Source organism: Trematomus bernacchii, unplaced genomic scaffold (genome assembly GCF_902827165.1).
Source record: "Trematomus bernacchii unplaced genomic scaffold, fTreBer1.1, whole genome shotgun sequence".
Lineage (NCBI taxonomy): Eukaryota > Metazoa > Chordata > Actinopteri > Perciformes > Nototheniidae > Trematomus > Trematomus bernacchii.
In genome coordinates this window covers 5,781,987-5,832,906 of record NW_022987689.1, presented here as the reverse complement: position 1 = coordinate 5,832,906, position 50,920 = coordinate 5,781,987, and the positions used below count along the sequence as shown (strand labels likewise).

Here is a 50,920-nt window from a genome sequence, read left to right as displayed (position 1 = left end):
TTTATCATTACATTACAGTCTTCTGGTGGTATTTCATTTGTAATTGTCAGTATACAGATGATAGTGATACACAAGTGAATGTTTAATAAACAAGAAATCAGGAATCTGAGTGGGTTGTCTCGACCATGTTTAGTCATGTGATAGTCTTTCAACTGCTCTGGTAAATATCTATTATTGTAGTAGTTAAGGTTTACATTAGTCTTTTAAGATAACTTCCGATGTAAACATTGGTTCATTATGTCTTATGATGCCTAATATGTTTTTGTCTATTGTTTATATTAAGACTTGTTTCATTCATTTATGTAATCTAATGCAAATAGGGATTAATGTCTTAATATTAAAAACACTAGGGCTGAAAGTAGTCAAATATCTAATAAACACAATGAATCAAATATCAGTCACTTATAATGAACCTTTGACAGTATCTACAGGCTTTAAAAGGTTCTAAAAGATATTTATACAAACATTTCATATGTGATGAACTACAGCTACAGTATATTGCAGGTCATTAACTTCACCTGGTGTGTAATGCACCCTCTCTCTGAGGTAAAGGAACCACATTTATGCAACATCATGGGATTAAAGGATAGTTTCACATAGTATTTAAACAACAGTCTGGTGCCAATGTGAACATCAAACAGTTTTTGCTTGCTGTAATCATTCTGCCTGTTCATGCTGGCCTTTAAGAGTTTCGAAAGTAAGCGATGGGGCAACAAAATGAATAGACGTCGTTATTCTGTGCAACGTTGTGCAACTTAACAACAAACAACGTTTTCAGACAGTATCTGGTCTAATGTAACTCAGTAATGCATTATTATATTGCCCAGTGTTAACTTACTTTGCCTATTCGCCCTGAAGGTAATTACAGAAAAAAGGGTGCACCCACCAGTTATAGGTCTATATCAAATATATTTTTCTATACAGTATAAGACCCTACACTTAGTATCATAGCAACTACTGAACTCAACATGGCACCTATTGTAATTCTAAAACTAGCTAAGCTGAGTGCCAGACATAATTATATCTCTCCTCAACCAATCACAGAGTCATGAGCCATAAATAACAGACTGCTCCCCTACAGAGAACCAGTCTGCGCCGAAAAGTCAACAATCACTTTCTCCCGTAGCGGCGCAGGCTCTCTTCTGGATTCGTCATGCTCAGAGGAGGACAAACAGAGGGATAGAGACAGCGGCAGAGCATATAGGATAGAGCGAGTAGAGAGGAAAAGAAAAACAAATGTAGCCTATGATTACTGAGTTATAATGAAGGCTGTTAGATGGGACTGTGGCTATGAGCTATGTCATTAAAGACAGTGCAGAGTGACTTGAAAATCTACAGGTCTCTATTTGAAACACTGGCATGCTGGAAGACAAGGAAGGATAGCACAGGATTCAAAAGTCCTTTCAACAAGCTTCTTCAAAGTTATTACAACATTTCACAAATATTCCAATAATGTTAATAGCTGAAGCTCTCTTGTAAGTGGTAAGGGCCCCACTTTCAAGCCCTATTACCCTGTGTGTGTGTCTGCCAGTCAGCTACAGCAGCGCTCTGTGAAACAGCTTAGTCCCTGGGGCATTATATTTAGATTTGACGACCAATATTGAATTCTGACCCCCAGACATTTTCACCATGGTGATTTGACATGTCACCTTGATAGGGCAACAAGTTATGGCAGCAGTTACATTGAGATCACATCACATGGCTGTAGGAGGTCATTGTTACATTTGTTCCCGATGGGTTTTGAGGGGGGGGATTGGAAATGTGTTTGCATATAAGACATGTTTCACAGTAACAGGACGCTTGTTTTACTTAAAGGATTTGTGTGTTTATCAAAGACCTTAATGTCATATCATCATTGTCATTGTGGCGACAAGTCACAATGACAAATCATTGTCGCAAGGACACAAAATGACCAAGCAATTTCTGAAAAATCTATCATTTTTAAACCGACTGTTGTTGTTTTTTGTATCTCAAAATGCATACAATACCATGTCTTGTCACTTATTCCCTGAAATATGTAAACATAACGAGATAGAAGCACCATCAAACATCCTTGGCATGCATCACATCATAAAAGCAGATGTGTCCTACATTTCTGCCACCTCCTGTACAATTTGACTTATCTAGTGCCTCTCATACGGGGAGGTGATACTTTCTAGACTTCAGTGTGATATATCCAGTGTCATAATCGTATTCTTGTTTGTGACATATAGAGCCTACGTAGGGGCACATCTTTAATAAGATGAGGTCATATAAGCCTTTTATTAAGTGTTTCAGCTATAGTCATGTCATATGTTGTCATGATGGAGTTAACTCCCTGACAGTAACTACAGATTTTTCCACTTTGAGGGGGTAACAGTTTTGAGAAAGCACAGTCCATACTTGTCATTGTTAACATTTTCTGCCATTAAAAGGGACATATTCTGAGCACAACAGTGGATTTTAAACCTTTACATTGACTGTGAATTTAAATGTGTTTTTCATTATGATGTATATGATGGTTAGGAACATACACATTCTTCAAACTAAAATGATAGTAAATTGATTGATATCATTGTCACATTATCTGTCACTGAAATAATAACATTTCTATAAACCTGAAGGACAAACATGTGACTGTGGAGATGAGGAGACTGTGTGATGCTACAGCAGAACAGCCTGACCCCTCTCTAAGCTCCCAGGACGCTTTCTTCGAGCCTCCCTATTGGGATTCTGGTAGCCTACATTCTCTGCTTCAAGGTCGGCAGCAGTAGCAAATTAAATTACTTGTCCTGTTTTGTGGTGTTGGCGCCGGGTCAACAGCATCTTGGCTAAAATGATGAGTGCGGGAATCTGAAGGGAGCCGCATTTGTCCCAGGTCTCTGGTGTCATGTTTGCAAAGCAAGTAGCAGCAATGAAAAATGGCTGAAATCAAAAGCAGTGTATTAAATTCTGCTTCTGTAATCACTTGCAAAAAAAATCAATTACCTCTGCTTTCAAAAGCACCACTTTATACCGTTGTCCTTTGGTTTATCCTGCTGCTGGAGGATGTCATATGCTTGCACATGGAGTGAAGCTAGACTGCATTAGGTGCATTTTTTAAACTCACACCACAGCAAACGCCTCCTGCTGGGCATTTTGGGTATGATATAAGACAAATAGGGGTAAACTAACTATATATATAGTTTTAATTAAAGCGGATGTTATTTTGGTTGGTTATTTTTGCATGGCCAACCACATTTTATCATAATTAATTTAACATCACTTTACAACATAGAGGTCTTTCGCTCAGCAGAGTTTCATTACTACAGCCACCATACATATCTGTCATGCAGCTGTATCTTCAGCCGCATGCAGACTTTATCTCTCAGTTGCTGAGGGGGTTGTTATCTAAAGACAAACAGGTTACACGCCACACTGTGGAATGGGAGGTACTTAGAGTATGTAATGGGGTGTCAAACACGCACAAGCAAACAGACAACTTAATATTATGCTCCACCCAGCAGCGCAAATGTGTTTCACAGAGTTCTGTTTGTAATGTTACCAAGTGAAGTTATAGGATAAATCTATGATAAGTTTTCACATAAACCAATATTAGATAAAGGTGTGTTTTATCTTACTTCCGTTTAATTTGACCATGAAACTTGCTCACCTACAGTACACAATAATACTAACATGACCTCTGAACACACACAACAGGGTTGTAACTGTAGCACTTACTGTGCCAAAACTGCAGTTCACATGACACCTTAATGGTTGTCAATATCAGAGAGTATGTTCATTTAAAAAAGGCAACGCACAGCATTTTCTCATTTGGTATATACTCAATACCATATCAGTGTTCTATCTCACACAGGCTCTGCCCTCTGGACCCTATGGGTAATACTCTCATCATATGAACAGTGGCAAGGCTGAGGACCTGCTCTGTGATGAGGGGTCAAGCTCCCCCTCCTAAGAATTCTCAATAGATGAGAGACAAACATGAAGACTGAATGGACAAGTACAGCGGTCACAGGAAGCATAACGTGTGGCTATAACTGTACTGTATGTAGCAGGGGGTTTACTGGCATGTCTACAGGAATCCTAATCCAAATCACCTCAGGCATCCACAAACCAAAAGTCGTTGTTGAAGGCATTTTTTGTACTTCTAAGCGTAGGCTGTAAACTTAGCCTTGCTCATGAGATAGATTCACTGCAGCAATGAAACATGGAAAATGGAAACACTGACTCTAGTATGAGAAACACCCACTGGTCTTACATTGTTACATCAAAAGGTTTATTAAATGTGAGTTTAAGTGTTATATAAAACTAAAATGCATTGTAGTTTAAATCACAACAATGAATCTTTAAATAATGTGTACAACCATTTGTATTCTTTCAGTGAAGGTGGCATTATACATCCCAAAAAGGTACAACCTTTATGAGCACATCCCTCTGTAAATAAAATATTCTTGTTTATAGTGTATTTTTATTGTTTTTAAGGCAATCTAAAAGGGAAGTTAGTTAATAAAAGGTTTGATATAGAGGTGTAATAAGATCATGTTCAGTGTGCTAACATAACTGTTAGTTGTAGTCAGAGGCCCTACATTTTTGACATTTCAACCAAGAGTTCAGTTGAACAATATTTTCCTCTTTCTTGTCGCATGATGCTGGGACTACTCGACACTAGAGAGCAGCAGAGCAGCATTAAACAGACACTGACCGACTCATTTGACTCGTAAGTTCTCCTCTAAATACTGCACCTATGATGCTGTGTTCTAGTTACAAAAACGTCTCACATTAAATATAGGTAAGTAAACTAAAATAAACACCCAGAGCAGTTATCTGGTTATTCATAGCACTTACTTTATCTGTGTTATCAGTTCAAGTGTGTGTGTTTTAGAATTTGTGTGAATGCAGTAAGGATGTATTCACAAGAGTTAGGATATAGGTGTGGAAACTGAGAGGTCTGTTTTCATATAACTTAAATATGAAAAAACAAGATGTGAGTTTCCTTTATATTTTTTGCCACCTTCAGAAGTTGTCTGAGTTCAAAGGAGAAGCAGCTTTTCCTCGACACAGACTGTTCGACCAAAGGCTACACCTCTCAAGTACCTATTGTTGCTTTGTGTTGACAGAGTAAATGAATATTTAACAGGAGGAGAGAAAGTGGTAGGCATCAGATCACTAAGAAGAAAAGAACCCCTCTCTCCATCATGTGACCAGGCTATCAATGGTCCAATGACTGACTAGATTGCTGCTTTTATTGTCTGCTTATTTATTTGCTCACCCAATGTTGACTTTGAAACCTTGAATGAAAGGACATTTTGGGGCTTCTACACGTCTATATGTAGACTGTGTGTTTACATGTCAGATGGGGTCTTGTGGTGGGTTGTTTCACCCTGAAAGAGATGCCAGCAGGGTGGAAATGTGTGCGGTTAGCACCATGGACAGTGAACAGAGGCTCAAACATGTGATCAAGGCGATGCGGATGGAAATCAGAAAGCTGGAGCTGGAGAACATGGGCCTGAGGAGGAGAGCGGGAGCTAATCTCCGAAAGATTGCAACCGTTCCCATCATGACTCCAGAATGCAGAGGTAGACTGATTGTCAATGAGCTGTAGGCTTTGAAATATGCATACGTTTTGTGGCGTTTTTAAGGTTGGTTCTTTATTTAATATTCTGATTGCACTTTCAGTGGTGGAAAGTAACTAAGGACATTTACTCAATTAATGCACTTCATTAATGTAATTTTCATTTTATGCTACTTTATACTTCTCCTCTAATAGATTTTGGAAGACAATTGTGTCCTTATTACTCCACTATATTTATTTTCACAGATTGATTTACTAGGTACTTAAAACATTCAGATTTTGACACACAATAATTGGGGAAAAGTTTTAAAATATTATTATTTGGTATAGATCAAACCATCCAAAATGATATTTAAGATACTAAAACCATTAGTGGGTTAGAATAAAAATAAGATTGCTTTGTTCAAAATATTTCTTTTGCAAGTAGGCTAGTACTTTTACCCCTAATACTTAGCCTACAATTTGTTTCCTACCTTTTCCTAATCGTACTTCAATACTTTTGCTTAATGACCTTTCTTGATGCAGTACTTTTACTTGAAATTGAGTATATGTACAGTCAGTGTGGTATTAGTGCTTTTACTCAAGTAAAATCTGAATACTTTTTCCACCTCTGCATATTTTGGCATTAGAGTTGTGTTGACCCACCTTTTTGCTGGTATATTCTTTATTCTGTCCTTCAGAGAGCGTTGTCATGACAGTCAGAAGATATTCCATCTTCCAGCCGTTGGCCAGTCATCGGAATGTGCAGATGGACGGTGTGAAAAGTGAACGATGGACTGGAAAACAGCAAAAGAAACATGCAAATTAGCATGCTGATAAACTGTGGCCTCTGACAACATCAAAGATTGGTATTGTAAAGTTATTTTAAAAAGTAGCCTAGAAGCTCTACATGGTGGCCTGGCCTGCATTAGAGTTAACGCATGGCTATCCCTTGCTTAGCATCATATCTGTGTTGGCACCAAAAACGGCAAAAAGTGTATCACTGTCTCAAAATAAAGTTTTTTTCTGCCCTCGGTGAATTTTGTAACATTAATACTGTAGCTTAAATGTTACGTTTTTTCATACCAACAGCTTTTTCGTCGACACATTAATATCAAATGTCATTGTTAAGCTAATGCAAATGTTGTTATTACCATCGTCAACCTGTGGAACGCACCTGTCAGTATGGTGACTGACTTTACTCTCGCGAGATTTCGGCGTTGCGCAGTGGAGTACAGCCGTCCGCCATCACTGCATACAAGCTAGCATTAGCCAAAAACCACTGAGAAGCGAGCGAGTGACAACAACATAACAGACATACACACCGACCTAATTCCTGCAGGGGAGGTCACTGAGTTACCCTGTCGCTTTCCTGGCGTAGAAAGCAAACTAGCAACTGCCTTTCATGTAGTCTTTAAGTCAACTTAGAAACGAAAGTCGTTCTAACTAATCATGTCCAACCTCAAAGGCGGCACCAAGAAGGACACCAAGATGAGGATACGAGCCTTTCCTGTAAGTATTTTTCGGCTCTGTGAGCACTGTGAAGCTAACTGTGAGACTCGAGTACCGGGGATGACAGGTCTCTACGCTAGCAACTGCCTGCTAGCAAGCTGGTCAAACGAGAAAAACATGTCATTGTCAAGTAAAAATTGCAATTATTAGGACAAATAACCGAAATAACATTAGCTGTGTTATCAGTTAAGTTCAAACGCTACCTTGATTTGAAAATGCTTTCGTCGTTTGACGTTAGCTACTGTTAGCATGTCCAACGTTAAGGAAACTTCATCAGTGACATACTAGCAATTGGTAGCAAGCTAAGTAGCAGGCCTGATAGTGTCAGCTAACTTGACGCTAGCTAAGTTACAATCAGTCTGCAAGTATTATAATGCTATTGTAAGAGCAATATGTCTTGGCTGTTGGTGTTTTGTTGCACCACGCATTTGGCGTGGGCTGTTATAGATGGCAATTTACACATTAGCATGTTTTGTTAGCCTGAGAGCTAACGCCACTTCAGCACTTACTCAAGGCTACAGTAAACATGTCTAAGGTAACCTGAGTAGTTAGTGTTGTTGACGTCCAACCACACCAACTACGTTACCAGAACCACTTTCACACATTTATTTCATCCGCTGAGCGCTGGGCTGAATTACATCTTCACCCATATAATGAAATCCTGTTATTAGCGCAGTTGTCATGTCGTGTATACAATCTTATTTGAGTTCTGATAGACAAAATTGCAACATCCATTCCTTGTTGAGATTGATGGTGTGAAACAGTTTTTGTTCTGCTTGATATCCAGGGTTATGAGTGGGTGTCTGGCAGAATGAGTCAGTGAGCAGATGAGCGAGTGATCATAGTTAATCTTCCATTGAAATGTTGATCCCACATGCAATGCAAGACCAGCCATTTAGACCACAATTTAATCACACTACCAGATGGTCAACATAATTGGAATTAAGGTATTGATATAATGTGATCCAAATATAGTAGCTATTGAAACTCCTCCTTATACCAATACTGATTCTATGGATTACGAGTGCTCTTTCCCCCCAATTTCAAACATGTATGCTGCTACCTCTTGCATGGAACTGATCACAACAATGTTAATGTTAAGAAATGTCAAAAACAACTGAGTTGGCAGCTCATGTGACAGAGTGACTTGGCAGAAACCACATTATCAAATTACAAATCAAATCAAATTTCATGCAACTTTGCCATACAATTACATTTTTATATATACATATATTAATTTCAGGCAGAAAGGTTAACTTGTCCAAGGTTATAAAGCGGTTTGACACACATTGCACCGGCGTCTAATTAACTATCTCCGTAGAGACGTCAGGGAGCTTATGTCATGGTTTACTGACTTTTATTCCTTTTTTAATCCTTTGATCGTGGACATTTACCTGTTTGCTAGCACTTGCTTTGTGTTTGGGGTTGTAAAGCCTTTCATGACGAGTAGACAAGACAATGGCACAGTTTTCATGGTCTTGCATATTATTATTATTATTATTATAACGTTTTCTGTTTTAACATTGATAGCCAACATATCACCATACTGCAAAAAGATGTCTGTTCCTTGGTTGATGCATGATCCTGACAGTCCTCAGATTTTCATTATTGTCTGCAATAATCCTTAAATCTAAAAAATATAAGGATTTCTTAAACATTCTCCTTTCTTGATTGGTTTGTTATGGCTTCGATTTATGCCAGATGAATGGCATTACTGATATAGCTCTCTGTTGCTATTGATATGGCTACACTAGTTCAAAATAGTGATTCAATCATGGCTTTTCCGTTAGCTATAGCTCCTGTGCTGTTGCCCTAAAATGCTTGATCACATTTCTATACGCTTGCAAAGTTATCTGAATCAAGGCATCAACTGTCATTATGGTATCACAGATGGAGGACGTTATAAGCAACACAAATGTTAGCTTGTGTTTACCATTCTGCTACACTTTAGTAACCAATACTCACTATTAACTCATCAATCCCCACTGCAAGGTAGAAATTGGTTGCTTAGTGTGGAAGTCTTTGTTTATGTATATATGGAAATATACTGGCATACTGAACCTGTAATATGCATATGGATTTTTTTTACAAGAGCCATACTATTGTGTGCTAAATCTAGCGATGTTTTGATACCAGAAATAGAATAGTTGGTTTCAATAACAATGACATTTAAAAACTCTTGGTACCCAATCGATTCCAGGGTTCAAAATGATAAATCTCATGTACTTTAACATACACTCCTTAATATATATATTTATTTTTTATTTTTATAAAAGTATTACAGGTCGTCATTCCACAGTTTCTTGACAAAAAGCCACATTAAACAAGATTACATTTGAACACTTCATGGTAATGTTAAAAGTTACCTTCCCCGATTATAGATCTTTCCTTAATAAAGAATGTATGAATGTATACAAGTCAATAACACCTCCAAAACCAGCGGCTAACGTCACCTAGCTGTACTCCTGCTGATTTCCATACCTGTATTTATTCAGGTTTGTTAACTGTGTGCATATTCTGTGTGCAGTGTTGTGTGCAGTGTTGTGTGCAGTGTTGAGCAAAAGAGATAGAGAGGTGGATGTGCTGACAGCAAACAGCTGTTAGGGAGAGAGGGAGCAGAGGAGAACCTGCGGTGCGGGGCGCACGGCCAGACCTGTGTGCCGTAGGAACAATAGGTGCAAGTGAAAACAAGTACTGTCACCATTTCAGAACATTGGTACCGAAGCATCGGTTCTCATGACATCCTTGCCTAATTGTATTGCAATAAATAATCCTTAACAAGACTTTCGCCATCCAACATGATGAAATTAAAAACCGAACATTTTCAAGTAAACACACTTTAATCTCTCTGTCCCTCCTAGATGACAATGGATGAGAAGTATGTCAACAACATCTGGGACCTTTTAAAGAATGCCATCCAGGAGATCCAGAGGAAGAACAACAGTGGGTTGAGCTTTGAGGAGCTCTACAGGAATGCCTACACCATGGTGCTCCACAAGCACGGGGAGAAGCTCTACACGGGCCTGAGGGAGGTCGTCACAGAGCACCTCATCAACAAAGTAAAGAAACACATTTCCTCTATATTCAGCTCTTTCTTGAAAAATCATTATCGGAAAGAAATAGGAACATTATATAATTTGAGACAATCAATAATAATGAATTACCTATTTGTTTTAGGTTTACTTTTTCGGGCTACTGTAACTTGTAGATAAAGTATTTCAAATGTTTAATATCAAAGAGCAGGCTTGAAGGAGGTTTTATTAAATTGACAACAAGATACACTTATAATCTTGACTTTTACTAAGCATAATGCACACATTGATTTTGGATACTACATTCTAGACAGCTACATGAGACAAATTCTCCCCTTTAAAAAAATGTTCTGTTTATTAGCCACACTCCTAACATTGTATCCCACAGCCGCAACCCCAAATTGGGCTGGGGGCGTAAAGTAGTGGCTCAATGGCCCCTTCCTTGCTCGGATCACAACCTTCTTTAAACTTGACTTTCATTATGATTATAACTATATATTTGTGACAGCATTTTGCACATTTCCCATGCTTTCACAATCCCAAAATCTCTGATATGTGTAACAGATGTAAAAGCACATAGACACGCCCCCCTTGTTTGACCCATGGCCATTTTCCAACTTGACTTGTTTTTAATTACACACCTGTAAAGTTTTTTTTCTGCATCTATTGGCGCGTTTCCACTACACGGCCTCGCTCGGCCCCGCTCGGTATGGCTGGGCCTCGTTAGGACTGGCTCACTTTATGGCGCATTTCCATTACAGTTTAGGAACTGGGGCAGTATCTATAGTAACGCAGTGTAGGCGGAGCCGTGACGTGATCTTCAATGAGAACCCCAGAAAAACAACACAGCCGTTAGCTGTTAGCACTCAGAGCTCACAGCTCCTCATATCTATTCAGAAACTAGACAAAAGTTAAACAAGTACAAAACACAGACTGTCTGTGTCATGGTGAATACAGTCGCTGCTTTATTTATGTCTGTATAGGCCGTTGTTGTGAGTGTGGACGGTCGGAGCATATACTGCGTTAGCTTAGCCGATCTCCATTTAGACAACACGCATTTTAAAAGGTTTTTCGCCTGCCGTCTGTCTGCAGACTTGACAAAGCATTAATTCATGGTTTTTACTAACCGGTATCAGTATGTTGTTACTTCGGCATCATTTTGAAACGTGTATTACAATTAAATCACGGTCAAATATGTCCATCTTGTTGTAGTTGTAGCCCCCTTGCCAGCGATGCTCTCTCTAGTTTAGCATACTCAGCCCGACTCAGCCTCGTTGTCTCTGGCCCTAGACCCACGATTTTATGAGGCCAGAAAAACTGTGAATTAGGACCCGCCGGCCGGTACTAGGCCAAGTGGAAACGCAACCAAAGACGGGCCGCTGACGTCACAGCCCTCTTAAACCGGGCTCTGCGCTGTAGTGGAAACGCGCCATTACATGGTTGAAAAACAAACCCACACACACAAACACACCGACTTACAAGGTGAACACAACTGTCTGTGTTGCTGCTGATAATATCTTGATGTGACCTTAATTCTGTCAATGTCTTTGTGTTTTCAGGTACGGGAAGACGTCTTAAACTCTCTAAATAACAACTTTCTGCAAACACTGAATCAGGCCTGGAATGACCATCAGACTGCCATGGTTATGATCAGAGACATCCTCATGTACATGGTAAATAGGCTGTTGTGCTCTCTCGTCATACTATATGTTTTTCATATTGTTCTGTCGTTGTTATTGTACCGAAGCTTTTAACATTTTACAATGCAGTGTTGGCTGTTATTTCAATGGGATCCACATTTGTACATCCATCCTATGGGCTATGTTGCCTCTGCAAGTGGATTACAGTGTGTGTTCCCTCTCATGAATAATTGTGTGCTACCAAAGAAATGTCCTTTTGTTTTCCAACTTAGACCTTAAACTTTATCCCTTTCTGGACTTTGTAAGGTGCTGCTTTATCTGTGGTCTTAACAAATAGCTTGTGTTACTGTATGCATTTGTTTGGTTGGAAAACTGGCAGAACTAGGTGAATAACTTTAGCAGCAAGTCCAACATGTGTGTGTGTGTGTGTGTTGTGTGTAACTGAGTGAGCCCTCGAGATAGGCACAAGTGTGGCTCTAAACAATGGCACAGTCAGCACAGAGACCACAGCTCTCCTGGGGTTCCTTTGTTCTGCTCTCTCCTTTTTCCTGTCCTGGCCTTACCCCGGGGTCGGCTCTCCCGTGTTTAACTACAGGATACTCACCGTGCCTGTTCTGAGAGCAGCCTGCTGTTGTTACCTGCCTGCTGACCTCTAGAGGAGAGCCTGAAGGATGCAGCCAGTGTGACTTTGCTTTATTTACCTTTTTGAAAGCCACTGCCCCCCTTTAGGCCCTCAAGACATTATGTATTTTCTAGGGAAGTTAAGGCGATTGTTATTTTCCTCCACACATTTGTTTAATGCTGAGCATGCATGTAATCACGTTTCCTTTAGCCAGTGTTACCTGCCCTATTTTTTTTAATGTAGTTATGTAATCCAGGAAATGCAAACTCATTCACTACACACATGATGAAAGGAGAGGTATCAGAAAACCCAACAAGCTTATGAGATTGAAAGATTTTTTTAATGCTTTTTGAAGAATTATGATGTTACGTAATATCCCAGAAGATAGTAGAAACCACCTCCTCATTTTTAAGGTCAAATCCTGTTAGAGTTATACATTATAAATAGGTTATTACCAACAGCCCCTTGAATAGTGATGCTTTCTGAATAGGGCTTATGTCTTGACCTCATGATTTCTGGGAATAATTTAGACACCTACTAGTCCTTTCCTCTGATGCTTAAAAAGCTTTGCACCCTGTCAATTAGATTGCATAGTGTAAAATGGAAAGTCTCTGTATATCCAGCCCCTATCAAAATAATTTGCACCCCTTTGAATCACAGTGGATGAAGTTATTCTTTTATTTGTGCAATGATGAGCATGCATAAATACATACCTATAAAGAGGGGGTGGGAACACATTTCACACAAACTGTACATGCCTCAATATACAGAAGTTCATTATTTAAAATCTCAACATGCATACGTTAATAAGAATGTATTTGAGTCAGTTTGGGGCCTTGGTACTTCTCTCCATTCACACACTAGTCAATGTCTTTCTCACACGGTCGTCTCTGTTGTCTCCCAGGACCGTGTCTATGTTCAACAAAACAACGTGGAGAATGTGTACAACCTCGGCCTCATCATATTCAGGGACCAGGTGGTCCGCTACGGCTGCATTCGAGACCACCTACGACAGACGTTACTCGACATGATCGCTCGTGAGAGGAAAGGAGAAGTTGTAGACAGGTAACTACGCGGGCGTCGGGATATTTAGGTTGAATTCGTAATGTGGTCGACATGCAGCAACTCTCCTAGGTCTCGTTCCTTATTTTGTTCAATATTATGCATTTATTTGAGTTGTGAAGGCTATTTTTGCCATGTTTGATTTCCTCTAAATAAGTATTTGTAATAATTGCAAAATGGAAGACTCACTTTTTTTGTATTATCCATTGCAGGGGCGCCATCAGAAACGCCTGTCAGATGCTGATGATCCTTGGCCTGGACGGCAGGTCTGTATACGAGGAGGACTTTGAGGGTCCTTTCTTAGATATGTCGGCGGAATTCTTCCAGGTAAGTCTGCGGGAGGTTCTTGCTGTCTCTATGGTTTATAAACATTATCACACATTGACACTGGAACTGTTTGTAATATATAAACACACACAATGATCTGCTCTTTCAGATGGAGAGCCAAAAGTTCCTAGCAGAAAACAGTGCCAGTGTCTACATTAAGAAGGTGGAGGCCAGAATTAATGAAGAGATCGAGCGAGTTATGCACTGCCTGGACAAGACTACAGAGGAGCCCATTGTCAAGGTGGTGGAGAGGGAGCTCATTTCCAAACACATGAAGACCATAGTGGAGATGGAGAATTCTGGTCTTGTCCATATGCTCAAGAACGGAAAGACAGAAGGTAAAAGCTTTGCCTATCTGATGTTCGACAATGTTTGCTTTTCTTCTAAATCAAGGATTGCAAAGATATCTGTGCTCTATTTTCATCTTGAACTCAATCTGTTTTGTTTATTTCTCATCCTTTCTCCCCACCATGTCTCCCTCAGACCTGGCTTGCATGTACAAGCTGTTCAGCCGTGTGCCAAATGGCCTGAAAACCATGTGTGAGTGTATGAGCTCCTACCTGAGGGAGCAAGGCAAAGCTCTGGTGTCAGAAGAGGGAGAGGGCAAGAACCCTGTCGACTATATCCAGGTATGCTGTGTGAGAAACGAGTCCAAAAGCACAACTTTAGATCTGAAGATAAGACACCTGAGGCCTGTACTACGAAGCTGGTTCAACTTAACCTGGATATGTTGGAGTTAGCCGGTTGGCCCAATCCAAAACATACGCGCTGGCGCTAAGCTGTACTACGGCGCCGGTTATCAAGTGGATCGCTCAAGCCAGCCGTGTCCTATCTAGTTAGGTTCGCGTTCACATGAAAGGGGTGGTATTTGGAGCATTCGACCAATCTCAAACACGGACAAGCGTACTGACAGCGCAGCGTCATACTTCCTGAATGAAAAGTGAACTTTAATATTAGTCAAATATGAAGAAGTTAAACTTTAAACATCCATGTCTTAAACACTTTATCCAGGATAAAAGCCACATAGCTGCACCTGCAAGGTGAATACAGCTGGTAAAAGAAAAAGTGTTTGAATGCGTACATTAACAGGTTTATGATATCACTGCCCCGTCCAAGACACGAGTGGATCTGACTTTAATTACATTTGACTCGAGTGTTTCGTCAACTTAATGTGTTGCTTAAAATAATACTTCTGCATACAGTATGTGACACTGTGAGTGTTGCACGGCCAGATACGGCTCAAGAAGCTGACTCAGATAAGGAAATATATGATACATTATGATGTGATATGATATGAATGATAATGGGACACATCGACGTCTGCACTCACAGTGCCGCGGACTGTACTTAATGTTACTCTGATCCGGTTACTTATGTCGTGGCAGATATTTAAGTAAGCTTTCTTAACGCTAATGTTATAATAGTCAGATTGCTCTGAAGATGGGAGGGGATATTCTATTCATTTTCACGTTCACACAGTCAGTTGATTTTTGCCGGCCGTCTTTCCTGCAACGGCAGTTTTTCTGTATTTCCTCTATCCTGTAATATGACTTGATCGCTTTAAACTCTGCACACGGAGCTCTGATTGGTTAGCAGGCGGTGCTTTCACTGAGTTGATCTCTTAGCCTGCAACCTAACCTGCTCCGGAGCAGGTTTGCCGCTCAGCATAAGTTACCATGGAGATCTAGCCTGCTAAGAAGAGAACCAGCGTCGTAGGACCGGAAAGCCCGAGATTTCCCTGAATTTAGCCGGCTAAGCGAAAATCCAGCTTCGTAGTACAGGCCTCTGATGATCCCTTCTTAAAATGTTGATGGAGAGGTTCGTGTGTTTTTATGTATTACATCACGTCTTTGTATCTTCCTCCACAACAGGGCCTGCTAGACCTGAAGATACGATTTGACCGTTTCCTCCTCGAGTCGTTCAACAACGACAGACTCTTTAAACAAACCATAGCAGGAGACTTTGAGTATTTCCTCAACCTCAACTCCCGCTCACCAGAGTACCTCTCACTCTTCATCGATGACAAGCTCAAGAAGGGTGTTAAAGGGGTTTGTAGATCCTTTTAATGATCTTTTAACGCAAAGCACATTTGACTACACATTTATGAACTGATTGCCCTGTCGTGTTTGAACAGTTAACAGAACAGGAGGTGGAGTCGATCCTCGACAAGGCCATGGTCTTGTTCCGCTTCATGCAGGAGAAGGATGTGTTTGAAAGGTACTACAAGCAGCATCTGGGTCGCAGGCTCCTCAGCAACAAGAGTGTCTCGGACGACTCGGAGAAGAACATGATTTCTAAGCTCAAGGTAAAAGAAGGACAAGGTTTTGGTACCGAGTGTATATGCAATTCCTTGTACTGTTTTTCTTTCTTCTCCACTTGTGTAACTCACTGTTCTGACTTTCTCCTTTGCAGACAGAATGTGGCTGTCAGTTCACCTCGAAACTGGAAGGGATGTTCAGAGACATGAGCATCTCCAACACTACCATGGATGAGTTCAGGCAACACATACAAACCACGTCGGTAAGGTCTCACAATGCACTCATCTAAACAAGGCACACTTAAAAACATATCTTAATTTGAAAGCACAGTTGAAATTCTACAAGTTTACAGAAAAAACATTTGGAACAAATTATTAGAAGGGAGGTTTTAATCATTATTACATCAGCTTTGTGTATTGTAGTCATTCTCTTTTGGAGATGTTAACAACGTTCATTCATATTTGTATTGAAACAAATTGTTAAGAAACTACCATGCATCTCTTTCAGGCATCTCTAAGTGGTGTGGACCTCACAGTAAGAGTCCTCACGACAGGCTACTGGCCTACACAGTCGGCAACACCTAAATGCACCATCCCCCCCTCTCCCAGACACGCCTTTGAAGTCTTTAGAAGGTAATGCATCTAAATTCCCTCAAACGTTGATACTATACAAAGGGAGCTCTGAAATGGTTCTGTGTGGTTTCTAAAGGACTCTGCTCTACTTTTCCAGGTTTTACCTCGCTAAGCACAGTGGTAGACAACTCACACTGCAACACCATATGGGCGGGGCGGACCTGAACGCAACTTTCTACGGAACTATTAAAAAGGTAGACACAAAAAGCAGTTTCAATTATAAACTACTGCATTCAAGATACAATTGTGTTGTTGCGTATCGTTTCCTAGGTTTTAATCAAACTTCCCTTTTTAATTCTTCTGAAGGAGGATGGTTCAGAGGTGGGTGTGGGGGGTGCTCAGGTGACCGGCTCCAACACCCGGAAGCACATACTGCAGGTCTCCACCTTCCAGATGACCATCCTCATGCTTTTCAACAACAGAGACAAGTGTACTTTCGAGGTGGGGACACAGTGAAGCACCTTAAACTGACTATCTGAATATCATTCTCGCATTAAATCCTTTCGCCTTTTTATAGATGTCATTTTGCTAAGTGAAAACACAAGTTCTTCGTCCCTCTTTTTACAATCTTAATTGTCCGCTCTGTCCCCGTCTAAAGGAGATCCAGCAGGAGACGGATATCCCTGAGCGGGAGTTAGTGCGAGCGCTGCAGTCTCTGGCCTGTGGGAAGCCGACGCAGAGAGTCCTCACCAAGGAGCCAAAGTCTAAAGAGATCGAGACCGGCCACGTGTTTACAGTTAATGATCAGTTTACTTCCAAACTGCACAGAGTCAAAATACAGACAGGTGGGCAAAGTTTGTGCACAACACGTGCATCACAAAGAAAAAGTCACACCTCATTTCCAGGCCAGCTTCTGTCCAGCACGGCACTGTATTGTTTGGTCAGAGAGTTTCATTTCGATGCATTTAAAACATGATAATGTCGACTTGTTTCGGTAGTCTCAAGATATAAATGGCTCATTACAACTGCATTGATAAAAGATGAAAATCCTCTATTTTAAGTAAAGTAGAAATGATTTAGCTTTGAATAACTAAAGATTTGGTACATTGTATAGAGCGGTTCACATGGTTTTAGGTCAGGTGAAAGAACACCATAGTTTTCAGTTTCAGCCTTTAAGAAACAGATAATGACGTGTTGTGACATGAACTCTGGGTGGGACTGTTCCTGCTTTATATGAAACCTTTTCCACATGTTGTCCTTGAAGCTCATCGTGTTTCCTATCCTATTTTCCCAGTTGCTGCTAAACAAGGAGAATCAGACCCCGAGAGGAAAGAGACGCGGCAGAAAGTGGACGATGACAGGAAGCATGAGATTGAGGCAGCCATTGTCCGAATCATGAAGTCAAGGAAGAAGATGCAGCACAATGTCCTGGTGGCGGAGGTAAGGAACTCCACATGGGGATAGACTTTTCATATTAAACAGCACATTTAATCCAATATTGGTCAATCTTCTCTGTTTCTCACATCCACGTTCTGCAGAGCAATGTAACGTAAAAGGCTGATTTGCTGTTGAAATGCTGCTGTTCTCTTACATGCTGTCTCTCTGTGTCTTCAGGTAACACAACAGCTCCGGTCACGTTTTCTTCCGAGCCCTGTCGTAATTAAAAAGCGTATAGAAGGACTAATAGAAAGAGAATACTTGGCACGGACGCCAGAAGATCGCAAAGTGTACACCTACGTTGCATAGAAGATGGACTGTGGATGAGAGGACTGGACGGGGGGGAATGGGATTTGTTTGTTTTCTTTGGACTGTTGTTACGCATGGACTGGAAGTTTCTTTTAAAGACAAATGCTGGGAACCTGATTCCTCCTCCCTTACAAAAACACAGTAAACACACGTAAATGCGGAATTAAATGTTGGCGCAGAAATAAAATCCATCAAAACTTGTAGATGATTTTTAAATCAGGCCCAGTCTTCCTATTCCCTGTGAGTTTTAACATGGATGGATCCAGCTTCAAGCTTTTCACTGTTTTACCCTTGTAGAGATCAAACTTGCAAAGAATCCCTTGGGAAAATGTGAATGCACCACATTATTTTTTTGTTTCAATACTGTATAAAAATAATAAAATTATTAAAAACAGCAAATGTGGATTGTTACAAAACAAAAATAAAAATAATGAGTATTGATGCTCTGTGGTTTTTCACAGATATGCTCTGCCTTACATTTGCTTCTTACATAAGAATCCTAATTGGGATATTTATTCAAATTGCAGTCAGCAGCAGAGACCAAAAATAATTAACAGAATGTTGTCTCCAAAAGTGTTGACGGCTTTGTTTAAATGTTTTATTTTGTACACTATTTTCAGCCAAATTCAACTTTTTGGGAGGACTAAGACATTTGAACAGGAGAACAATCACTTCCCACTTTAAGTAACACTTCAAATATCTTTACTTCATAGGTGGCAGCACAAAGGGAAAGAAGAGTATCTGATGCATCCACGGTACAAACAGTGGTACGCCGCTATGTGCTAGCCACAAGTAAAAATCAGATATGCTCATGCTATTGAGATATTCAATCAAGATCAACTTCTTCGAAGTCAATAGTTAGTGACATTTGCGAGGCACGCAGTCCATCTGCCACATGTTGACATAACATAAATCAGGTGACAGAGCGTTGCACTGTCCTGAATATATGGCTTTCAGAAATTAATCTTGATGTTTGAATTGATCAGTAACAGATTTTATACAGATGGAGGTCTGGAAGGACTCTCGTGCTCTACATCAGGTAGAAGGGCTCTGGCCAAAGTCTCCAGCTGAGTCATGAAGCTCTGGATCTCTTCAGCAGAACTGTGAGTCCAGGCCAGAGGCAGGTGGGCAGGAACAGGAGCACGATCTGCAACACACAGTCCGTCAGAATTCAACAAAAATAAAAGGAAAAAGGGACTTCTCTTTGTTGAAATAGTACCAGTCACATGTGATGCTGCTCACCTTGAAAGAACTGCCCACTGAGTGTCCTTGCAGCAGCTTTAGACACGGCCAGCCACAGCACAGTGTCGGCTCCCTGCTCCACACTGCGCAGCCTCTCCCCCATCATCTGGTGGAACTGAGGCATTGATGCAGAAACAGCTGGAACGGGAAGAATCATGTGTATGTATTTTGACACAAGAGTGTTTACTCAAGCAAATGAAGTGGAAGCAACATTTACAGACTAATACATCATCAAGGATTGGTAAGCAGAGTGAAAGGGTTGTTTTAAAATCAGGTTCTCAAGGATTGTGAAATAAAAAATAATAGGGAAAACAAATATTCCGTTTGAAAATCATTCTAATGCATACTCAACTAATTATTTGAACAATTAAACATGAACATTTGGCAAGATATAGAAATAATAAATACTTCATTTACCTCATATCTCAAAATCACAGCTATTGGGTAAACGTTTATTAAGCTATAAAGCCAGATCTTTATTTAAGAGGTTATTTGGGTTCAAGTGGGGTAAGAAGTATTCAGATCTAAAGTGCAGTTGAAAAATAATGTATCAATACTTTGTTACAAGTAAAAAGGAAAGCATATAAAAGTAAGTATAAAACAGCATAAATGGGCTCTGTCAATACTTTCATGTTAACATTGGATTATTTGAAATTGTGTGTGCGATTTATTTGGTATTTTTTGAAAATGGATAAAAACAAAGAAAAAGGAACATTACCAGCACCCACAACTGATTTCAGGTGCTTTGGATGAGCTGCCTAATGAGTCAGTACCTGGAGTATCTACCCAGCCAGGGTGCATCGCAGAGAAGTGGATGACTGGAAAAGCTTCGGCCCACTGTTGTGTCAGCACCACCTGCTGTCTCTGAGAAGGAATGACACATAGTTGCTTCATTTTAGAAATGGGCCTCTACACTATTCACTACTATTGTAAATTAATATCCATTTTTGTATGACTTTTTCTGTTCTGTTCCACCATATTACACAGACAAATCCAAACCCAGCAAGGCAGATGAAGAAGAGAGAACTACACAAAAAACGTGTTTTAAAACCTGGATTACACTCTCCTACCTTGTTCTGGGCGTAGACCATGACGCCATCAAAGTAGCCCTTCTCTGACTGCAAGTCATCGACTCTGAGTTTCTGGACCAGCATGCCTCCAGAGGACACAGTGATCTAACAGCCACAGAGAAAGAGGCACAGTGTGCTCAGACAACAGCCACTACAGCCTGGACAAAAGTAGCTTTATGCTGTCCACATGATGCAGATGAACACTTTGTGTGTATGTGAGGGAGTGCGGGTTCATACCACTCTTGGATCCCCGCTCTTTCGTAGAAGTGGTATAAGACTCTGGGTAAGGATCAACACCCCTTACGAGATGGAGAAAATTGAAATTTGAAACAGTTTTGTTCACAGCAGAATGTCTCTCTTTGACATCAGAGTGAGACTAACCCATTGCGTTGGTGGCAAAGTTCATCTCCAGGCCCTCAGCATTCACCTCTCTGGTGTTCACCATACACCCTGCATTGTTTATCTGTCAAGCAAAAATAACAAAGTCAAAACAGACGTAAACAGCATTTTTTGTTTATGAAGACAGATTTCTGATGATTAAAAGAGATACCAACCAACACATTTAAGGATTGATACTGCTCCTTAAAGGCCTCTGCAAACTCCCATACTTTGCGTGTCTCTGACATATCAACAATATGGATGTATACCTCCTAGAATAACCAGATTAGTATCAGTCTTTTATAAATCACGAAAAGTGTCACTTTTTCCACATTCACTATGGCACACTTACCGTATTCCCTGACTCACTAACAATGTCCACCTTGGCCTCTTCTGCTCTATCTTTGTTCCTACACACCATGTGGACTGTCCCACCTGGAAACAAATAACATTAATGTTTATTTTCTATTCAAGTGCATGGCAGAGCTTACCTGTCCAGTATTTTACCTTTCTTGGCTATAGCTATGGCTGTTGCCTTGCCGATCCCACTGTTGGCTCCTGTGATCATAAAAGACCTTCCCACAACCGACACATTGAGGGTTTGGGGCTCAAAGACTTTAGATGCTGTCTCATATCCCTTCCTAAAAGCAAATAGAAGAAACACAAATCAAAGTGTGTCATATTTTCCTTTCTCCACATTTTAGTTTCAGTCGAGTCAAGTGATGTGAATGCCATCCTCAAGAAACATCAGCTGTCAATGGGACTATTGTAATTGTGGATAAAGGCTAGTTTGAGTGTGTGCCATACGGTGATCAGACCTTTGATATGACACTGTTTAGCAAGTCTTTAGGCTTGAATAAAATATATGAAAACCATTTTTACAAACCATTAATTCTGCATTTACACAGCCAACAAGCACGACTAACAGTTTAGACTACTCTCTGACTGACAGATATTTCTTTAGCACTATATCTCTAAATAATTTACAAAAGACTCAATAGCTTTGACTGACCTTGTGTATTGCTGGAGTCCATTCGTAAACCAGATAGAATTTCGGTACAGAGACATGTTATCAAGTGAATAATAATCCCAAGAAGTGCAGCAGTTTGCAGCAGCTCCCCTCGTCAGCCACTGTGACAGATCAGGATCACATGAAGAAGACAGAGGGAGCCCTTGCTGCTCTCTGCGGTCACAGTGACACTGACAGCCAAGTGATACATTAAGTTAAGGTTTTATTAGCTTATTCATTGAAATACTCTGAACAAATCAGGTTGTAGATATTTAAAGGTTGGGACGGGATGCATTCCTGTAACAGTCACAGATCTACGATAAGCGATCCAGATGGGTGTCAGGTGTGGTGACGCGTGCAGCAGGCACGGCCAGGGGGGCGGAGTTAACTAACTTCCACACTGAGCTGAACGACAGATAGATATGTGTTTAGCCGGACCAGTTGACCCTTTGTAAGGAAGGGTTAAAGTGCTTTTTTAAAGTCATTTCATATCGTTTGTGAATCTTGTCGCAGCGTCAAAATGGTAAGTGTTTTGTGGTTGTTTTCTACGCATGTCCGTAAGATAGCGTCAGGCTGTTCACCTGTTGCACCTGTTGTCGCTGACAGGTAGCTAAAGCTAAGTTACACCTATATACTTCTTCCTGTTACACATTGAGGCTTGTTTGTTTTGTTCGGCCAAACAACAGGGGATGTTTTACTTTTTTAGTGTGAGGTTTAATGTTTGTTTTTTTAGCTTGTAGTAACTTTAAACCACAACCGGAAGTAAGGTGTTTCCGCGAGCGGTCCCCTCAAACAGGTTTCGTCACTTTCAGTGGAGCCCTGATGGCAGTTTCTTGCTTTCCATATCAATTTGCCTATGGGCTGATACAGATAGCCTACTCTGCTGGAAAAACCAGATTAGTTGTATGCCTACTGTTATTCTAGTATAATTTAATGTGGTAGCCTATTATAGTCCTGATAACTGTCTAGCTGTATTTCTCTTTCTGTGTCCACTTCACTATGAACAGTAATTCAATTGAACTCTGACAATGGTCGAATTCAGGGACTCCATGTTGGGAAGCCTAATATATTAAATAAGAATCAATTATATAATGCCTTTTACCGTGTCTGCAGCTTAATAATACATGTGAAGTATAGTGTGCCTTTATAATGTTCACATTTCCTCTTAACTTTGACTTATTATGTTGTTTATGTCCGATGGAACAGTGCTTTGTTGCTCAACATGAGTTTAGAAACAATTCCTACACTATTGAGTCTTTGAGGAATGTTCCCTCTGCACAGATATTTCATTTTAGTTATAAAGGCCCAAAGCACCACTACACTCATACCTATAATCTCTTTTACATAATCTATGTCAGGAAGAATTTAGGTGTCAGTAATTCCGATAATTGGGCAGAATAATGAACATTTTAATTATAATCAAGTCTCTTCCAATGCTTGTAAACTTAATCTGTAAACATCTAAAACCTTAGTGAGTTGCTCTCTTGAGAATCATAAAAGGAAGCTCCAAACTCCCTCTCCCTCCAACAGTTGTTGACCTTCACCGACTGTAAGGTGAGCGGGGTTACTCTTTAATGAGCCATGACTTGTTCGTCCCCTGGTTTGTCTTAGATGGTAGTTAATCATGTCCTATGCAAAGACTGTGTGCATTTTTGTTCCTACGTGTAATCCCCTTTGTTCGTGCGTGCATCACAACTGCCCTCTGACCCTGAGCTGTGTCTGTGCTTTCAGATACGCTTCCTACTCCTCTTCAGTCGCCAGGGGAAACTGCGTCTGCAGAAGTGGTTCACGCCCATGACTGAACGTGAAAAGAAGAAGATCACCAGGGACATGACCACCATGGTGTTGTCACGGCAACCACGCTCCTGTAACTTCCTATACTGGAAGGACTTGAAGATTATTTACAAGAGGTGGGTGCTGCCCCTGCGTGTTTGTCTAACTACTTTAAATGATTGTATCTGCTTTTTGAGCAGCAGGAACCCTTGGGTAATTTGTACTAATAGTTACACCTGCTGTATATATTATTCATAACTCTTCACATATTAAAGCTTCAAAGATTAATAGAACAGCTGGCAAGTATTACAGTATTCACTAATAACTTTAATAACATAAGGGAAAATAATAAAGAGAAAATCCAATTTCCAAATTCCAGCTGTAATATTAAGTGTTTTCTTAAATACTCTATGACAGTAAACTGAGTGTCTTTTGAGATGTGGACAAAATACAACATTTATGGACGCCATTTCAGGCAACACTGATCGACATTCCTCGCCATTTTCTCATTCTATTGACCAAACCACTACCCGATTAATCAAGAAAATGTAATGCAGATCAATGGACAATACAAATAATCATTATTTGCAGAACTTTATGGTTATATCTGATGCAAGTTATGACTGTGTCATCTTTTCCTCAGGTATGCAAGCTTGTATTTCTGCCTGGCCATAGAGAACGGGGACAATGAGCTGATAGCCTTGGAGGTTATTCACCGCTACGTGGAGCTGCTGGACAAATACTTTGGCAATGTATTTGATTATGATTCACCCTTTTTTTTAATTGAATATGCAAATGTGGCCTAAAGTGTAACTATTGAACGTCATACTAGCTAAAATTAAGAACCTTTTAACCGCTAAATTAGGCTTAAGATATCATATCAAACAGCAGCTTTACATTTATCTAAGTAAATTCTGCACTGTTTTTATAATAATGTGAATACCCTCTTCTCAGGTGTGTGAGCTGGACATAATCTTTAACTTTGAGAAGGCCTATTTTATCCTGGATGAGTTTCTAATGGGAGGCGAAATACAAGAAACCTCCAAACAAATGGTGAATCGCTCCATTGAAGCCTCAGACATGTTACAGGAGGTGAGATACACACTCTTATACACAACACCACAACAACAACAACACAAGGCGTGGCTTGCATCGGTGGTGTGTGAGCATGTGACATCTGTTGCATGGCTCGTGATCATTAAAGAAACAGCGACGTGTTTTAAATGTAGTTTAGTGTTGATTGTATCTTCAATTAAATCTAGCCTGTGGGGTACTTGGATCAATCCAGATGCCTGCTTTGAGTTATTTATAACACTAATTATGAATTAAGCTCCAATATGGGAACTTTTTTCAGTTTGTGTGTGTGTTTGAACTTGCAACGCTAGTAGTCAGCGTCATAATGAGTTCCATAACAGTGGTGCTGAGTCCCTGGTGTGTCTGTCTTTCTTAAAGCTTATGGCCTTGTGGATATTAGCTCCTTTTTGTGTAGATTTGTGTTTGTGCTGGTGTTTTTCCTCACCCCTCTGTGTGTGTATCTCTCTCTCTCTCTCTGCCAGTGTTATAGCGAGTGAGAGACAGATTTTCCTGGAACGTGGCGTAGGTTTAGTGTTTGGCTGATGCTTCCCACTCTCCCTGTAGGGTCATGGCTCCGTGTGGTACAGTAGTTAACTGGGTGTGTTGTTTCTGCTTCTGAGTAGGGCTGACTAACACTTTTTTAATCAAGTGTTGGATTGTGTGCAGCGTAGCCTCTCATTCATTTTGACCATTATCGCTTCAGGGTGACAGCAGTGAGTGGTTTGAGGTGGAGCTCTTTGGATGACCTTGAATATGGACAGAAAGGTTAGATGTTATGCTTTCGTTAGTTGTTATGCTCGGCACTTAATAGCAGGTGGTGTGTAAATGTGTGCCTGTGAATATTAATTGTACTATAATGCATTTTTACAAGCCGTGAAACTGGAATGTTAAACTAAACTCTTTGTGCTTTTTTTCTAGACAATGGAGGAGTACATGAGCAAACCTGCATTTTAACCTGTGGGCAAAAGGACTATAGGAAGAGCGGGGAGGAATACAGGAAGAAAATGTACTGTATATGAATCGAAGAAGTTTCTGAATGGAGTTTACTTTGATTTTAATGAACATTTTGAACACTGGCATACTGAATGCCTGCTCCACTTCTGCCTCGACCTTGGCTGCAATGTAACTGCATTCAAGTCTAATATTTGTTTAGAGTCATGCGCTAAATTGTAGGAAGGGGGAGGGTTGTTTTCACATTGATTGCTGTTTTCAAAATGTTAATGAAGTAGAAAAAAGGATCTGGGATGTAAACAAATATATTTTAGATTTCTGAATGAGTGGATTATTATTTAAGTCATGTATTAATATATTGGAAGTGAGTCATTTTATTCTTAAAACACTGCCGATTAATTTGGGGAAAACATTTTGTAATCTCCGTCCACAGTGAATATAATATTATAATAAAAAATAATAATAATTTCAGTCTCCAAAACAACAGATTTCAACAACTTGTAGTGAGACTGATGATGATAGATGTCTTACTATTTTTAATCTGCCTATTCCACATTGGTGGGACCATTGGTCTTTCAAAGGAGTCACTAGTGTGGGTGAATATCACTTTTTTACCATGTGCAATTTCTGATGTCGGAGCTTAAAATAAAAATATGTATTTTGATAAGCAGTTTGCTTTGATGTTTTATTTACCATATTTGTGTATATGAAGTTCCTTTAGCCTCGTTGATTTGAGTTTTTATCAAAGGATCAACATTATAAAAAAAGAGATTTACCTTAAACAAATGTCCCCATCTGATTGTAAACCTGGCTGTTTGTGTATGGTGTGTTTTTAATAAGGCAACACAACTCAGCAAGAAGAAAAATAATACATCTGATGCTTTATTCATCTGTGATTCATCACACATTATTGAACATGTACAAAATGATTTAAAAATGAGCATACATAGCACAACCACTGGTAGGCCAACAATACAGAGCTTCGCAGTATGAAAGGGTTGGAAGGCAGGCGACGGTCTGATATTTAGACTTGGAAATAATTATCCATAATAATAACATTGAATTCACTAACCCTGATTATAACACGAGGCACAACAACACTCGTTCTCAGCGCGGCACATAATGTTCCTATAGTACTTCTGTCATTATACTGTATGCATGTGTTAAGGCCGAGTCAGCATTATACTTTATAATTTACAGATATATTCACATATGTAATTGAATAGTTTGAAATGGATGAAAAATAAGCGTTTTTTACCATTACTCAGTTGATTATAATTGAAAATATAGGCCTGTTTACAAACACCTTAATGTAAACAAAGCTTTTACAACATCACAAAACGTGAATAACTTGGATTTCATTGTGATTTAATATTAGTCAATGTTTTAATTGGCAATTTAAGAATGACAAAAAAACATAAGTGTTTTAAGGATAACCTTTTTTTCTCATTTATGCACGGATTGCACCTTTAATCGTCTATGATACCGTTATAATATTTTTACAATGTTCCTGCAGCAAGTAGGGACTAGTATATATTTTAAAAATGTTTTGGACCTGTAAGATTGCTATAGTTCATTTTTGTTTGGGTGATATTAGTAATACCAGCTATAATATAAATGTGTAAACTAGATCACGTCCACCAAACTTTTTTTTTTGACATTATAAATACTATATTGATCCTTTCGTGCGTCTTGCAGGGCATCAGGCTACATCCCAGCCGCAGTTTTTTCACGGTGCTCCTCTTCATTTACGGTCTGTGGAGCTGAGGTCTTGGCTGCTATCTCCTCGTCCCCCTGCATCTCTGTGGGCTCAATTTTCTCCTCTGGGCCCCCCTCGATCTCCCTCTTGACCACTGGCCTCAGATCAGTGTCCGCTTGCCCCAAGTAGTCCTTCATGACCCTCTCGTACAGGTCGAAGGGGAACTGTCCCTTCAGCTGCGCCTGGGTGTCCCGTTTGGAGATGGGGCTGGGGTACTCTGTGAGGATTTTGGCCGCCAGGTATGTGGTCACCTCGTCTTCAACATCGCCACCTTCATCGTCTTCATCATCAGCGACATCAGACTGACGTTTCAGCGGCATTTTGTTGAGCTCTGACAAGAAGAGGTTCTCCCTGCGCCCGGAGGGGGTAGGAATTTTAACCGGAACTTGTTTTGCAACAGGAATGGACGCCACTGGGATTCTTTCTGCGGGTGGGGGTGTTTTCATGGGTCTCTGCACCAGGGGATACTCGTTACTGATAGTCTCCACTCCGATGATGTCCAAAAAGTCCTCTCTGTCCATGTCCTCGTGGACGGGCTTGCTCTTCACCGGCAGTCTGCGGCTGTAGTACCTGATCTTTGGGGTCTGTCCGGTGGGGAAGCGAGAGGAGGCTGGGGGCTCCCGGTGCAGCTTCCTGAGCTCCTCAGTGAGCAGCATGTCGATAAGGTCCTGGGGAGGGATGTGGAGCTTCAGAGAGAGCTGGAGCAACTCCCTCAAAGTCCGAGGATCTACTATGGAGGGACGGATCAGTCTCTTTCTCTGCTCTCCGGTCGCATCCCTCTTCTGCGTTTGGTCGCTCATCTCCAGGACTTTCAAGAGGTAGTAGTCTACCATCTTAGTGTCGTCATCCCCCTCCTCTTGGTTCTGGTTCGCCCGGCGTTGCATCTCCTCCCTATCTGCTTCCTCCTGCTCGCCGATCGCCCTTTCCATCTCTTCGTGGCTCCCGTTCTCCATTTCCTCCGTCTCCTCCCTCTCCTCCACGGGGACCCACTCCTCTCCCCCGGCCACATCCTCGTACGCCTGGCTTCTCAGACTGAACCCGTCCCCCTCTTCGTCATCGTCGTCCCCGAACACGTCTCTCTTCTGTCCCCCGATCGTGGGCATCCTCCCAAGCTCTTCGAAGATGGAGCGTAAGTTGGCGAGGCTCTGGGGGGTGTACTGCTCATCCAGGTCCTCCGTGGCCCGCTTGGAAGCGTCTGTGTTCTCCTCGTCTTCAAACATCAGCGGGTATTTCTTGTGGGGTCTGGGGAAATTACCGAATTCTGACGGTGGGCTCTGCGGGACTTCCGTTTCTTTGGTGCGGTGCCTGTGCGTACGGCGGTCGTTCCGGGGCGCCGACACGGGAGCGGGCTTCGCGTCTTTTCCAGCCCGATCCTGGAGAGAGCTGAGCAGGGCTTTCATCAGCTGCTCAGCGGTAATGTCCTGCCTCTGCATGCCTGGGGCTGGCTGACGGTCCCCGGGACTCTCCTCCTGCTGCGAGGCGAGCTGAAGCAGGACCCTGAACTTTTCCACTTCGTCGTAATCCGCGGGTTCAGCTCTGCCCCCGTTGCGTTGCTTCAGATTCTCAATGTATTCCAGGGCTTTCATCATGTCGGAGCCGGGTGGGTAGGCAGCCGGCTGTGCCTCACTCTCCCCGCCCCGGAGCCTGTAGTGGCGGGGGAGAGACGCAGCCTGCACGGTGCATCCATGGAGCAGGAAGGCGAGCAGGACCACGGCTCCCCCCGCGGGCAACTTGTGGTGGAAATGCAGCATTATAGGCAATTTGTTTCCTGCAAACAAGAGGGTATACAATGTTAGTCAAATAATTGAAAATGTTTTTAAACAACATTTTTCTGGCCAAAAACCTACCAAAAAAGCAACGTGCATAAATGTGCGCGAGTCTGTTTTTATCATGGATTTGTATGCCTATCAATTATATGATGCTGTGCGCGAGGAGATACATTCACATCACTGGATGACTCATTCACTGCGTTGTTATGGGCAACCTCAGCATCCGATTCTCCATAACATCACAATCATTTTTTACTCAAACATCTTTCCTTCCTCGTTATTTCACCATAGTTGCAAAACAATAACCTCGCATTGTGATTGTCAATTGATGAGAATGCGGGGTTGATCACATAGAAAATCCATATCGTGACTTTTGTCGAGAACGGCGAAACGCTAATGTGATTTACACCAATGTCTTTAGTCTAAGACATTTAGCTATTAATTTGAACTGAAATAATATCAAAGACGTAAAGAAAATGTGTCTTACCTTTGGCAATGAAGCTCAGACAGCGGTGAAGGTGTATGGCATCTCCTCGGGAGCGGTGCTGTTTTCTTCTGGTTCAGCACTTGGACAGCTCCCCTCGTATAAGAGGCAACACCTGACCACCGCGTCATCACACAACACACGCAATAGCCGGCCCTAACAAAATTGACATGAATGATTCAGGTTTATTATATGGCATACCAAAAGCTAGCTGCGTATAAAAATAGTTTTCTGCTGTCTGTTGCACCACTTTCTAGAAGCAATTGACTGGAGATACTATCTTTGTAAGACTGGGAGTAGATGTTATGATTTCAGGACTGCTGTGTCTCACAAATAGTGATATGTTTATGTGGATTCTCATTCATGCAAACTTTGCATGAAGATATTTTTATTAAAATCAAACCTTTTCATAAGAGGAAAAGTTCCCTTTTTATTTACAATTTATGTAAACATGCAGAATCGTGCCACAGTTTTACGAGACAATATCATGTTCAAAATGTGTTCAAAATGTATACCAACAAATAACCTCTCACAGTGACAGAGAGAAAGCACTTTTGAGCATCTTGGTGTAAAACAATATGCAGTTTTCACTTCCACCCTCGTCACGGCACACGAAGAGTTAAACCCTCCAGCGATGACTCACAGGCTTAAATCACCGCGGAGTTGCTGTCGCAGTTCAGCCCCCCCCCCTCCTCTTCCTCTGACAGAGACTGTGATAAACACCCTCCTGCCGGCTGGGGGCCAAAGCTCCGGCATTCCGCAGGTAGACAAGATAAAGCGGCCTCAGCACGGCACCTTCCGATGAAAGGTCAGGAATGGGTGGTGATAGAGTTTCTGATGAGTTTAAAAGCTTTACTAAACAACATGCAAAGCTGCTTCCTCTACCGGGATCCTGTGAACATCTGGGGTAACCATCAACAAATGGCATCATCATCTTGTCAGCTATTTCCTTTTTAGCAGCATTTTTACACTTAGTGTGATATGTGGTAAACAGATCTTTCCAAAAATAAACATACTGAATGAGTCACAGACTCCATGCCAAACCCTTTCCTAAAAGAAAAACAGGTTGACATGCTGAATTGTTTTATGATTTTATGATATCATTCTCTTGGGAAAACAATGACATTTCTTTTTATAGACATAGAAAAAAGCTTTATAACAAATATATGTATGTTTAGCTGGAACCATGCCATTCAATGCACTAAAGGTAATTACTATATTTAAATGTAATATTCACATTCCACTGACGTTTCACTTTAAATGCAAACGGCTCTGTTGGTATCCCCCTGCAAGCAGCCGAGTCAAATACATTAGGATCATTTGATTCAACATCTCAAATCTCTTTTATAACCTCTAGTGATTGCGCTCAGTGCCCTCTGATACCCCATAAGTGCTCTCCATTTGTAGCCCTGTTGTTACTGCACCCCACACCCCACACTTTCACCATTGAACTTCTAATACATCAAATGTGTCCCCTTTTCATTCCATGTTGTTATCCTTTCACGTCCATTGAACTAGTAAAATGAAAAAATTGGCCAATTGATCTTTTCACTTCACCATCAGTGCCGAGCACACAGTGTGCCATCAAATAGAGACGTTGGAGGGGTCATCTGGCTGCTCTCCAGGGCTGAAGAGCTGCAGAGAGCTTCCTGACGGTAAGATACACATCAATCTGCCTGCTGTATGTGTGTGCGCCAAAGAGAAGGAGGGAAGGGGGAAATAAGACAGGTTCACAGTTCGAGAGACTCTTGAGGAGTGGCGTGTTGTTTGTAAAATGTGTTGTATAATCCCACAGCATCACCCCTCAAACATCGCGTCTCTCCATTCAGAAGCAGCCTCCACCCTGAGGGACGGCTTCAACTCCAGAGGTCACGACAGCCCGCACATTGTAGTATCAATCATTTAAAGGTTACACCTTCTAGTGCCCATTAAGAGAGGTGGTTAAAAGAATATGATCAATGTCTGCTATCTATTTAACTGAAATTGAACAAGCGCAAAGGAGCTATTTGCGGATTAATTGAATTGTTCAAGTCATTTTATCGCCAGGCCACTGACTGATTCAAATGTCAAGCTTTTAAAAAAGATTAAGGGAGTATTTGTCCAGCTCAAGGGCCCTTTACTTTTTGGTTGGAGTCCATTTACAGCTAGGAACACACACTCAAGCGTATCAAAACAGACACGCAAGTACTCACTGTACTTTGGTGTTCTATTCAGAAACGCAGAGACGTTGGTTTCCACTGCTAAGAAAACAACTTGTCATATGGTTGCTGTGGTGTGTGTGAGTAAGCTATCATGCACCACAACAAACAAACAAACTGGAATGCATTTGATAGGGATATGTCATTTCGTTAAATGTACCTTTGCCAGTGTCTAAGCTATTGATGTTTGTTGGTAGTTTCATGGCCATAAATGTTCACAGGTATGTCTGACTGATGTTATTACAAGGTAAATCCTTATAGATGTGAAATCTCATCTAAATGATGTTGTATCTGTACGTTGTCAGCCAACTGGGTACTATAAGGACTCCAAGTGATGGATCAGAGGTTTTTCGACTCAATTCCCAGCAGGGTCCTGGTGGTGGAAGATTTACTGGCTCAATCTGTGATTCTGCTGCGGGGCCTGCGATGTGCTGTCTGTGTGCATCAATCCTTCAAGACCCACGCTGTTACTTGAGACATTCAAAACAGAAGAAAAATGTTTTAGTGATTGGTACATGCTATGTTCCTTTTATCTCCCTCATTATTTCTGTTGAATAGTTCTCCCTGCTTCTGTTGGTTACACATATTGAGCTCAGTGGGATTGAATCAGTGATTAAATGGAACATTTTCAGCTCGGTCCACATTTTCACATCAGGTTTTATTGTACTCTCTTTCTCCCTCTCTCCAAAATACATTTGTTTAATTTTGTCTCGTGGGTCAGTGTCAATTTGTTCCACTCTCTACAAAACATACCTCCTCCGTCAGTCTGTACACCCATAGTAGGCAATGGGGACACTTCTGGTGTTTATCCACATGTCAATCAGAGCAGCAGGGAGAGAATGATATCAGCTCAACAACAGCTCGCGTGCGTCACAATGGCAGAAAAGCACACGCCCATATGTTCATATGCAATGACAGCCAATTGCAAAGATGGAAACACACACAGCCTCGTGAAGCTGAATCTTTCTTTGATATATTTGATCAGCTCAAGGACACGTTATCAAACATAAAAAACTGACTTATAGTAGCAACCTTGGATTTCTTCCTTGATGGCTCAAAATGTAAAAAAATGACGCTGTTACATCAACTAGAGTAAACACATATAATAAAGATCGATGAAGCCATATGTGGTCATTCTTCCCCCTCTCCTTTGTGTGTTTTCTTCCTCACCTCTTCACCCCCCATCATGAGGCTGGGAGAGAATGGCACGCCTGTTGTCATGGCTCAACATCTTTTCAACCAACGTCTCCATGGTGACGCAGCCTCATGGCCTTTCATCTGCTTCCAGCGTCGTCTCTCCCCACAGGTTGGGATCCTCCTCTTCTCCATTAGTCGCTTCCTTTCTTAGCATTTTCTGAGTGACTTGAATTCATTACTTTTCTCCTCTTTTGTACCCTATCCGGCTCATCTCTCCCCTCGTGCCAATTACTGTGTTTAAATCCTGGTCCTTGTCTTCAGGAGGCAGGTGGTTTCAGCCAGGAGCAGAGCGGGGGTGATTAGGGCAGCTACATGTTGTCTGAAACCATTAGGACAGAGGAGCAGTCATGAGGGTAGAAGTGGTCTGTCTTGAGAAACATAGGGAGGAGAGAGGGAAACTGAAGGAGTGTATGAAAGGAATAAAGGTGGACATTTTAAACAGGTTTAGCATTTTAGAAAAGGGCACATGTCCACGTTATGCTACAGGAATGCAGCAGGAAGCCTGTGTGTGGGCTCAGGATATTTGTTTTAATGAGGCTGAGTTCACCAGCCGAGCCTCTATCTTCTATAAATGGCCATGTTAATATTTGTCTCGAATAAGAGTTTGACATTTGGGACATGCGTCACTTTCTTGCTGAGAGTTCAATGAGAAGACGATAAGAGTTTGTGTGATAAACAAATAGCTAAATGTAGCACCTGGTTGGCTTAGTTCAGCTTAGCTTAAAGTGGACCTATCATGCTATATTTGAATAATATAGTGTAGGACCATACCTATATAAGGCATATTTATACTTTTTTTTTTTCAAAATACCAAACAGATCATGCATTTTAGCCATGCCTCATTTTGCTCAATTTGACATTTTTTAGCTCTGTTTTAGCAAGGGCTGATTCTGTGAGAACAGCACCATCTACAGGCCTGGCATATGTACTACAGCGTCTCCAGCGCTTTCGAACGGCAATGGCCGTGGCTGTCTCCTCCTGATTGGTGGAGTTGGCTCAATAGCCGTAGCGCCACTGACCTGACGTCAGGACAGTGTTCAAATCTGGATCAGTTTTTATCAGATCCGTTGCAGCCCCTTTTTTTAGAGATTTGGGTATGGAGGAAAATAGAGAGGGTTGTGTTTTCTGACACTTGGTGAGTTCCCTGGAACACCGGGGACACATATTCATGTATAAAAGACGTACAAAAGTGCATTTTGCATGATAGGTCCCCTTTAAAGATTGAGAAACGTTGGAAACAGCTAGCTGGGATATGTGCAAACATCCACCTTCTGTACTAGCAATTCTGAGATCACTAAGAAGCACTTTATATCTTTTATTTTACCTTTATTTAACCAGGATATCATTGAGATTAAAAATCTCTTTTCTAAGAGAGTCCTGGCCCATCTTGTTTGTTTTGTCCGTACAAAAACAGAATGAAGAAGATGTCGTTTAACAGTTTTTTTGTGCCAGATTATTTCCTGGACGGGAGCTGTAACTGCTGTTCTGGCAACTTGCTCACGGCCAAGACAAGTCCAGCAAATAAAGCACAGTGGTGTGATACATTGCTTTTTGTACACCTTTGGACTGAGCCCCGCTGTTCTCCATTAACAGTCTCCATGCCAAGCTTATAGCTAACCAGCTGCATACATATTCAGCGAAGACTGGTTGTGATCATCTCATCTAACTCTCATACTTGACTTTGGAAAAATGGGAAACCTCTGCCTCTCTTGCAAGTCGATCTACTCTCAACTCATTTTCACTTCTCAACATTACAGTCACTATTTCAGGCACCATCACAAACCTATTCTCTCTTGTCGAATCAGCAACCAATCCTCAAAGTGTAGCACTATTTTATGAAACTTATCTTCAGTTTCAGCTACTTTTACCGCCCTGCCTCCTGCCACCCTGTCAACCAACATAACGCTCAATATGAAAACCCTCTGGAATCTTCTTTGACAATACATTCATATCGAAGGCTGCAAGTGTTCACCTTGGTGTTCTGACTCATCCCCCTTTCATCAGACCGACGGTGAGCTTTCGTGCTTGCTCCAGCCCTCCACAGTGCATGTGAGCACACGTGCACAGATTATGCTAGTGTCTATGGTAAGAGATGCAGTGTGACTCACTTGCTGACGTCACCAGAGGCAGAGGCAGGATGTGTGTTTCTTGATGAAGGAATCTTGTCAATGGAGAGAGCGGAATGAGAGACTTAACAAACCAATACAAATGTTTGCAGCAAGAACGATACAAACCATCGTGCACATGGCTGTGTTGTGAAGCTCCAAATAAAGCATCTCAAATTCCATTTCTGTCTTTTTTGTCTCCCTAATAACTTGCCTTATGTGTTCATTCAGATGTACAGCTTCTAGGCAACCGTGGTCATTTTCCTGTCCCCTCTACATGACTCTATCCGAGGCTACAGGGAATTGTGTTTTTGCAAATGTGTATTGACACTGGTTACACAACAGCTCAGAGAGACAAACTGTATATTTCTTATCACAACAACCCAATATGCCCAATTCTTAAGTATCCAAACACTAACAAGCAGTTGCTTCTGCAGTGTGGCACACCCAGCAGGATCGGTTTCTGTATACTTCATTTTAAATATGCTCTTTCTCATATGCATGCTGTTCTATTTTGATCTTATATTGTTCACAGTTCACCCTCTCATCTTCCCATTGTGTTCAGTCCCATTCATCCTCCCTCCCCTCCCCTCGCCTCCTCCTATTCACTTGTTTTCCAACCTCCTCCTCTGCTTTGTCCCTCCTCTCCCCCCTTTTCTCCCCCAGTGCTTCCTCCCTGTGGTCTCCGTCTCTCCCTCCACCACTCCCTGTCAGCGGTGCGATGATGCTGTCCTGTCCGCCTCCCAAACCGCTTGCCCCCCTCGCTCTTCCACCCACACACTTCCCTCCCCTCCCCTCCTGATGCTATAAATACCCAGCATCGGTGAGTCATCGCCCAGACATATCGGTTGCCTCTCCATCCTCACCCCCCCCCTGCTTCTCTCTCTCTCTCTCTCTCTCCAAGCTCATTGCCAGACCTCACACATTTTCCCACCTTAACGTTGGCCCTCACATCTTGATAACCCAGCTGGGCAGAGTTGGAGGTGTGTGTGCCTGGCATGGAGCAGCCAGTGACACCGAGCGCTGCCAAAGGTCAGGTTGACACTAAAAAAACAAAATCAGCAGGTGTGTGCACGCAATATGGGGAAACAGAGCTCACCAAAAAAGTAGAGCATCAGTTTCACTAACTTTTAATGAGCTGGCTCTCCTTAAATGTCCTGTTAGTATCGTCAGCGGCGGGTGAAATATCTTTCTGTATCTTCTTGTTTTCAGGGCGTGATTGCTGCTAAAATATGAGACGAGTGAAATGCTGAAATCCAAGATTGCATTAGTACATCAAAAAAACATGTCTGATGTTTCAACTTTGCTATTTTAACACAACATGATATACGTGGTATATTTAGATGCATTTGAATATGGATTTCAAATTATTTTAGCGTGTGACAAAATACATTACAAACACAATTGAGGAGCTACATTTTTAGAACAAATATCAGCAGGAAGAGAAAGAAGGCAGCTTTATTTGTCTAAACTAGCCCCCTACTGTACCATAGTGTGCTTTATATTTCATTAAGACACTCCAGTGTCACATCTCAGTCCCTGTCCTCACTCTATCACTCTCTCTGGTAATCATTCTCCGTTTTTTCTCGAAGTACCACCCACCTCTCCAGAGTTATGAGGCAGATCAAGATCAGCTCCTCTCATCCTTGGGTAAACTCCAATATGGCTCTTTGGCTCACACTGGAGTGTGCGTATAAAGCACAAACAGATACAAGTCTGTGCGCACTTCTGAGTCATAGGCAGACAGGAAGAGGGAGCAAGCAGGGCGCAAGGGAGAGACGAGGGAGAAAGAAAAAGTTGGAATAAAGTGTCAGAAAGTAAAATGAAGGCTATCGCAGAAACACTCACACACACTGAAACACATACACGCACTCACACACACACACACACACACACACACACGCGTGCACTCACACACAAATCTCATTTATGCAATCTAAAAGATGTCCTTCACAGTTTCTTGCTGGCTGGTGCTGTTATTGTTTTGTCTTTGTGGTAGAGACAAACTGTGTGTGTGTGTGTGTGTGTGTGTGCGTCAGAGTCAGTGGGCTAATGAAGGCAGCGTGATGCCTCTGACGCACTCTCCAGTCCCATAGGGTTAGATGAAGGGAATAGAGGAGGGGAGGAGTCAGGAGAATCAGTCATCTCTCTACGGTCATATAGCTGCTGTTTAATGTCAAATCAAACGCAGAAACGGAACCATAACGCAGGACTTCAAGCATCTGCGTTTTCTAACATTGCTCTTACATGAAATGTTTGTCATTTTCAATAAGTTTGTTATCAAATACCTACATTTAATCTGTACCCATTTTGTTATTGCCTGAAAGGTCTGAAGCAGATTTTGACAGATCAGAATCATTTGTACTAATTACAGCTGAAATAATTAGTCCATTAATAACCTGTCAACTAGAGTTATTTTTGTTATGTGGGTAAAGCTTCTCAGATGTGAATTCCTACTATGATACTAAACAGAATTACTTACGTTTTTTTTGGGAGGGCTGGACCTGGTCAGACACAAAATATTCAAATATATAAACTTGAGCTTTGGGCAAATCTGATGGACATCTTTTCCCTATATTACCTCATGATTCATCATCATCATCAGTTACAGTCCCTTTATCTGACCAGGGCCCAATATCTAAGATAAATTGATCATTTCTGTCCTAAGCAATGCAAATAGTGTGGTAAAATGCTGGATTATATCTCATTTAGATGTGTATGGCATCAGGATAGCAGGTGCAGTGAGCAGTTGAGCTTCTTCCTTACATTTCTATTAAATGATTCACCAATCAGAAGCCGAGGTCGACACATTGTGAATAAAAGCAGCCTATGACTGGAAGAAGAGAAATCCTTTGTTTACGAGCGCTGAATGAAGGTTGACTCCGAGGGCTGCATGTTCCGTTAGCGTCCTCGTACCACAAGTCTTTCACAGACCACACTCACTCAAACACACACATGCACAGACACACTCGTCTCCGTTGCCATAGAAACTCAGGATGATTCTGATCAAGCTGCTGATCAAACCAGCCACACGTCGTGCCTCGCTTTGTTTAGTTGTCAAACACACACACACACACACACACACCTCTGAAACACACAAGGACAACAGCAATTACAACACAACTTTTTATTTTCATTACATCGTTTTCAAGGCCAAATTACAAATAAATAAGGAAGGAGACACTTGCAAATAGCCTGGCTCGCAGGGCCACTTAATCACACAAATCAACGAGGAGACCCTCGAAAACTGGTCAGTAACAAAGATTATTAAATATAACAGGAGACTTTACGCCTGTACAATTATTGGTAGTTTGAATGGACTTGAATTCATAGATCCCCTTCCCCTCTCAACCTATTTACAATGCAAGTGAAACTAGAGGAGTGGTCTTCCCACCGCCCCTTTGTCTTGGCCTTGCTGAAATGGATGTAGCAGGACACAGCATTGCGTGCTATCAACTAAAATGTGGGTAGTGCTTCACATTCTTAAGACCCCTGAAGACAGCTCATGTGTGTCAGAAGGCAACTAGCTGCCTCTAGCCAGGCAGAGGGAAAGCAGCAAACAGCACTGTAAGCTACTGACTTTTCACTCAAATGTCGAGAGAAAGAACTGTAATCAAAATCAGGAAGGGAGGCGCGGCTTTCCATTTCATCATGATGGTACTGTAACTTTTGTACATGCTAAATTAACCTTTACGTTGAGCTAGTTGGATAAGAGAACTAGTTAGAGTACCTGACTGTACATTTGTTAATGCTAAAATTCTTCAGTACAAGCAAAGCAAGACTTGCATTACAAGAGGGCAGCTGGGGGATAGACGTCGGCCTTACAAAGGACCATTGACCAAAAACTATTTCATGTTCTACCCATAAATGTGAAGCGAAGAAAGAAAGACTGAAGCGAGGGTGTCACTCGTACTGATGCCATTCAGGTCATTCCACCACCAATCTGAAAACTACAGTATTACATGTATTCAGTATTTTTTTTACATGAGTTCAAACATGTGGCGGTTGAACCTCTTCATATAAGTTGCAATACAGTGTCATACACATGAACCAATTTCAAGATACTATGAGGTCTGGTAAGTTTATGCTATTTACTAACCATTCAAAAAAGGAGTGTATTGATAAGGAATTTCTTCAGTTGTTTGACTGGAGCGCTTTCCTCCTCAAATATGTATTCAAGTGCCTTGGTACAGTTGCACACTTTATATTAAGCGGTTTCTACAATGCCCAATAATAAATAGTTCAATCTGAATAAAGATGATTACATTATTTAGCACAGTACGCTCAAATGGGCTTCATCTAGACCTCCCTCTCAGTGTGTCTCTACCCCTTTAATCCTTTGCTTGTGTTCCAACATGTCTTTCAATACGAGCAACAGACCTTAACATTCATACATTACGGAGGGGCTGCTGTATGTGCGTTTGTTTTTCCTTCCTATGTACTCTAGTTTCAATTTGTGTATAAATATTGCACATTCATTTTGTAATTCATATTCATAAGTAAAAAAAGACAAAAGTAACAGTTACTCAATCTATGGAGAAAAAAATATAACATGTACATTTCCGCCAAAAAGTAATCGCAAGAGTAACCCATGAAAGGCTTAATGTAACTATTTGTCTACGCTGGGCTTATTTCCCTCTGAGACATCCATACGGTGCATTGGTCATGACTGGAGGAATACGAGGCAGGGCTTCTGAATGATCAATGAACAGACAATACAGAATAACCAATTAGATACAGGCTGGGAGGTATCCGGGGGCCGCTTAGGTGGAGAAATGAAGCCGTGGGCGAAGAGCAGAGACAGAAAAAGCCCCAATGGATGAGTTTTACAATTTAGGTTTGACCCTGCTGCAAAGGGGCCGAGACCAAAAGAGAGACTGAATCGCTTCTACTAGTCAAGTTAGCAAGCACACACTCAAATGTACAAGCTTTGAGACACAGGCGGAACAAAGGGCAGGGCAGGAAAGCCAACCAAAAAAGAACCTGGAAACAAAGCCCAATAAAGTACTTCACGTAAACAAATTGTCAATAAAAAAACAGGAGGATAGAGAAAAAAAAAGACCCTTTAGAATATAACCATACAAAATACAGTACGAAAATAATAAAAAATGTTGATGCTCAATCTCTCATGGCTTTGCAACACCGATTCCTCATACTTAAAAAAATACTCATCAAATGGGGTTTCAAAGCTGACAAACCAAACATGAAAAACGTGTAGTGAAGATCCCTGCATATATTCCAACCTGAATGTTACTTAAAGCCCAGGAGAGACCCCTCCATCGCTCTCATGCTACCCTATGCCCCTGCCAGGTATCTGCACTAAGTCCACTACCATACTGAACATGTAGAGCCCTTCAGAGAGCAGGGGAGGAAGAAGAGGAGTAACGGAAAAGAGCGCACGGACACTGATCCAGATATACGTTTAGCCTGACATTTATTTCACTTTCGAGTCATACGGACGTCCGACTTCATGTGCCACCTCGGTTGTCATAGAAACTCAAAGGGGAACGGTGAGTAAGTCGCACCGGCTGGTTCGGCCATCTATGAGGGACCATGAGCCTTTTGGTCTTGAGAGATAGCAAGTGAGCTGGTTTCAAGATTCGTCTCCCTCTTTTGATCGAAGCTGGTCGCAGGGAAGCCGAGGAGGAGATGCATGAGATGCTTTATGTGCCTGTAGTAGTGTGTGTGTGTGTGTGTGTGTGTGTGTGTGTGTGTGTGTGTGTGTGTGTGTGTGTTTTTCACCTGTATCTAAAGTATAACTGCTCTCCCAATATTCCTTGTAGTGGCTTCTGAGCTCCATGTGTATGTGTACAAGTATATATGTGTATGGGTTGTTTAAAGCATTGTTTTATTTTCCTCCGTACATTCTCTCAATGTCTTCCTGGTAGTGTGATTTCAGCTCCTTGCGTTTCAGTTTGAATGCGTCGGTGACCAACCCAGTCTCTGGGGTCCAGGGCTCAGAACTCAGACGGATCTTCTTGGGGATCTCGAACCGCTCCATTTTCGCTGGTTTGTGGAGAGAGAAGAATCACAAGTCAGTTTGTTACAGTGTAACACTACTGCAAGTCTGTCACAAGCCAGGCATCATCGCACCCAATCTGAACTGTGAAGTTATGATGGAGAGTAACACATCTTTGGTATTGTTGAGAAGGCTTTAATGAGGGCATTTACAGAATGAATATAAGCAAGGAAGACAATGAAAGGCCTTTTGCCCTCTACCTGAGAGGGCAGCTTCAGTAATGATGCGAAGAACTTCTTTCTCCATCTGGGAATTGTTGCACATCTCCTCCCATGTGCCTCTAACCTGCACCTGCTCCGCCAGGGCCATTAGCTGCTTGTGGTTAGGCACCACGAAGCTGATCACATACGACTGGTCACTGGAAAAAGGTACAAAAGAGTCCAAAATGTCGTTTTACCAAGAGCTGAAATGTTAGTGTCTTTCGTGAGTAGTCTTATATCTGAAAGAAACAGATTTAAAAATGGAGTGTGTGCAGGATTGTACCTGTTGGCATAGGCACAGATGTTGTCTATGAGTGAGCAGTTCTTCAAAACAGCCTCCACCTTTCCAAGAGAGACGTACTCGCCTGCCTGTAACTTCACCAGGTCCTTCTTACGGTCTGTTGGGAGACAACCAGGTCACAGTCCTAATCGAACAGATAAAACATGTGCCACACATGCTCTAGTTTGTGGATTCCTTACCAATGATCTTCAGGCATCCGTCAGTGTGAATCTCTCCAATGTCTCCTGTACAGAACCATCTCTGGCCATTCTCATCCACATAAAAGTCCTCACGGTTCTTAGTTTCATTTTTGTAGTATCCCATCGTTACGTTGGGGCCGCCAATCAAAATCTCCCCCCGTGGGTTGGGCTTATCTGTGCTGTAGTATCCACCTAGAGGAGCAAAGGCGTGATTAGAATACCAGTACTTTTTATTGCTTTTCTCACTTGAGTTTTTCTCATATAAAAACATTACAACAACAGCTGTGCACGTACATAACAACCCAAACAAAAGAAACAATGTAATACAGCTATAGATACAAATACACAGATAATATAAAATAAAATAAAAATGCAGTTGGGAGTCACATTCTCATTTGACCATTTGACAGAACAGTTCCTCGTACTCAATCAGTCAGTATTCCTTGTTGCTGGTTTGAATCTTAAACATTAACCATTTCTCTTCATATTGTGTTTCTTGCATTCTCAGTCGATATGTCATTTATTCCATTATATGAATTTCCTCCACGATCTCCATCCACTGTTCCACAGTAGGAGGCTCCACCTTGCACCATTTCCTAGTTATGGCTTTCTTATCTATCTATGTAGTGAACATTTTCCTCTGTAGAATTGCCCAGATAGAGTATCATGTAGTCCATAGGAACCTCATATGTATTGCTTTCTTTAAAGTTGGGTTATTGGAATTGGACTCACCCTCCTCCCAGTCTTTCAGTGTCATCTCTGAACAAACCAATGGAGCACCAACTCGTCCTGTGCTGTAGTCCCACACTGAAAAAAACCCACCAGCAAAGACTTATGGTAAAAATGTAATGACTACAAATCAAGATGTTTTATATTTTTCATTTGCTATTCTCTTAATTTCCCAAAGGTGGCACAAAAACGACTACCGTTTCACATAAAATGCAGTCTCTCTTACTCTCGCTGATGGTGCCGGCTCCACAGGTCTCCGTCAGGCCGTAGCCCTGGCCCACCGGGCAGCACAGGCAGATGTTCATGAAGCGCTGTGTGGCAGCAGAGAGGGGGGCGCCGCCTGAGAGCAGGACCCGGGTGTTCCCTCCCAAGAGCGCACGCACCCGTTTGAACACCAGACTGAAGGAGAGGAGGCGGACAAAATGAATAAGAAAAAGAGACAAATGGGTAACTGATGAGGCCAATCAGATTATTGTATACTACTACGTATATTCCAAAATTGACTTAAACCAGGGGTGTCAAACTCAAGGCCCGTAACCCCATTTTATGTGGCCTGCAAGAGTTTGCAAAGAATATAATATACAATGTAATTGGTGTAACTTCTGCTTTCAGACGTAGTTATTTATGAAGTTATTACCAGAACTGATAATAATCCAATGCAGAGCCAATAATGTAATATAATACATTATTTAATATATATTACATATTTATATATGTATATTTATATAGTCTTAAAGTTACAACCGGCTCTTTGAGTGCAACCATAATGCTAATGTGGCCCACAATGAAATTGAGTTTGACACCCCTGACTTAAGCAAAATAATGTCCTCTGCAAACACAATGTCAGAATCCATTTTATGCAATGATTTAGTTAGTTAGTTAGTTAGTTAGTTAGTTAGTAACCTACTTTTATGTCGAACACTAGGATTTGATTAACCATGTTACTGAGGTTAATGTTTGCTCTTGTTTTACAGGTGTCTCTCTCTCTCTCAGAACAGGAATGAAATGTTTATTTACCTGTCGCAGAGTGGCGTGCTGTAACCCTTGGAGATCTGCTCCATCTTGTAGTTATAAGCCAGCGCAAACAGTGTCCTCTGCAGTTTGCTCATCTCCTCCACTTTAGTCATCACATTCTTGTAGATGCGATCCATGATTTCCTACGCACATTAGGCAGGAAAACTCTTTAAACACTTATTACAAGCCATATTACTACTAACAATTGATTTTTGGATTGATAAAAACATCTTACTGGTACAGCAGCCATGAGAGTAGGTTTCAGCACACTGGTGTCCCCTTTACTGCCCTTCTTTATCTTGGTAGACTGTAAACAAAACAATCGATCAACTTGTCAGTAAGGGAGGTAGATACACTTTAAAATCATGACCAGAGGCAACTGAATGGATTTTTGCCAGAGTAAAAAACTGGATAAAAGTCAGGTAAGATCTTTAAGGACATTATCAAACACCAAATGTTGTGCTAGGATTCAGGGATATATCGTTAAGGAAGATACAACAGTTTAAGAAGGATGAAGTAAAAACATGAACGATCATTTCCAAGGGCATCAGCAAAGGAAACAGCGGATTTCGTAATATATGAACGCGGAATGCAACAAATACATTCTGCCCACAAGGTGCATGTGTGTGTTTTTACACTAACCTGGTCAGCTAGAGTCTGGGGGGAGGAGTAGCCGATGCTACAGCCGTGAGAGATGCACACGAGTTCTGCGCTGAGCTCTAACACATGCGCCAACGGCAGGTAGCCAATATAGGTGTCTGATTCACTGCCGGCACAGAAATAACAGCAGGTTAATTTCAACAACAAAAGATAGGTGGTGGTATTTGAGTATGACAGGATAGATGTGATCGTGTTTCAGAATCAGTAGAAAGAAGGGGAAGAATGGGAGTTGGGAGAGTTCCAGAACACAGGACAAAGAGGACAGGAAGTGATTCTGACATACTTGAGGTTAGGGATTCGCTCGGCCATGCCAGTAATGCCAGCAATGATGTTGCCATGGGAGACCATGACACCCTTGGGGATGCCTGTGGAGCCGCTGGTGTACATGATGACCGCGATGTCTGAGGACTCTGGCTGACTGCGGTTTACTGCGACTGCACAGACAGAGGAGCAGAGGGAGATGGTTAGAGAGAACATGGATCACACATCAATGTAAACATGATTAGTTTAAGAAATGTCTGCTCACTTAAGTAAAGAACAAATGGTACAGTGCAAAAAACATTAAAACACAAAAGGTGTCTATATTTCTTTCAACCAAAGCTGAACTAAAATAATTGACAAGAGAGAGAAAATGATAAATGCAGCTAATCCTCACACTGAGTTTTGGAAATAGTTATTGTTTTCTAAATTTGAGAAATATCTTTCAAAAGTTGGTATTTCACACATTTATTGTTTGTTTCTATTTGAATTATCCAAGATTTTAAAACAATCCACGTTGGTTTTCTTTACAAATACTGCAAGAGGAAATTGTAAAAAAGGTCTAAAAAGTGATTTTAGTAGCACAAAGTAATTCCTGTTCTCCCTCATTTTCCCTAAAAGGTCAACCAATGATATTGTGGCAATAGGGGTTTGGCAAATTGTAATTTAACCTCTAGCTGACTGTCATGCACTGCACGTCACTCCAATTACACATGAGGGTGTCCGCTTTGAATTAATCCTCCATTAGTTGCGCTTCCATTCATTTCCCCGGACAAAATTGAAAACCTTTTTAATCGCAAAACACGAATACTCACTATTTTCAGGCTTGGCCCCTATCTCCTTCACAGCGTCCATACTGTAGACTGTGATTCCTCTGGGGATGTTTGGCCAGCTTGTGGGTTTACTGTCCACTACAATGATATACTGCAGCCTCGGCACATCACACACTATGGCCTGGGACCGAGAAGTTGGATGTAGGAGGGAGGGATGGAGAAGAGAGGACATTTTAATTATGCAAATGTTCCAGAGCTTCTTATCAAGCCATAATGTTTTACACTATAAACACCCATTAATTAAGTGAATTTTAAGTGAAAACATAGCCTTACCTTGAGACGGCTCTGAAGCAGGTCTTTGCTTGTGATGATGTGCGTGATCTCGGTCTCGTTCAGGCCGTGGGCGATGGCCATGGGTCCGAGAGTGGAATACAGTGTCACAACTGTCAAAATCAAACCCAGTTAAGTTGGTCATTAGTTTCTTCCTGTAGGCTCAAGATGGTCTGAATACACATATGTTTGTCTTTCTGTCACTCACGTTGGAAATTGTACATAAAGCAGGCTTGTGCTACCAACATCCACTCTGCTCTGGTCTCGCAGAAGATGGCGATTTTACACTGCGGCTTCAGGCCGAGTGCTGCCAGACCGCTGCCAAAACACTTCGCTGCCTCGTAGGCTTCCTCGTACGACAGCCAGTTATAGTTCCCAAGAATTACCTGCACACAACATGCAATTGTAAAATTGATTATTAAAGATTATTTCCACACACTACACCAAGATACATGAAAACTGTCCTATGTACATACATTCTACAGGACTACACATCTTCAGAGCATCTTTTAGTGGGTCAAATATGAAATAGGACAAAAACAATTCTTAAATGATTTTAAGAACATTTCACTAAAAGTGTCCACAATTATGTGATTAATGTGAGAACTGTATCGCTATATATATAAAAAAGGTAATACTGACACCGCTGAATCTAAAAGAGGTCCGATGTTGTTACCAGTGGCAACATTATCCCTCATGTGCGGTCAGTTAGCGCCATCTGCAGGGCTTTTGTAGCCATGCAGGTGTTAATGAGGAGGCTCTCTGCTTCCACCCACATTCCTCACACTGTGCAGTGTCTGTCAGCCTCACACACACACACAAGCAAACTTCCTGTTATCCCACAGATTCACCTAAAGCGTATACAGTTCTAAATGTGTCGATATGATAAGCGTTGCCACCCACTGACATGACTATCTTTCCTCCTGACAACAGACCCAATCATTCAAAAGAATACTGAAGGTGATAGAATTGTTTTATGAAATAATGTGTGTGTGTCTCACCTTTTTGAAGACCTTGCCGTTCGGCTGGATCTCATCCTCTTCACTGAGCACCTCCCTGGTGCCTAGACAGTCTCTCTGTGGAAACCGACTGGCAGCGTATTTAAACATTTTGTCCAGGGTGTCAACATTGGGGTGCATCCATGCCACCAGCTTGTCTTGACTGTTGGTGGCCCTGTAAGGCCCTAATGGCAGTCCACTAACTGAGCGCGCCTTGATCCGGTTTGCCCGCTCCACGTTGTTGCCAGCTCCAGAGAGGAAGTACCAGGGTATGAAGGTGATGACCGAGTAGACCCACACCACCGAACGGAAGACTTGCAGCAGCAGCGGGTTCATATCCTCCTTCAACTTCATCTTTGAGGATGAAGTTAAATCAAATAAATCAAACTAAACAAGCGACGCCACACTCTTCTCAGCGCTTGAAGTATTTTGACTTGCTGCGGCTGAAGATTGCAGGCAGTCGTTCTTTTGTGCAGTAAGTCCAACCCTGCAGCACAGAAACACAACATGAAATGATAGAAGAATAGTCTGGAATACAACATTTAAAAGCACATTTGGATATTTGAGCAGCTGGAAAAGTGTGCAACTGCGTCCCAGTAAATAAATCCTTGCTGCCTATTCTTAGGCGGGCTCTCCGGTACTATCTATTTCACCAAATCTACTGGCAAGCAAGACGCTTTAGCAATCATCATCATCAACAATAATAATCGTGCTAAAATGGCAAGTTAATAAACAGTCAAATGAATGGCCTCTCCTGTGAAATGTGCAGCGTTTTCATTTCATTACAAATAAACATTGCCTCCCCACTAGTTTGCAACTCATACCAACTCAAGATATAATATTACATTCAGCAATACAGCATATGTTATACTTGTGACTGCTCTCATTTGTTTGGCTATACCACAATAAACGTTGGCTCTACTGGGACACTGTCCCAGAGCTCAGCTATTCCTAGTGCCTCCTTAGGGCCAGAGTGTAATTTGCAGTGTACCCCTGCACGTCTGACCCTGGGCATGCTAGAGGTAGCAGCAGTGACTCAGTCCTATGATTGAGAAGTCAAGAGTTCACGAAGGAGGTGAGCATAACCTGAGCAGCTAATATAACAGGACTGAGAAGAATCTAACACTGACTGATGAGAGGGGCTGCTCAAACACAAGCTAAAGGAAACAACTGAGGAATGACTCTGTAATTCTACATGTTTAGCAGCACAAGAACATTTAGGGACGCTCCTGTCTAGATAACAAATAGTTTTCCTTTAAACGTGGCTCACTTCTGGTAACAAATGAGACGTGTGCAGGGATAGAGAATTAGAATAGAATTGGGAGGGATGAAACCCTCTGTAATGGTCACACATGCAGAGCACACAGCACACAGTGAAATTTGTTCTCTGCTTTTAACCCATCCTAGTACCGGGAGTCTAGTACTAGGAGCAGTGGGCAGCTGTTGTACAGCGCCCGGGGAGCAATGGGAGTGTGGGGGGAAGGGGGGGTGTCCAGTGCCTTGCTCAAGGGCACCACGGCAGGGCAGGAGGTGAACTGGGACCTCTCCAAGTAGCAGTCCACACTCCATATTTTAGGTCTGGTCAGGGACTTGAACCGGCGACCCTACAGCTCCCAGTCCAAGCCCCTACTGACTGAGCCACTGCCGGTTAGAACTACAGTTAGAATGTGAGTCCTGTCACCTGCACTGCACCAGTAAGGCCACCATGGCCAGGATAATATTACACTGCAGGGTACAATCTGTTCCTACACAACAATAGGTCATTCTCTGTACAGAGTTCGTTATAAATGCAAAGCAGCATATTTATGTGTAAGTGTGTGCACACGCATGCTACTTTCTCATGAGTTCTACACTCAGAGAAAAAACAATAATTTCAAAGTGAGTATATTGGCACATCTATTAGCAACGTGTGTATACATATAATGCTGCTAGGTGAAGGAAACAACATTCTGTTTCTGTTGATCTAGTGCAGGGTTTTAAAGGAGGCAACGGCATATACTATAGAGTATAATTCTAAATACACATTTTATAAATCGTGTCACAGGTGAACGTTGAACATGTCTCACCTGTTTTGCAGGGAGACACACACCTCAACCAACTGACACTTTAATTTCATTGTATATTAGGGCACATCAGGAAGGTGAAAGCTCCCTTTGTTTCTTGTAACACTGGTTCATTCATTGTGTGCTTTACTTTGATTTAGGTCGACACACCTGCTCCTACTTACTTCTCCAACAAGAGTGTGGCACATGATCAGATCGTCTAATTTAATGAGGATAGACATTATTTAACATGGTCCACAGTTATGATTACAGAGCAGATATTCTGCTTCACATTCACAACTTTCATAATAAAAATATCATCAGGACTGTAATGCCAGGCCATCTTTCCATCTTTATTTGTCATGCCACAAAGCCAAAGGCCTACAATCAGGTTCTGATCAAAGCAGACTTAAATAAACAAACACGTTACCAATGCTTAAAGGTTTGGTATGCAACATGCTTGACACTAGAGATTTACACCACAGATGTCAGCAGACTTGCAGCTTAACTACAGTATCAATAATGATTTTATCGAGCTTTAATCTGATCATGAAGATATTTTATCGAGAGTTCTAGTATAAAAACAACGTGATGAGGTTAAATGATAAACCTTTCCCCTTTATGATTTACATCTGGCAATCGTTACATGCCTTTTTCTCCATCTTATCAATGAATTAAATATTGCGTCACATTTTAATTTTCAACAGGCTGTATATTATGTTTTAGCTTAACTATGATTAACGTTGTTTATATGTATGTATCTGTTATTATCAAGAGTGTTTTGATTCGTGTGTCGATATCATGAATATTCGCCATCACCGTTAGATAAGATAATAACACATCACTGTTATGATAACCTGTACATGATTATAGATATGATGTGTGATGTTATCAAAGCAAAACCTGGCACGCTGGTTGTTTTCATTCTAATCTAATAAACAAGACATTTGTATTACTCCGCAGTGTGCGTCTCTGAAGCTACAAGGCTAACGACGCAGCATCAAGCTTAGCAGCTAGCATGTAGCTCAAAGACGAGCTAGTATTTAGCATTTCGGCTAAGCACTGCAGTTGTTGTTAGCCCGCTGCTGATATAGTTTGTTAGTTTGTTTATCAAAATTCAGTTGAGAATCAAACGGGAGCACACACATCGTATTGTACACGATTACATGGCACATTATAGGCGATGTGTTGAGCAAACCGGTTGCTAACCATCAGTCTCATCAACATCTGCAGTTCACACAGCCATACATTCTCACCTATTTTCCAGCCGCTACGCCTGAGTCGCTGCAGGGTTGAATCAAGTCTCTTTATCGTTGTAACCAAAGCTCTGACATCATATTGGCATAATCTATAAACAATATGTGTTTGGGTATGAATCACATCTACTACTCTGTTATTAAACGATTGAAAAATGTAGTGAAATTATAAATTTGAGCATCACCGGGCCAGTGCTGCCAGCCCGGAAGCTTCTGAGTGACGTCAGGACATTTCTCCACAGCGATTGGAGCACTGGAGGTGGCGCGTGCTTGGGGTAGCGGGACGTCAGTGAGGTTACTAGCGGTCACAACTGTGAGCAGCGTCAGTCGTCGGCACACTGTGACCCGGGATACACCCGGTCCCAACGGGTCAATTCGACCTGTCACCGTGAACAGGTTTGACTTTGCTCCAGTGTTAATGCACCCTGAACCCCAAAGATCGAGAAAAACCTAAAGATGTGTGGTGTACACACAGGCGCACATGGTAGAGGGAATTGAAACTGAATGGTGGGCTTTACAGGAACGTATATTTCAGCTGTCTCGACTACAGATTGTGCGAACAGTCACCAGCGTATTCTCCTACTTACCTCTCATGTTTGAAAAATGGATTTACATTTTTTTTTTAGCAAAATCAAACAAGCGAAACTCCTTTTTCTTCTGTTTGTGCGTAGCCCCACCATGATTCCTCGTGGCTATGGCCTATTGACTTAAAGTGGACCTCCTGTACTATAACCACCACCATGCAAAGATCCCCTAAAGTGGCACATGTAGCCTACAAACTTTGATATAGTTATCATATCCATAGCCTATTCAACGCATAAGAACTGCAGGACAACTGATAAACTACAATA

General features: G+C 41.6%; 5 protein-coding genes across 7 annotated transcripts; 2 read left to right on the top strand and 3 right to left on the bottom strand.

The window, feature by feature from the left end:
- The first annotated feature begins 6,753 nt into the window (after positions 1 to 6,753).
- Positions 6,754 to 18,695, top strand: LOC117488481 (cullin-3-like). Of its 2 annotated transcripts, none has more exons than XM_034137411.1 (16): positions 6,754 to 7,042; positions 9,904 to 10,101; positions 11,634 to 11,747; positions 13,241 to 13,401; positions 13,611 to 13,725; positions 13,835 to 14,063; positions 14,209 to 14,354; positions 15,597 to 15,773; positions 15,860 to 16,030; positions 16,138 to 16,245; positions 16,491 to 16,615; positions 16,713 to 16,809; positions 16,922 to 17,056; positions 17,214 to 17,400; positions 17,850 to 17,995; positions 18,170 to 18,695. In XM_034137411.1, exons 1-16 carry the CDS (start codon positions 6,983 to 6,985, stop codon positions 18,299 to 18,301), a joined length of 2,301 nt encoding a protein of 766 aa, XP_033993302.1. In that variant the 5' UTR covers positions 6,754 to 6,982; the 3' UTR covers positions 18,302 to 18,695. The 2 variants fall into 2 exon arrangements, with proteins under 2 accessions (XP_033993302.1, XP_033993301.1); XM_034137410.1 differs by having other exon boundaries at positions 16,919 to 17,056.
- A 96-nt stretch (positions 18,696 to 18,791) lies between these two features.
- On the bottom strand, positions 18,792 to 22,275 carry LOC117488484 (dehydrogenase/reductase SDR family member 12-like). Its single transcript, XM_034137428.1, has 10 exons — positions 22,004 to 22,275; positions 21,499 to 21,632; positions 21,344 to 21,426; positions 21,168 to 21,263; positions 20,995 to 21,076; positions 20,851 to 20,912; positions 20,614 to 20,718; positions 20,317 to 20,407; positions 19,544 to 19,681; positions 18,792 to 19,448 (listed from the first exon to the last, which is right to left on the bottom strand). The coding sequence occupies exons 1-10, from the start codon at positions 22,057 to 22,059 to the stop codon at positions 19,297 to 19,299; spliced, it is 999 nt and encodes a 332-aa protein (XP_033993319.1). The 5' UTR covers positions 22,060 to 22,275; the 3' UTR covers positions 18,792 to 19,296.
- Positions 22,276 to 22,375: 100 nt separating this feature from the next.
- LOC117488417 (AP-1 complex subunit sigma-3-like) lies at positions 22,376 to 26,468 on the top strand. 2 transcript variants are annotated; one of them, XM_034137292.1, is made up of 6 exons: positions 22,376 to 22,523; positions 23,732 to 23,910; positions 24,417 to 24,525; positions 24,728 to 24,865; positions 25,551 to 25,612; positions 25,766 to 26,468. In XM_034137292.1, exons 1-5 carry the CDS (start codon positions 22,521 to 22,523, stop codon positions 25,590 to 25,592), a joined length of 471 nt encoding a protein of 156 aa, XP_033993183.1. In that variant the 5' UTR covers positions 22,376 to 22,520; the 3' UTR covers positions 25,593 to 25,612; positions 25,766 to 26,468. The 2 variants fall into 2 exon arrangements, with proteins under 2 accessions (XP_033993183.1, XP_033993184.1); XM_034137293.1 differs by lacking the exon at positions 25,551 to 25,612 and having other exon boundaries at positions 25,766 to 26,466.
- A 188-nt stretch (positions 26,469 to 26,656) lies between these two features.
- scg2b (secretogranin II (chromogranin C), b) lies at positions 26,657 to 29,881 on the bottom strand. The gene is made up of 2 exons (XM_034137291.1): positions 29,814 to 29,881; positions 26,657 to 29,325 (listed from the first exon to the last, which is right to left on the bottom strand). Exon 2 carries the CDS (start codon positions 29,306 to 29,308, stop codon positions 27,506 to 27,508), a length of 1,803 nt encoding a protein of 600 aa, XP_033993182.1. The 5' UTR covers positions 29,309 to 29,325; positions 29,814 to 29,881; the 3' UTR covers positions 26,657 to 27,505.
- Positions 29,882 to 38,422: 8,541 nt separating this feature from the next.
- acsl3b (acyl-CoA synthetase long chain family member 3b) lies at positions 38,423 to 50,276 on the bottom strand. Its single transcript, XM_034137290.1, has 15 exons — positions 50,070 to 50,276; positions 46,775 to 47,258; positions 45,982 to 46,159; positions 45,777 to 45,886; positions 45,486 to 45,624; positions 44,696 to 44,846; positions 44,395 to 44,518; positions 43,988 to 44,059; positions 43,756 to 43,895; positions 42,965 to 43,137; positions 42,742 to 42,816; positions 42,010 to 42,201; positions 41,813 to 41,927; positions 41,530 to 41,687; positions 38,423 to 41,316 (listed from the first exon to the last, which is right to left on the bottom strand). Exons 2-15 carry the CDS (start codon positions 47,123 to 47,125, stop codon positions 41,159 to 41,161), a joined length of 2,136 nt encoding a protein of 711 aa, XP_033993181.1. The 5' UTR covers positions 47,126 to 47,258; positions 50,070 to 50,276; the 3' UTR covers positions 38,423 to 41,158.
- Positions 50,277 to 50,920: the final 644 nt, after the last annotated feature.

What these genes read in the sequence shown, in the direction of transcription:
- LOC117488481 (XM_034137410.1), top strand. Translation starts at nt 6,983, where the DNA reads ATGTCCAACCTCAAAGGCGGCACCAAGAAGGACACCAAGATGAGGATA. An exon ending in CAGAGTCAAAATACAGACAG is followed by an intron (nt 17,401 to 17,849) that starts GTGGGCAAAGTT and finishes CTATTTTCCCAG; the next exon opens with TTGCTGCTAAACAAGGAGAA. An exon ending in ACAATGTCCTGGTGGCGGAG is followed by an intron (nt 17,996 to 18,169) that starts GTAAGGAACTCC and finishes CTGTGTCTTCAG; the next exon opens with GTAACACAACAGCTCCGGTC.
- LOC117488484 (XM_034137428.1), bottom strand. Translation starts at nt 22,059, where the DNA reads ATGTCTCTGTACCGAAATTCTATCTGGTTTACGAATGGACTCCAGCAA. An exon ending in AGAGCGGGGATCCAAGAGTG is followed by an intron (nt 20,719 to 20,850) that starts GTATGAACCCGC and finishes TGTGGCTGTTAG; the next exon opens with ATCACTGTGTCCTCTGGAGG. An exon ending in TGGCTGGGTAGATACTCCAG is followed by an intron (nt 19,682 to 20,316) that starts GTACTGACTCAT and finishes TTCCCGTTCCAG; the next exon opens with CTGTTTCTGCATCAATGCCT.
- LOC117488417 (XM_034137292.1), top strand. An exon ending in TGGACAAATACTTTGGCAAT is followed by an intron (nt 24,526 to 24,727) that starts GTATTTGATTAT and finishes CCCTCTTCTCAG; the next exon opens with GTGTGTGAGCTGGACATAAT. An exon ending in CCTCAGACATGTTACAGGAG is followed by an intron (nt 24,866 to 25,550) that starts GTGAGATACACA and finishes TTATCGCTTCAG; the next exon opens with GGTGACAGCAGTGAGTGGTT.
- scg2b (XM_034137291.1), bottom strand. Translation starts at nt 29,308, where the DNA reads ATGCTGCATTTCCACCACAAGTTGCCCGCGGGGGGAGCCGTGGTCCTG.
- acsl3b (XM_034137290.1), bottom strand. Translation starts at nt 47,125, where the DNA reads ATGAAGTTGAAGGAGGATATGAACCCGCTGCTGCTGCAAGTCTTCCGT. An exon ending in CTTTATGTACAATTTCCAAC is followed by an intron (nt 45,887 to 45,981) that starts GTGAGTGACAGA and finishes TGATTTTGACAG; the next exon opens with TTGTGACACTGTATTCCACT. An exon ending in ATCTGTGCCTATGCCAACAG is followed by an intron (nt 41,688 to 41,812) that starts GTACAATCCTGC and finishes ACCTTTTTCCAG; the next exon opens with TGACCAGTCGTATGTGATCA.